General features: G+C 39.9%; 1 long non-coding RNA gene and 1 other non-coding gene across 2 annotated transcripts; one reads left to right on the top strand and one right to left on the bottom strand.

The window, feature by feature from the left end:
• Positions 1-19,922: 19,922 nt before the first annotated feature.
• Positions 19,923-35,833, top strand: LOC112208634 (uncharacterized). The gene is made up of 3 exons (XR_002943136.2): positions 19,923-20,015; positions 33,204-33,301; positions 35,263-35,833. It is a non-coding gene; the product is annotated as an uncharacterized LOC112208634 (long non-coding RNA).
• Positions 35,834-51,536: 15,703 nt separating this feature from the next.
• Positions 51,537-51,746, bottom strand: LOC112206924 (small nucleolar RNA U3). The gene has a single exon (XR_002941408.2). It is a non-coding gene; the product is annotated as a small nucleolar RNA U3 (small nucleolar RNA).
• Positions 51,747-72,089: the final 20,343 nt, after the last annotated feature.

Raw genomic sequence — 72,089 nt, 5'->3', positions numbered from 1 at the left:
CTTTAATTGGGCTTTCCTCCCTCTTCTGAAAATGCTCTCATTAAAGTTACCAGGGTCATGCTCATTGCCAAATCAATGGGCACCTCTCAGACCTCCTCCGTGTGAATGTTTGCAGTATTCAATGCAGTTGCAGTTGGTTTCACTCTCCTTATTGAAGCATTCTTCTTAGCCTTCTTTGCTGAATCCTTCACTTTTCAGTTTTGAATGACATGTACGCTCTCGGAGATCTCATCCAACTCCCAGACTTCAGTGACTACTTCCACAGAAACCTCCCCAACAGGGAGGCCTTCCTTGACCACGCACCCTGCAGTAGCAACCATTGCCTGTCTTTAGTCTCTTGCTCTGATTTGTTTTTCTTCATAGCACTTATTACCACCTACTGTTCTATGATCTATCTAGCTTATCTCTATTGTTTGCCTATTGTCTGTCTCCTCTGCTAGAATACAGCTCCAGAGGATAGAAACTATCTTGTTTACTGATGTTATTTTAATACCTGAAAAAAGTGCCTGTCCCAGAATATGGACTCACTAAATATTTGTTGAGTAAATAAATGAATGTTCACAAATGGGGACTAAAAGGCTAACAAGCAAGATCTTTTTCACGCTATGTAAATTTATGAAAAGTGACCTTATTTTAATTTGCAATGGCAAATTATGGAAGGGCTTGGTCAGGTCTGCCATGGGTCAAATCCAGCCATGCTTGCTTGCTTGCTTGCTTGCTTTTTCTTTCCTTCCTTCCTTCCTTCTTTCTTTTCTTTTCTTTTCTTTTTTTTTTGAGACAGCGTTTCACTCTGTCGCCCAGGCTGGAGTGCAGTGGTGCGATCTCAGCTCATTGCAACCTCTGCCTCCCAGGTTCGAGCGATTGTCCTGCCTCAGCCTCCTGAATAGCTGGGACTACAGGAGCATGCCACCATGCCTGGCTAAATTTTTGTATTTTTAGTACAGACAGGGTTTCACCATGTTGGCCAGGCTGGTCTCAAACTCCTGACCTCAAGTTATCCACCCACCTCAGCCTCTCAAAGTGCTGGGATTACAGGTATGAGCCACCGTGCCTGGCCTACACTTATTTCTTTTACATATTGTCTGTGACTGCTTTCCCATTGCAGTGACACAATAGAGTAGTAAAGGCAGAGATAATGTATGGCCCACAAAGCCAAACATACTTACTACCTGGGACTTTCCAGAAAAAGTTTGTTGGCCCCTGGTTTATTATACACATTAGGTAGGCAGTAAAATGTAAAGGTTAAGAGTATAGCTCTGGAGCCAGATGTCCTAGGTTCAAATGCCATTTCCTCCTTTGCCCTGCTGCAGCCTTAGTTAAGTCACCTCTCCTCATTCTGTCTCAGTTTTCTCAATCATTTAAATGGAGATAACACCAATACTAACAACATTGGGTGGTTGTGAAGATAAAATGAGTTAATACTTGTGAAATACTTAAAATCTTCCAGAAATATACTCATGAATATTACTGTATGGTGAGAAAGTAATTGAAACTGGTTTGAAAGAATTGAGGGCAGGTATATCAAAGTGTAGGTATGTGCATTTAATTTATCCTGACAGACATATTACAAACGACTAAGTTCATTTCCCTCCTTCACTGGTTCATTCTGTTGAATCTTGGGTTAGTTGGTATGAACAGATACATTTTCCTTCTGTTGCAGATGGAAAAATTTACACGCAGACTGTGTTTTTCCTTAACTAATTTTTGCGGGATACATACAAAAAGCAAATAATCGGTGTGTCATCTACTGTCTGTTTTGATGGAATTTGGGAAAAAACTCAGTTGAAATCAGACAGACAGGCACTGTGTGGGAGTCTCTATGACGATTTGTCTGGTGGTCCCCTTTTCACTGGATTTTACCCTGTTAGGTGGACAGTGTCAAAGGCATCCTAGGATGACTCCCCAAGCATCCTAGTAAATTTCCTCCCCTGGTCTTGGTCTTCACACTTGGAATCTCTGGTGTGATTTGTCCTGTCTGCTCTTCAGTGTCCAGATCAAGTTCTTCCTCTTCTGGGATGGCTTCCAGCGAGCTCTCCATTCTGTCAATGCCTGTGACCCATTCACTTGTCCCCTAGCTGAAGGCACTTGTTAACTTTTTAATTTTTAATCTTCTAAAAAACATCCTAATTTCACCAACTAGAGTTCTATTTGATTGAGGTAAGGGATTGAACCTTGCCTCCTTGGTATGCTCAGCACGTAAGAAGAGTGCCCTACACAAAGCATCTGCTTGGAATTGGCTACCATCGATCTATCAATGGAAATTCTTTTTTTGTTTGTTTGTCTTTGAGACATAGTCTCACTCTGTCGCCCAGGGTGGAGTACAGTGGCATCATCATAGCTCACGGCCCTCATGAACTCCTGGCCTCAAGGGATCCTCTAAAAGTGCTTGGTTTAACAGGCATGAACCACTATGCCCAGCTTATTGACGGTAGTTCTTAATGTGGTTTCTGGGGTGCAGCACCTGCCAATGTCTTCTGCCTCCTGCATCTTGTTCTCACGTTCTGTGCTCTGGCTATCACGCTCCAACCTTCCATGCTCACGTCCTCCTCATGCTAGTCCCTATGTCTGAATTGCCCTCTCCTCATCTTCACATTGTCAACTGCCAGTCATCTTTCAGATATGAGTTCAACAGTCACTGCTTCAAGGAAGCTTCTGGAACAGGTTTTCTCACTGTAGACCAAGACCATGTTGGGGCCTCTCCTCAGACTGCTCTGCCTTTTCCTTCATGGTACCATCATATCCATAGTTATAGACTGAATTTTTATGTGGTTATCTGGTGAATGTCTATCTCTTCTACTAGAGTGAGCTCTCCATGATGAAGAACAACGTTTGCTTAAATGACATTTTATCTCCAAGATCTAGTGTAGTGATTGACTCATAGTTTTTGAATGAATGAGCAGTGACTAGCTGACAAAGATAAGGGGATTATTACACTCTTGCATAGTGGGAAAATGTATTCCATAAAATTTTGCTGACTCTCCTCCATGTGCCAGTGCTGCGCTGAGTGTTGGGGATGCAGCACAGAACAAAGTAGGGGTGGGAAGAGGTGAGATGCAAAGGCACAACTTTCCACTTTATATCTGTGCTTAGTCCAGTGGACAGCGAGGGTTTCTCTCTTAGTGAGCCTGGCTTGGCTTCCCAGGTGTAGAGAAAGTAACTATTTTGTGTAGAATTTTCTATCGTGGTTTCCCAATATGGTCATTAGTGAGAAGATATTAAGTCTGCAAAACTGAGGCTTTTTACCAGGTACCCCTCAAAGTCACTATGGCCAATTGAGAGCTTTTTATGCAAGAAGGACATTTTCTAATTGACTTATATCTTTCTTCTCTCCACATTCCAATCCATCTAATATTAAACACCAGCAATTGTGCTGCTTTTTCTGTTATCCATACTTTACTAATTATTTGCCCTCATACACTGCTAATTATGAGTTTTGTTTAATCCTTTCTGTTCAAATTTGCATACGTAGTATTCTTATCTTTTTCCTCTCAAATGACCATTTTGTTAAAACATGTACAAGGCAGTCATACTACAAGCTATTAGGGTAATTAATTTAGTTTCCATTTCTGTTTGCCTGTTTGTTTTATTGCACTGACTAGCATTACAGGTGAAGGATAGAAACTTCACTGAATCTGGACTTACATGTATTCCTTTAAGCACAATGTCCAGTACAGCTCTATTGTATGAGAGCACCAATATCTGATAATAAGGTGTCATAAGTCACAGAATCCCATAATGACAAGATACTTGGGGACAATCTATCTAATTCCCATATTTTGCAGATGAGAAAACAGAGATCCATTGAGATTAAATAAATAACATGTCTTTTGAATCTGGGACAAAATCCCAGGTTCTCCTGATTCCCATTCCATGTGCTTTTGATATTTTATTCTATTCTTCATACAACTTTTCAAATCTTTATGAAGTGAGAGATTTCCCCTTACTAGCAAGAGTAGACCTTTGACCAAAAAAGCTGAAAAAGAGAAGTGCTGTTAAAACCTCCCTTTGTGCTTTTGTGCCACAAGGCCTTTTTCACATCATTTAGAGAAAGGAGATTGCATTGCAGGTTGCCCCTTTGTGGCATTTAGGGATCACTTCTCTGTGAGAATAAGACCCTCAGTGGAACTGTTGATTGCGTGGTATATGGTGATTGATGGATATCAATTTCCGCTTACATATCTCTGCTCTATGACATCATGCATTTGGAGACATGCCTCCAAACACACAAGGTTGGCCAAGGGAAAGAAAGGCATTTCTCAGCCCAGCCTGTTGACTAAATAGCCATTATATTCTTGAAACCAAGATGATATTGTTTCTCTGAGCTTTTTCTCAGGTTGCTACCCTCAGCTTGGTCTGGAGGCACTAAGAATGCTTTTGCTATACTACTTGAACATGCCCAGTTGCAACTTCTGAGTTTCGTTAGTGGCTTACCAACAACTTTCTGGCACAAAACAAAAGAATGCCTTCCTGAATGGTAAGTCGGGAAAGCCCAGCACCTGCTCTGCCTTTGTATTCTCCTCTCCAGCACCCTGGGGATAACCGCTTTGCAGAACAGGAGCTGGTCTGTGCTGGCTGCCAAATGGAGAACCCTGATTAGAATAATGCCCAGCAGGTTTCTGCTCTCTCTTCTCCTTTCCCACCCTTAAACAAACTAGAGGATGGCTGTTGCTAAGGGCCAAAATAACAAGACCTGCGTGCTTTTAACTGTTATTTTAACAATTAAATTAACGGCTTTTTAATTGTTATTTTAAAGTCCATGAACCGTCATCCATGGGAAGGAAAATTCAAGATACTAAAAAAGTTAAGGTAACTTCCTGAACTTAAAGAAAGAGAGCAATTTATTCAAAGAATGAACAAGGAATAAATACATTTATATCTGAGAAGAAACATTCTCTGTTTTAACTAATATTGGCCAGATCAGACAGTGTGTGAGTGTGGTCAGTAATCCAGTCAAAGTGAGTGATTTAAACACTGTTAAAAATTAGGATTTGAACTTGGGGCTAGGTGGGGCTTTGACTCTTTTAGTATCTTTACTTTTTCTCGTTATATAGATGAGGGAGCTGCTTCTCCGGGCTTCTTCTTTCTTCCCTTTCCTTCCATTCCTCTCGCATCCTCTTCTCCTCCTAAAGCTTAAGCAGAGCCCGAGTTGGGGTATAAACAGCAACTACTGAAGTGTCCATTGTTCCCCCACTTCAAGTCCTGCATAAATGTAATGATGGTGTTCTCAAACAAAATACTTCCTCACTGACCAGACACGATCTATGTAGGGTCGAAGGGCCCTCTGAAGGTTTGCTGAAAAATCAACTCTTGAAAGGCAGACTGATAGGAGAAAAGGTATACAAATTTATTTAACATGCATACATGGAGGGTCTTCGGAATGAACACCCAAGGATACAGAGGAAATTGTCCATTTTTATGCTTGGGTTAAACAAAATATGGACAGCTGTGTAGAAATATGATCAGGCAAAAGGGTTATGGTCTAACGCTAATAGACTGAGTGGGGAAATCCAGCAAGGCCTGTCTGCCTAGATTCTTCTCGGCCTCTCTGATCATCCCTTCTTTCCTTTTAGGTGGGGTAGGGCCCTCTCTGGAATGGGGGTCTTATGACCTACGGTCAAACAAGGTAGGTCAGATCATTTCTTTATGGCCAGGTTTTACACAGAAAGGGAGAGGGAAAATGAGAATAATATTTTTAGGTCTTATGGCTGGCTTTGGGGCAAAGGGGTTTTGTCCTGGATACCCGCTAGAAAAGAGGGATTCCAGTTTCTATGCTAGCCTTAGGAGAGAATAAGAGTGAGACAGGAGGGCAGGAGAAGGTCAGAGAAAAACGTCTGCTTTCCGAGGCTGTTGCTGAGGCTGTCATTTTGGGGTATTCTTTCTTGAGGCCCAACATCTATACAGATTTCAGTAGATAACATGTGTCAACTGAAAATGCTTTTCACGTGAAAATTCCAATGACAGGGCATTTAAGAATTCTAAAAATACTGTCTATCTTCTCTTATGCATTCTTTCTTGGGGACACATTTTTGTAAGAAAATGTGAACTCAATAGGAAAGTTAGACACAAGTAAGTTAGAAGAGTTAGATATGTAATGAAGTCAAAGGAGAGGCAAAAAACTATCTGTATTTTTTGTTGGTATTCAACCAACAAAAAAGCTAAAAGTATAACAAAATAAAAACAAAAATCTTACAAAATAGTGTCTTTATCATCCAGAGTGGTCAAGCTGTAATCTTGGCCAAAGAAGTAAAAATGCATTAGAATGGAATATTACCTTGTTCTGTCTATAAATTGTTTTATTTTTTTTTTCTTTGGATGAGATCAGAGACTTCTTAGAACACAACTTGATGAGGTCTTGTTAGAATAGAGAGGAATGGAGAAGCAGAGGGCATCAGGATATTGGAAAACATTGCAAGACCCAGCAGTTTTAAAAGCACTTTTTTCCCATCCCTATTAAAAAAAAAAAAAAGAGAGAGAGAGAGAGGGAGCGAGAGGGAGATGATCTCATTTGATCCTGTGAAGGACTTCTACTCAGTAAGGAAGAAGTCCTGGGCAGTGTGAATCAGTTCAAGTCAACATCAGTGATGACTTATGTTCTGGGCATTTAGGGGAGGGTGGAATTCCACACCATCCTGCTGGTAACCTCAGAAGGCTTGTGCTCACAGTGACTGTATCCCTTAAGGCAGTTAGAGGCTGAGAATGTAGATGGAGTAATGATGATACAAATGTTACTAAACTTTGTCCTCTGAGAGGAGCCTGGAGTGTTGCAGTATAGGAAGCTGTTGATTATCAAATGATTTTTCCCTCTTGGAACCTTAAGAAGAAAACACTGGTGTGTGTCTTCAGTAAGTCCTCTGATTTATAGGGCACTGATAATTGATTCAAGAAAAACAAAGTATAGATTTATATATACACACACATATAATACCTATGCATGTATATCATATGTATATGCATGTTTATGTATTCTTTGTGTATGTGTAAACATCTTTTGGTAAAACTTATTAATGAAATATGAAATTGATGTAAATATCTTTGGGCCGAAAACAGTTCATATATATATAACAATTAATAAGGGCATAATTTTTCACTTTGCAAAACATTTTTTTTCCTTCACAAAATGATTCCTCACAAGATTATAAATGAATGAACTAATAAACTTCCACATGTCCCTTAAAATTGGATTTGCTATATTAGTATTTATTATAATAATAATAAAATTAACATTTATAAACCTTTTGTGCCAAGTACTGAGCTGAGGGCTTTATGTGAACTACCTCATTTCTGTCTCCCAGCCACTCTAGGATGTAAGGTAACATCATTATCCTCTGCATTTGAAAACTTGAGGTTTACACCTGTTCCCAAAAATCTATTGAAATAAAATAAAAATTAAAAAAATTTAAAAAAGTTATTCAGCCTAGTTGAAAAGCAAACAAACAAACAAACAAACCCTTGAGGTTTAGAAAATTTCATAACTCTCCCAGAGTCACACCTTAATAAGAGATGTAGCTGGGATTCTGACCCCATAGCCTGTACCTCCCTCTTCTCAACAGTATTTCTATATTTTGGGATACCATGACTCTTATGCAAAGCAACTCATCTGTACAAATAGCTTGGGCCAAAGCAATCAATCATGTAACAAAGGTGTAAATAGAAATAAAAATATTAACCCTTGGCTTGGATCCAAATGTCATTCATTTTAGCCAATGTTTTCCTTTCCATCATTAAGAATTCTGCTTTTTTTTTTTTTTTTTAAGTTTGGGAAAATCTTCTATCAAATAAATTCATTGCATTCTTTCTGCATAACCATGTGGTAAATGCTAGTCCCGGGCATGGAAAGACAGGCACAGTAAGCAAAGACAGAATGAGGAAAAACTGTGAATCTAGATTTTTTCTCTGTGTAAGAAAGCATAGTTCCCTTGGTACAGAATGCAGAGACTAAAGCCTTTGACTATTGGACAAGAAACTGTTGACATTGCTGTAGTGAATCACCCGTCATACACAGCTCTTAATGGGGATGGGACCAATTCCAGCATTTCATGATGTTGCCCGAAGATAATTCAGTCTAGCACCTGGATTGTTTGGAAATCCACTGGATCCCTCCTTGACTCTCACATGCTCATCCTGCATATACACTCCTTGTATAGCAGCAAGCATGAGATTGAGCGATAGAGTTGGACAAATGACCAATATTTATTCAGTTAATAAAATACAGAGTTGTTGTTTTCCTAGAAACACCAGCAAGGCAAAGGGAAACAGAGAGAGGAATCCTGCTCCTACCAGAGAGATGAATGGGTGTGAGAAAATGTGAGGGAGACTCATTGCATAAACATAACTGAGGCTAAAGATCGCTGCAGCCCCAGCCAGGCTAAAACATGGAGAAGATGACCATGCCAGGCTGGGCAAGTGGGGTGCTATCTACCGAGGAGTGGGTAGGACAGGGGGTCCAGGCCCCATGCTTATCTATTAGGTGAAGTTTTGATCTCAAGGCTGGGAAAGACATGGCCAGAAATAAATGTTTAGGACATAACATTCTTTCCATGTTAGGACACCACATTCTTGCTATTTGGTGACAAATGACTGAACCGGGAGCTTGGTCCCATTTATGATCTAATTCTATAAAAATGAAATCCCAGGCATCTGGTTCAGAGCATTCCAGGAAAGAGTTAAAGCCCAATATTGCTGCCTCACTCTGTTCTTCCTTTTTGGTGAATGATAGGCTAGGATGTGAACTTGCTGCCTTCTGGAAGTGCTTTCTCTTTCTTTCTGTGGATTTTATTTTCTGCCTTCTATGGGAGAGAACAGCTCTCTTGCCTTTCCACTTCCCCTGGGCTTGAAAACACTCATAGTAGAACATATACTTTCTATCTGAAGACAACATATAGAAGGTAAAAGAAATGGAAAATCATCTGCATTAAGAAGAAAAACAGAGAGTGAGTGAGCATATGGGCGTGTCTGAGTGTGCGTGTTCAGTGTAGGAAGTGTCTGAAGAGAAGTCCAGCTACAAGAACTTGCTGCAATAATTCTCTAACAGCATGAACAAAGACTCCAATAATAAATGGTGACATTTACACAAATATTTGTGGTTGTGCTTTCCATTTCTTCTTATAGGAAACAAGTAAGATTTTTAAATGCTTTAGTGATGTGATCAGTAGACAGTAGTGGGAAAGAATTTCCCTGAAACCTGACTTGCAATCAAAATAAGGAAGGAAGATCTGAGAGAATTGAGAATATTTCAGCTAATCAGGATATGGCACTTTCCGGCATCTGGGTGTCCAAACAAGTGTTTTGAATTCAATACTATTAACATGTGTCACTTTAATGAATATTTTCCTTTGAAGTTGATTGGATGGTTACATTTTTGGCAATAATCTTGTGGTCTGTTGCTTACATTACCTGACCCACAGTCCATTTTCCTTGTGTTGGCTGTGGGAAAGAAAAAGAGTGAAAAATATCTCAGAACCTGGGAAACAGCACTGAGAATGCGACTCATCTTTTAGTTAAACCACTTCAGATAGAAGCTCTCTAAGGATTGCCTCCTCACTGTCTGTGATATGTGTAACCAAAAAAAAGAAATACGTTCCCCTGGTGTCAAAAAGATAAGGGGAAAAATCCACAAAATGAGATGAGGCTATTTTTCTTTTTTAAGCCTGAAATAGGAGGTCAGTCCTTTGCACTCTTCCTTTTGACTCCTAACAAAACCAATCAGAGTCAAGATATTCTCTTGAGTTAAAAAGTGTTTTCAGGAAGTCCATAACATGTTCTAATTGATTATTAAAAATCCCCACACAGGAACATCCTCTCATGGTCTGAATGTCTTTTTAGCCCTCTGCTATTTGCAGAACCTTAAACAAATTGTAAGAGAGAGTCCTTGGCTAACTCCAAGGACCTTTATGAGGAGTGGGAGAGAAAGGGGAGGGTGTGGATTGGATGCAGCAAAGTGCTCTCTCAAATCAGCATGAGGCCTGGCATGGTGGCTCACGCCTATAATTCCAGCACTTTGGGAGGCCGAGGGGGGCGGATCACCTGAGGTAAGGAGTTGCAGACCTGCCTGGTCAACGTGGTGAAACCCTGTCTCTACTAAAAATACAAAAATTAGCTAGGAGTGGTGGTGGGCGCCTGTAATCCCAGCTACTCAGAAGGCTGAGGCCGGAGAATCCCTTGAACCAGGGAAGTGGAAGTTACAGTGAGCTGAGATCATGCCATTGCACTCCAGCCTGGGCAACAGAGCGAGACTCTGTCTCAAAAAATAAATAAAATAAAATAAAATAAAATAAAATAAAATAAAAATTAGCATGCATTGGGAGAGTTTCTATGGATGGGCAGCCCTAGTGATGTGTGTGTATATGTGTATGTGTTTGTGTGTGTGTGAATATGTTATGCATGTGGGTATATGTGTGAATATGCGTATGTGAGTATATACATATATGCATATATACGTGAATGTGTGTGTGTTTACGTGTATATGTACATGTGTATGTGTATGTGAGTATATGGGTGTATATAAGTGTACCTCTATATGTGACTGTATTTTCTATAAGACTCTAGGCTCTTTCAGGCAGTTTATCAGAATATTTAAAGGCATAGACTTTGGAATCATAGAACAAGGGTTAAATCGAGGTGCCATCATTCTCTAGCTGCATGACTGACTGCAGACATGCTGCTTAATCTGTCTTGGCCTCCGTTTCTTCACCTGTAAATGGTGATGATAGTAACACCCATCTTATTAAGATTGCTGCTATGAGAGGGTATGTGAGAAGTGATTTGCACAGTGCTTGATATAAGCAGTTCTCAATAGTGAGATCTTAGATATCATTAATTGGCAATCTCCTCCCTCCACAGATCCAAGAGCAATTTTCCTCTCCCCTCCCCTCCTCTCTCTTCCCCTCTTTTCCTTCTGTCTCTTTCTTTCAGGTGGATGTTTCATGTATGTAGCTGATAGTCTGACTCACAGCAGTGTGAGGATTTTTGTTTCAGAGAGCCGTCTCTCACAGCCATCCAGAGAAGCACTGTCACTCCTGGTTCTGCTTGTATAGCTTCCCACGTAAGGCTATGGGTGCACACGACACACAATTCTGTGGAACTAACACCGGAGTCCTGTATGTGGAGGGAGGGATTCTCCCTCCCTCCACACCATGCGGCCCAGAGCACAGAAAGTCCTCTACAGATGGAGAGGAAAGAAGCCAAATCTAAGGAATGCAATGGGCTTTTAGTTCCAGGGGATCATTTTGTTTCATACAGACTTTAAATACCATCGAGTGGCCTCTTAAATTCCCACGTGTTCCACTAAGACTCCGTAAGACAGAGACTTAGAAGGCACATGGCCCTTCCCACTTGAGATACATTACCATGCTGGTTTGTTTAAATGTTTTCCCGTGGGATAAATTCTCTCTGGTTGATTATGGCAGTCACTTTCTAGCCACCTTTCATATCTTCAATTTTTGTGTTTTCTAAATTTCCTTTGTAGGGAATGTCATACTTGGAAAGCCAAATTACTTAATTATGGGTTCAGAATTAATTATTGATTCATTCAACAAATATTTATTGAATACCGTCTAGGTGGTAGGTACTGGGATGAATACTAGAAGAGAGTTGCTAAAGACACCTTCCTGACCTTCAAAGTACTCACAGTGCAGTTGAGGAAAAAGAGAAGTAAGTTAGTGATTTCAATGTAGTGTAGTAAGTGCTGTGATGATTGTGGTAGCACAGGGTTTAAGGGATGGTGGGCAGAGAAAGGAGAGGTTATGTATTCGGGGTCACAGAGCTTGTGGGGTAGAAGTAGGATTCAATCTCAGTGTCTATGACTATGAAATCTGTGCATGTATACACTAAGATTGATGACTCCTCAGTTGCCCACGTCACTGACTTTGAATAATTAGTAAATAATACTTAGATTCAGAGATAAAATAATACCATGATCATACTCATGTGGGCCATTTCAGTGGAAAATGTGAAATTATGCATTATTTTTAAGAACGAAAATTTTAGCCTGTAATCCCAGCACTTTGGGAGGCCGAGGCAGGCAGATCACAAGGTCAGGAGATCGAGACCATACTGGCTAACACGGTGAAACCCCGTCTCTACTAAAAATACAAAAAAATTAGCCAGGCGTGGTGGCGGGTGCCTGTAGTCCCAGTTACTCAAGAGGCTGAGGGAGGAGAATGGCGTGAACCCAAGAGGCAGAGCTTGCAGTGAGTTGAGATCACGCCACTGCACTCCAACCTGGGTGACAGAACAAGACTCTGTCTTAAAAAATAGAAAGAAAATTTTATAGATAATAATAGTGACTGGAAGCAGACTAATAGAGTGGTAGAGCCTAACACATACAACCAGAAAGAAAATATGAATTATTTATAATGTGTCTGTCATGTCTATATCCAATTGCACATAAATGAAACCTTCAGGAGATCAGGAGATTATCCTATCTGTTAGAATTGTGTTTGGCTACGTGTAACAGAAATTTGACAGTTCAGAGCTGGCAATCACTCAAGGAAGCCATCAGGGGCACAGCCTCTTTTTTTTTTTTTTTTTTTGAATTGAGGTCTTACTCTACTGCCCAGGCTGGAGTGTAGGGGTATGATCATAGCTCGCCATAACCTCAAACTGAGCTCAAGTAATCCTCCTGCTTCAGCCTCTCAAGTAGCTGGGACTACAGGTGCATGACACAATGCCTGGCTAATTTTTTTCTTTTTTGAAGAGACAGGGCTCCGCCATGTTGCCCAGGTTTGTCTCAAACTCCTGGGCTCAAACAATCCTCCCATCTTGGCCTCCCAAAGCGTTGGGATTACAGGTGTTAGCCACCGTACCCAGCCAAGGGCACAGGCTTTTTCACACTTCCTGTCCCATCATTCTAACCATGTGCTTTGCATCCTTACATAGATGACTACTTCACTTCCAGCTATTGCATCTCTATTCAGGATGGAGAAAAAGGGAGCAGAGCTAAGAGTAAAAGATGCCTGCCAGCTGAGCTTGGTTTTTTTATTAGGAAAACAACCCTATCACCTTGCACTTTAATTTCAATGTCCTGTGCTGGGTAAGAAAACCACCTTGAGCTGCAAAGAGTCTGGAAAGCTGAATACTTTTACTGGGCTAAACTGCTGCCCTAAACAAAATCTGGGCTCTGTTAGTAATGAAGACTGGAAGAATGCATATTGAATATGCAGCCAGCACTGTCTGCCACATTCTCCTAAGTAGGTTAAATATTCACTTAAACTCATGTTTATACCACTCACTCTCATAGAATAGATTAAAATATAAATGGGGCAAAAATACACTTCAATTCAGGCTTTGTTTGAATTATCACATAGTCTAAATAAGTTGAGTGTAAGTTACAGAATTTGACTGCACAAGGGGAACAGATACTTTTTTTTTTTTTTTTTTTTACCTTTTTTTTGTATTGCTACAGTCACAAAATGTTCTTTTTTGGTGACAGTGAACTAGTTTCCCAGTTATTTTATGCTTTCAAATGAAATATTACCATGCTTCTTTTATTATCTGTTTTTTTAATTTCCTAATTTGTGCCATTAGGTATTTTCCTTGGGTTGTAACCAGAGATTTTGTAAAATATGCCTTGAATTTGGAATAAAAATTAACAGAAAAAAACGATAGGATTATGAACAAAGAAACCAAAGGATTTAATAATGAATCAATCAACACATATTTATTGAACATCTTTCATGGCCGAGACAATTACATTATAACACAAACCTTTATGATTTCCATTAGCACCTGGCATACTGGCACATGATGGTCAATAAATGCTATGACTGACAAAATTGCATCTGCCAGAAGATTTAAATAGTTAGATAAATGTATTAGTCCATTTTAATACTGCTATGAAGAAATACCTGAGACTGGGTAATTGATAAAGAAAAAGAGGTTTAATGGACTCACAGCTCCACATGGCTGAGGAGGGCTCACAATCATGGCAGAAGGTGAAGGAGGAGCAAAGGTGCATCTTACGTGGCAGCAGGCAAGAGAATGTGTGCAGGGGAACTGCCCTTTGTAAAACCATTACATCTCATGAGACTTATTCACTATCACTAGAATGGCATGGGAAAAACCCGCCTCCATGATTCAATTACCTCCCATCCAGTCCTTCCTATGACACATGGGGATTATGGAGCTATAATTCAAGATGAGATTTGGGTGGGGACACAAATATGTAATTTTGTAATAGAATGTAATTTCACCTATCATCATCATCATCATCACAGTCTTTACTAATGGGAAATTACAGAATGCCAGTTTTAAAGTGAAGTTGCCAGCTGAGCGTGGTGGCTCACGCTTGTAATCCCAGCACTTTGGGAGGCCGAGGCGGGTGGATCACGAGGTCAGGAGATCGAGACCATCCTGGCTAACACAGTTAAACCCCATCTCTACTAAAAGTACAAAAAATAAGCCAGGCGTGGTGGCACACTCCTGTAGTCCCAGATACTCGAGAGGCTGAGGCAGGAGAATTGCTTGAACCGGGAGGTGGAGGTTGCAGTGAGCCAAGATCACGCCACTGCACTCCAGCCTGGGTGACAGAGTGAGACTCTGCCTCAGGAAAAAAAAAACTGAAGTAGGTGTAATCTGGGATTGTTCAGAGAAAAGAATAAAAGTTCTGAGCTGGTCAGGAGTCCTGCAAAAGAGAAGTGGAAATAAGCCTACCATCCGCAAAGGATCTAATGAAGATCTTCCAGACATTGTGGTGCTGCCAGTTTTATTGCTGATTGCTAACATGGTGAAACCCCACCTCTACTAAAAATACAAAAAATTAGCTGGGCGTGGTGACAGACGCCTGTAGTCCCAGCTACTCGGGAGGCTGAGGCAGGAGAATGCCGTGAACCCGGGAGGCGGAGCTTGCAGTGAGCTGAGACACTGCACTCCAGCCTGGGCAACAGAGTGAGACTCCATCTCAGGAAAAAAAAAAGTCAACTGCATTTGTTATAGCCCATCTAGAAACCTGCCCATTTGCAGATAGATGCACCTCAGCCTGAATAGCTGTGTAAACCAAGCCCAAATTTAGAGTTGCACTTGAGATCCTTCAAGGAGAACTGGAATTTCAACATGTTTTGGAAGAAGACATGGTAATAAAAATATCCATTGTTTCATTCAATCATTAACAAATATTTATTGAGGGCCTGTGACTTGTCTGGCACTATGTTAAATGCTGTGAATATAGCAGTGAACAAAAACTAAGTTCCTGCTCTCATAAAGCGTCCATTACGGTGAGAGGAGCCAGACAATTAGCAAATAAATAAATAAGTAAAAAGGCATGTACATAAAAACACACACAAAATCAGATAGTGCTAAGTGCTTATAGGGAGGGTGCTATTTCAGATAGGTTAGTTAGAAAAGGTCTGATAAGGGAACATTAGGACAGAAACCTGGAGATAAGGGAGTAAAATGTGTCTCTCTGGAGAAAGAGGCTTCTGTAGTAGAAGGCAAAAGAGACAGGAGCTGCATGGCTTGTTAGAGAAACAGCATGTGGAAGATTCCGTGGATGAAAAAATGAGACAGGATAGTTCAGAGGCCTGGTGCAATACTCCAGGTGTTGTTTTTGAAACATTAGGGGTTTGATCTAGGTCCTACTTCTCGCCTCGCCACATAGCCAATCACTGAGACGTCAATTATTGCCAAGGAAGAAAGCTTTAATTGGGTGCTGCAGCTGAGGAAATGGGAATTCAGTCTCAAATCCATCTCCATGATGGACTAAAACTAGGGCTTTCTATAGCAGGGAAGAAATGTAACATTGTGCAAGAAAACAGGAACTGGGGAAGGGCAAGAAGCAATCATGATGAATGAGGGGTACAGCATCTCATTGTTTTGATGTGGTGATCTGGTGAGCTTCAGTTTTTTGATACTTTTTTGTAGAGACCTGAAGGCCCTTTCCTGAGGAAGGAGCTCAGACAAAACAAATATGTTTCAAGCTTTAAGACCAGAAAGGTCAATTTCTTTCTTTCTTCTTCTTCTTTTTTTTTTTAAACTTTCTTAAGTTTGGAGTTACCATTGCTGGTTTGTTACATAGGTAAACTTCTGTCATGGGGGTTGGTTGTACAGATTAGTTCATCACCTAGGTATTAAGCCTAGTACCCGTTAGTTGTTTTTCTTTATCCTCTCCCTCCTCCCACCCTCTAACCTCCAGTAAACCCCAGTGTGTGTTGTTCCCTTCTGCATCCCTGTAAGAACCTGCAGTATTTGATTTTCTGTTCCTGTTAGTTTGCTAAGGATAATGACCTCCAGGTCCATCCACGTCCCTGCAAAGGACATGATCTCATTCTTTTTTTATGGCTGCATAGTATTTCATGGTGGATAAGTACCACATTTTTCTTTATCCAGTCTATTATTAGTGGGTATTTAGGTTGATTTCATGTATTTGCTATTGTGAATAGTGCTGTAATAAACATATGTGTGTGATATGGTCTGGCTCTGTGTCCCCACTAAACTCTCATCTTGAATTGTAATCCCCACATGTTGGGGAGGGATCTCATGGCAGGTGATTAGGTCATGGGGGTGGTCCCCTCATGCTGTTCTCATGATAGTGAGTGAGTTCTCATGAGAGCTGATAGTTTTATCAGGGGCTTTTCCCCCTTTTCTTGGCACTTCTCTCTCCTGCCACCATGTGAAGGATGATGTGTTTGCTTCCCCTTCCACCATGACTGTAAATTTCCCTGCAGATTGTAAATTTCCCTGAGTCAATTCAACCTCTTTCATTTATAAATTACCCAGTCTCAGGAAGTTCTTTATAGTAGTGTGAGAATGGACTAATACAGTAAATTGGTACCACAGATAGTGGGTGCTGCTGTAAGGATACCCAAAAATGTTGAGGCAACTATGGAACTGGGTAACAGACAGAGATTGGAACAGTTTGATGGGCTCAGAAGAAGACAGGTAAATGTGGGAAACTTTGGAACTTCCTAGAGACTTGTTGAATGGTTTTGACCAAAATGCTGATAGTGATATGGACAATGAATTCCAGGGTGAGGAGGTCTCAGATGGAGATGAGGAACTTGTTGGGAACTGGAGTAAATGCCACTCTTGTTATGCAAAGAGACTGGTGGCATTCTGCCCCTGCCCTAGAGATCTGTGGACTTTGAACTTGAGAGAGATGATTTAGGGTATCTGGCAGAATAAATTTCTAAGCAGCCAAGTGTTCAAGAGGAAGTAGAGCAAAAAAAGTTTGGAAAATCTGCAGCTTGTGGATGCAATAGAAAAGAAAACTCCATTGTATGGGGAGAAATTCAAGCCAACTGCAGAAATTTGCATAAGTAAAGAGGAGGAGCCAAATGTTAATCACCAAGACCATGGGAAAATGTATCCAGGGCATGTCAGAGACTTTGATGGTAGCTCCTCCCATCACAGGTCCAGAGGCCTAGGAGGAAATAACACATTCCTGGGTTGGACCCAGGGCCCCCCTGCTGTATGCAGCCTTGTGACATGGTCCCTGTGTCCTAGGTGCTTTAGCTTCAGCTGTGGCTATAAGGGGCCAAGGTACAACTCAGGCTATTGCTTCAGAGGGTGCAAGCCACAAGCCTGGGTGGTTTGCACAAGGTGTTGGGCCTGAAGGTGCACAGAAATCAAGAACTGAGGTTTGGGAACTTCCACCTAAATTTCAGAGGATATATGGAAATGCCTGGATGTCCAGTCAGAAGTTTGCCGCAGGGAAGGAGCCTTCATGGAGAACTTCTGCTAGGGCAGTGTGGGAGGGAAATGTGGGGTCACAGCCCCCACACAGAGTCCCCACTGGGGTACTGCCTAGTGGAGCTATGAGAAGAGGGCCCTCATCCTCCCATCCTCCAGACCCCAGAACAGTAGATCCACCAACAGCTTGCATGGTGAGCCTGGAAAAGCCATAGACAATGCCAGCCCATGAAAGTGTGTCCGGAATTGGTGGGTTCTTGGTCTCACTGACTTCAAGAATGAAGCCGCAGACCCTCACAGTGAGTGTTACAGTTCTTAAAGGTGGCATGTCCAGAGTTTGTTCCTTCTGATGTTTGAATGTGTTCGGAGTTTCTTCCTTCTGGTGGGTTTGTGGTCTTGCTGGCTCAGGAGTGAAGCTGCAGACCTTCGTGGTGAGTGTTACAGCTCTTAAGGTGGTGTGTCTGGAGTTGTTCATTCCTCCTGGTGGGTTCGTGGTCTCGCTGGCTTCAGGAGTGAAGCTGCAGACATTCGCGGCGAGTGTTACAGCTCATAAAGGCAGTGTGGACCCAAAGAGTGAGCAGCAGCAAGATTTATTGCAAGGAGCAAAAGAACAAAGCTTCCACAGTGTGGAAGTGGACCCAAGCAGGTTGCCACTGCTGGCTCGGGCAGCCTGCTTTTTTCCTTTTATCTGGCCCCACCCATATCCTACTAGGCTCATAGGCAGAAGGAACTTGCCTGGTCTCAATGAGACTGTGAACTTAAGACTTTTGGGTTAATGCTGAAATGAGTTAAGACTTTGGTGAACTGTTGGCATAATTGTGTCTGTTCTCATGTTGCAATAAAGAACTGCCTGTGACTGGGTAATTTATAAAGGAAAAAGGTTTAATTGACTCATAGTTCCACAGGGGCTCAGGAAACTTACAATCATGGCAGAAGGGGAGGCAAATGTGTCCTTCTTCACATGGTGGCGAGAGAGAAGTGCCAAACAAAGGTGGAAAAACACTTGATAAAACCATCAGATCTTGTGAGAACTCACTTGCTATCATTAGAAGAGCATGAGAGAACCATCCCATAATCTAATCACCTCCCATGAGTTCCCTCCCCAACAGGTGGGGATTACAATTCGGATTACAATTCAAGATGGGATTTCAGTGGGGACACAGATCTAGACCATATCATTCTGCCCCTGGTCCCTCCCAAATCTCACCTTTCTCACATTTCAAAACACAATTATGCCAACGTTCCCCAGCATAATAAAGTGCACAATAAATGTAATGTGCTTGAATCCTGCTGAAACCATCACCTGCCGGCACTCCCCCTGCCCACCCCCTATGGTTTGTGGAAAAATTGTCTTCCACAAAACCAGTCCCTAGTGCCAAAAAGGTTGGGGGACTGCTGATCTATGGGACTATTGGGTTGGTTTCAGTGTGAGGTGCTGGTGACTGGCACCAGAGTGGGAGCAGTCAACACACCAGGGTATTATCATTGGTTGTCTCTGAGTGTTAAGATTATGGACTATTTTTCTGCTTCTTTATGTATTTTTAGTCTTTGCACATGTTCTACAAAGAATAAATTACTTGTGTAATCATAGGAAATAAATACTACCTCTTACCCTCTCCCCTGCCCCAGTCTGGCATAATTGAAAAATGAACGCTTAGAGAAAGGAGGTCACCCAAGATCAGACTTCAGAATTCAAATTTAATAAGATCTACTTGTTATTCACGATAGAGTTTGTCGAACATTTTCACCAAATTTTAGCAACAAGTTTGAGTGCTGCAGGAGATAACGAGAAGTGAAAAGATGGTGAGGGAGACAAAACAAAACAAAATTGGCAAAGAAAAAGATGGCATTTTAAATAGCAACACGAACAGTCTGCCTAAGGACTAATCTACTGTGTGAGAAAATGATTTTTAATTGAAAAGTTCTTTTTGAGAAAGTTTTTAAAAAGTCTTATATGAAAATATGGAATATATAAGAATTTAACTAATACCTTGTGTTTAGGGTGCATTATAACTGTATAAGGAATTTTTACATGAAAATTTGGGAGAACAAGAGAGAACATCATGTAATAATGTGATTAAACTTGTTACTCAGCCATTTTACAAATTCTGGAATATAAAGGACAAGGTAGAGTATGTTCCAAGGCAGGCAGTGGCCACACACTGCTTGGCTTGTAGGCCCTATTAGGGATTTTGGTGTTTCTCCTAAACACCAGTGGAAAACCACTGAAGTATTTTAAGCAAGAAGTAGCTTGATCAGGCTTGAGTTTCAAAAGGTTCACTTTTTTTTTTTTTTAAACAGGGGTCATATCAGAAAGATATGTTTGATGAAATTAACTACAGAATCAAGAAGTATATACTCAAAAACGCAAATACTACAATATATAAGACAGTGTAAGTACATTTTCATTAAAAAATGAATTGTGTGAGTCCCAGAAGTTACAAGATTACACTGGGAAGAATGAGTGATCATAAAGTAAAAATATTCACGATTGAACTGACCACTTATGGAACTAACCCATGCTGCACTTTCTGTCTCCCACAATGTGGCCCTGTTTTCTGTTTCTATCGTCTCTGTTCCACCTCTGTCCATCTTATGTTATCTGTCTCTCATTGACTGTTGGTGGTTGACAATACCATGTGAACACAGAGTGAAATTACATCTCTTACAAAATATGAAGGATTTCATACAGACAATAAAGGTGATATTGGAGAACTGCTTCACCAATCATGGTCATTAACTGTGAGGATCTGTGAGACTTTAACCAGCACAGCATCACTGTGGCTGACTCAGCAATTTTTTTCCACTACCAATGATTAACCTAAGCAGATGATGGTAGTCCTGTTCCTTTTACCACTTATTTATTTCAGAATGAGTTAAGCAGACATTAAAAGCAGACTATAACAGAGGATCTCTTTTTAAGATTTTCAAGTTTGGAAAATTCTGCTTTGATGCTAAGAGGCAGAATAAAACCCAGAAAGATTCATTCAATCTGACTTATTAATATTTGGAAGAGGTCAGTTTATTCTGCTCAGTTCAATTAAAATCAAATAACTTTAGTGGATAGGAATTATTCAAAAGTTTTTAATACTAGGATCTATTACTCTAGGCAAGCCATACCTAAATAATCTATACAGTTAGGGGCAGGCTAATTTCGGGCAGCAGGAAACAGTCAGCTAAAATAGAGCAGAGACGGAGGAAAATACCACTTGGAGTGCCACTCACATGTTTAAGGGCAGACATGAAAAGGTAGGCAAGTGTTTCTCTTTCTTTTGGCAAGCATTTTATAGGAAAAATTCTACAAAGCTAGGAGACTACCTGGTAAAGCTAAGCCCATTTAGAAGGGGAGGGAAGGAAGAAAATAATGCAAAAAGTCAGAGTTCAGTATTGACAAGGGATCTTTTCATTGCATGTGATTGATGACTGACGGTTTGCCCCTGCTTTTTGATTCCTGTTTGCTAATTTCCCATTTTATTTACCCATAATCCACTCATTACTCTGATGAACCATGGAAGCAGTGGTCCACAAATCTGTGTTAGTTTCTCTGTTCTCTCTGCAGTCTTTTAGAGGTACCTGCTAACACAGATTTAAAGATCCCCTGTAAGTCAAAATTAGCTATGCTTGGTGGCACATGCCCATAGTCCCAGCTACTTGGGAGGCTGAGGCAGGAGAATTGCTTGAACCCGAGAGGTGGAGGTTGCAGTAAGCGGAGATCGCACCTGGGTGACAGAGCAAGACTCCATCTCAAAAAAAAAAAAAAAAGAAAAATCCCCTGTAAGTTAATGACTTCCACTTTCTATCTCTTGCCTTGAACGCCCATACTTCCTTCTCCCTACAGATAATCTACCTTGAAAGAATTTGCCGCCAACTCAGTAAACAGGTCAGTTTAATAAAATCATTGACTCCTAATAATCTTTGCCACTGCAGTGTTCCTGGGCACTAGGCTGGTGCCTCTTAACTCTGGCTGCATGGTAGAAATGTGTGAGGAGTTTTTTTTAAAAAAGACTAATATCATCTCAGCTTGTAGAGACTAGAATTTGATTGGTCTGGGTCGGTTATTTGGTGATTTTTTTTTTTTTTTTTTTTTTTTTTTTTGCCAGAGTCTCGCTCTGTCGCCCAGGCTGGAGTGCAGTGGTGCGATCTTGGCTCACTGCAAGCTCCGCCTTCCTGGTTCACACCGTTCTCCTGCCTCAGCCTCCCAAGTAGCTGAGACTACAGGCGCCTGCCACCATGCCTGGACAGTTTTTTTTTTGTTTTGTTTTTTGTTTGTGGTTTTTTTTTGTATTTTTAGTAGAGACAGGTTTCACCGTGTTAGCCAGGATGGTCTTGATCTGATTTCGTGATCCGCCCGCCTCGGCCTCCCAAAGTGCTGGGGTTACTGGTGTGAGTCACCCCACCTGGTCTATTTGGTGATTTTATTGTGCAGCTAGGGTTAAGACAACCTAACTAAGCCCTGGGTTTTGGCTGCTCTTCTGCATGGTTTGTTCACTGTTCTCTGTGCATTTCTTCAGTCCTCTCTCCTTTGCCTGCACTCCACAACCACAAAGCAAGATGGCAACCCTCTTGCTCTCAACATTTGTGTAGAACCTTTTACAGAGTTGGGCTGTTTCTCTCCTATAGCTCTATTTAGTTGATACACAACAGGAAGTTGTCTTCAAGCATACTTTCTATCAAGGCATTATGCTATCCAGAATTCTGTATTGAATTCTGAATGTCTACTTTAAATAATTAAGATAACAGAACTCAAGGTTACCAACTCATTGACCTTTCCAGGTCCTTTTCCATTTCTCTTTAGAAATTGATCCGTTTTCTGTAGATTTCAAGTAGATTGATACTCTCCATCTCCTTTTCTTTTCTTTTTTCTTTTTGAGACAGAGTCTCACTCTGTCCTTCAGGCTGGAGCGCAGTGGCATGATCTCGGCTCACCGCAACCTCTGCCTCCCAGGTTCAAGCAACTCTCCTGCCTCAGCCTCTCTAGTAGCTGAGATTTACAGGTGCCTGCCACCACACTGGTCTAATTTTTTTTGTTGTTGTTTTGTTTTTAGTAGAGATGGGGTTTCACCATGTTGGCCAGGCTGGCCTTGAACTCCTAACCTCAAGTGAACCACCCACCTTGGCCTCCCAAAGGGCTGGGATTACAGATGTGAGCCACTGTGCCTGGCTTCTCCATATTCTTTATATCATTTGTTCCTCCTGTCTTCAATCATCATCCTTTCTATTTTCCTTTCCTTATTGTTAACTTTTTATATTTTAGTTGCATTCTCCTTCACTAACATAATTTATTTCTAGTCACTCCTTAGATAATGCTACTCAATTCAGACAGTTCATTCTGTACTCACGTCTTCCTTTGTACTTTTTAATTGCTTACTTGTTGTTTTTGACATCTTAGTGGAATTTTTGAGCTACTCAAAAGTGAGTGCTGTTTTAACTACCTCTTATAACCAGTAAGTGTTCTGTATACATAAAGCACACAATAAATGGCTAATTAATATCCAGTTTTCTGTTGAACAAGTACAATACTTAAATCTTTTCTGCCTGAGCCAAGTCCGAGATATAACTGTCTTATCTACTATAGTGACTGGCCTGCATAGCCATCTGTCTAAACCCTGAGACTGAAATTCTTTAGTGTGGAGATCTCTATCTGCAGACATGAATATGGCTTGATGATGATCAAAAATACTCCCCTCGCTGAACACACAAGCCTTTGGTTGGCAGCCAAAGGCAATTATGTGTAAAATCTGAAGCTATTTCTAATTCTGAGTTTCATGTCTTCAGTGCTTTCTCCAAGAGCCACCCTATTTTCAAGGAATTAGCATCAGGACAGCCATTGGCTGCCATAGATGTTTAGTGATCCATAGATCTTTTGCATAGTTTGAAAATATGCATTTTCTGGCAGGGCGTGGTGGCTCAAGCCTGTAATCCCAGCACTTTGGGAGGCTGAAGCAGGTCAGGAGTTTGAGACCAGCCTGGCCAACATGGTGAAACCCTATCTCTACTAAAAATACAAAAATTAGCTGGGCATAGTGGCACACGTCTGTCATCCCAGCTACTCGGGAGGCTGAGGCAGGAGAATTGCTTGAGCCCAGGAGACAGAGGTTGCAGTGAGCCAAGATAGTGCCACTACACTCCAGCCTGGCCCACAGAGTGAGACTCTGTCTCAAAAAAAAAAAAAAAAAAAGAAAAGAAAGAAAATATGCATTTTCCCTGCACACCTAAATTGGAATTGACTGATCTCTGCTAACCATATGTAATAGTCACATGATTCTTTGTATGAGTCTGGCCTATACACAGTGCAGCATGGTGTTATGTACTTTTTTTTTTTAACTTGTTTTAAGTCTATATGTAACTTCTTGAGGATAGAAAAGATTGTATCTCTCTAGAGATAGAATGGTACAGCTACCAAGACTGGTACAGCTGGTAATGGCTCAATTTTTGTGGCTTAGCTGATCGACTGGACCAATGAGAGCTGAAATTATCAAGGTACAGGAGGTGATGCTGAGTGGTCCTCAAGCTTTGATATGCTTAGAATCACCTGGAAAACTTTTGATTCAGAACTTTTGATGCAGTAGACCTGGGATTGGTGGGAGGATTTGCATTTCTTTTTGTTGTTGTTGTTTTTGAGATGGAGTCTTGCTCTGTTGCCAGGCTGGGGTACAGTGGTGCAATCCTCGGCTCACTGCAACCTCTGACTCCCGGGTTGAAGCGATTCCCCTGACTCAGCCTCCCAAGTAGCTGGGACTACAGGTGTGCGCTACCACACCCGGCTAATTTTTGTATTTTAGTACAGACGGGGTTTCACCATGTTGGCCAGGATGGTCTCGATCTCCTGACCTCATGATCTGCCTGCTTTGCCTCCCAAAGTGCTGGGATTACAGACGTGAGCCACTGCGCCTGGCCAGATTTGCATTTCTAATAAGTCCTTAGGTGATGCCGCTGCTGCTGCTCCAGGGATCACACTTTAAGAATCACTGCCCACAACTGTACCAGGAATTTAGCTTGTCTTTTGGGAGATTGGCGGGCAGAGCAGGATCTTGTTGAGTTGCAAGTGTCTGACGGCCTGACCATAATTTATGACTAGAGAGTGGTGGTCCAACCTTCCTCTCATATGTCCATGGGAGTGAACAAGCTGCTCTGTCTGTTTCATGAACACTTTTATTAGTTCGTCTCTGAGTCAATGTTTAACATACTTGATTACAATGTTAGGACAGAAACATTATGCTCAAAGCTCTAGGGATACTTCCAAAATGTCACCGTTGAAAAGTACCAACCCAGGCAGCAGGGTTAGGATTGCCCATCTCTTTAGTACTTGGACTATTACCTGTGGGTCTTGAACATTTTTGCAGGATATACAGGCAGAGGAGAGGAGGATGTTATAGAAAGACTAAAGACTTCTGGAGTCAGCAGCCATGCAATCATGGTATTTAAGCACTCTAAGACTCATTTTTCTCTTCTTAAAAGCAGTATATTGGCCAGGCATGGTAGCTCATGCCTGTAATCCCAGCACTTTGGGAGGCCGAGGCGGGCGGATCATGAGGTCAGGAGTTCGAGAGCAGTCTGGCCAACCTGGTGAAATCCCGCCTCTACTAAAAATACAAAAATTAGTCGGGCTTGGTGGTATGCACCTGTAATCCCAGCTTACCCGGGAGGCTGAGGCAGAAGAATTGCTTGAACCCGGGAGGTGGAGGTTGCAGTGAGCCGGGATCGCACCACTGCAGTCCAGCCTGGGCAACAGAGCAAGACTCCATCTCAAACAACAACAAAAAAAGCAATATATTAATACTTCATGAAGAAGGTATAAGAATTAAAAATGTATAAGATCCCTCCTTTTGTATGGAACACCCAATATTTCCTAATAAACAGTGACTAAGTTCCTATCTTTATAACTTTGTCATGGGGTCCCTATCTGCTCTGCAGAGATAGCTGGATGAGTTATGCCTCTGAGAAGGCAGGGGTGGCTGCAAACTGTGGATTTTGTCAGACCCACTTAAAAGCAGATATAGGGAGGCTAGTGATTTGAACAATCGGTATATAAGTATTAGATGAGAGTCTCCATGATACAGAAACTATGGCTCATGTAAGTGTTTTTTTGCTTTTTACTGTTGACAGGGTAAGCCTTGGACAGGAATTGGGAGTCCTTCAAATTTGTCTTAATGCTCCTGACCTCTCCATTCTATGGCTCCTTTCTCCCAATGTCTATCTCCCTATCAAATCTTACTCTCTGAAAGCTCTTTGCTCTCCTAACCTCAACCTGGTGAGATTGACTGTTACCATAAGCTCCTATTACGTGTGTCATATCCTTCAGGTGTACTGAGGTGGAAATAGACCAGGTGGAGAACCACTGTTTTTGCATTTTCAGTGTTAATCCTTATTGCTAACTGGGAATTGAAGGGCTCTCTCTTCTACTGAGGGAATCTCAGATACCAGCAAGCAGGTAAGAAAGACTAAAGTGCCTTAGATAGCTTCTACATGTAGATAAGATTGACCCTGTGTTCAAACTGAAGCTAACTATGTTATGTCCTTCTAATATGGACACGTAGCATCAGAAAAATCAAAATACATACATGGTACACACAACTGCCATTTGAAGCCAGTTTTTCTCATTGTAGGAAACTACTACAGGGGCAATCTCCAACCAGATTCTTTTACTAAAACATAGCATTTTGTTAGAATAAAAATGCTCTTAGAGCCTCTGTTAAAGGAAATAACTCTTTTGTTTTCATGATTTGAACCTCAGAAACTGAAAACACCTCGGGAAAGAAAAAGGACCCCTTCAGCTCTGCTGGGATTCTGCAGTGTGGCTCCAGCATGTCTAGGGGTTTCAAACCTGATGCTAAGACCATCAGTCCTGCGATAAGGAGGAAGCTTAAAATAGCAGGAACAAAGGACAGCTTATACAGTCCATAGAATATGAAGTGATGACAAGCACAGCAAAAAGAATTTGAGAGTGAAAAGGAAATTGCACAAGAGGGCAGGATAAAGAGATCCTAAATACCCCTAGTTTCAGTTTCTAGGAGGGGAAAAAATTCAAAGAATATTCCTACCTTTCAAAGGTATTTGTTCAAATGCAATGGCCTCCACTTAGTCTACCAGAGTTCTTTATCTCAGTTATCTAACTCTTTGGATTTGCTCACGTGAGCTGAAAATCTCAGAGGCTTTTTTCCTGAGGTTCTCGAAAGACCCTGTTGCAGGCTTGAGGGGAAGATCATAGCTTTTTGTTTCATTACCACTAGAATGGGTGACCAGGTGCTATGCCATTTCTTTTAGCTTTACAATAAAAAGGAGCTTCTTACCCACTCTTTTCTCAGCAGTACTATGGCAAGAGATCCCCAGAAGGAAAGACAGAGGGAGCTGAACAGTATTTAGTAAATCTGAACCACCTGGGATGTTTCTTTTCGATAATACACCCTCTCTTCAGAAAAAAAAAAAAAATGTTCCACACTATATGCCGATAACATCCTCTATTCCCTGCTTAGTTTGATCATTATGGGTACTTTGGGAAAGCATCTTATACTTTGTAAGTGACAGAGCTACCAAGACCTATTTGTATCGGGTACCAAGCTAGATAGAAACTGTATATAATTCACTCACTACATTCTTGTAGAAACAGAATGTGGTAGCTATTTTTGGCCCTGTTTTGAAGTGACAGAATTGAGGTATAAAGAAGTTAATTTGTTTAGCCCATGCTCACAAATCCTGTAAGTAGCAGGATTCAGACTATGGTATGTAAGATTATAAACACCTGCATTTCTCTGGTGGCCGTGAGATGTAGGCAACGTAATCAGCCAAGGAACAGAAAATTAGACACGTGTTGAAATTTGGTAATGAATCATTCTCCTGTCTCCCTCTAAATTCTAAACCAGATAGATAGTGGGATAAGATAAATGAATATCAGTCTTTTTTTTTGTACTGGAAATAGCAGATTCGAAAACATGGCTTGGAGGAGAGGCTATAATTAAGTTACCTAATTGCTTCCCCATGAGTTGAACCAATGAACTCACCAAGCTGCAGAGAGCCCAGTAAGAATACTGCAGGCTTTCCCCCTGCCCTAGTTTTCTTGCCCAGGGAAGGAGTGAAATTGGGACATGTTGGAATCTGTTGGAAGGGGCTGGTTACACTGCCCTCTCCTCCATTCTTGCCAGTGTTCAGTTCCTTCTTCCATTCTTGCCAATCTGATAATTTATTCTTTTGCTCTTAGGAGGTAAAGAATGGATAGAAAGGACAAAAGCGCCTTTCCCATTTTTTTCTTCTTTGGAATGAAATGTATTTTTTTCCCTTCCAAGGAAATATGAAGAGGTAGTGTTTAAATGTCTCCCTAAAAGTAATGAAACTATCTTTTTAGAAGCTTCTGTTTTGAATTCGCAGAAAAGATTTGAAATTGTTTCTAGTTGAGCTGAGTTGATTTTAATGCCTATAAACTTTGTGATCAGAGACAATACTTTAGCTTCCAAATTGCAAAATTAATGTTGGCTCATCTGCTTAAAGTCAGATAACTCTACCCTTTGGGTAAGCAAGTGAAACACCCAGTCATTTTGGTGGAGAAAAGCAGTGGAGCCAATTGTTTAACCGGATTGGCCAAAAAAGAAATGAGAGGGATAGATTTCAGATGCAAGCCATATGCTTCTGTTCCAAGGGGGAAAAATGAAAGCAGTCAGAACATTTGGTGGAGAAGGAGGGCCTGAATGCAAATTTACATGAACAAAGGAACAGCCAAGGAGAAAGACATAGAAAGATGATATAACAGCTGCAGACAAATACGCAAGTTAAAGATGACTTTGATACTGGTGAAGAATGCTGACTAATTTTGTCAAGTTTTTGATGCTGAGACAACATCAGAAGCAACTTTCACCTTGTTCAGGGATGACCTCATGTGTTCAAATTGCAAAGAACTTTGTGTGAGTCAGTAGCACCATCTTTGCATTTAACACAAAGTTGCTTAATTGAGGGACAAGATGATGGTCAAGCTCCAGTTTGATGCTTTTTGAGGGACATTGTGGCCAACATTTAGATTACATACTGTGTTTTTCCTCTTGGAGCTATGATTTCCACTAGAAGAAGGTCAAGAGTGTGACTTTGGCATATTGTGAGTAGTTTGGTGATATATCCCAGATTTGTCTAGTGAATTTTAACATTTTGTTGATTAACATTTACTGAGAGTTCTTCACCTGATCTAGTTATTCTGAACATTCTTTGACATGGTTATACTCTCTTTCATCTTGAAAACACATGTATCAGTCAACCACATAAACAACTGGCCCTTTACTGGAATCAGATCAGAATTCTCATCCCAGGTCTGACACTCACCTTTCTGTGAGCCTGGGGAAGTAACTTTATTCATTCTTTCAACAAATATTTTTTAGGTACCTACATCTTTTCAGCACTGGAGATGATTTCTGCCTTCATGGACTCTAAGCTGAGTGAGGAAGACAGACCATTAAGCAGGTCATTAAAACCAAGTGCCATAAGAGCTATTTTAGGGGACCTACAGGAAGGAGCCTATGGCAGTGCAGAAGAGATACGTCTGTCTTAAAGGGTCAGAGAGAGCTTTCTCATGGTTTAAGCTGAGTCTGAAGAGGTTAAATAAATATCCGAGGAGCAAGTGCTTTGAAAGAAAGGAACTGCGTTTTAGACAGGGAGAAAAGAGAGCTGCAAGCAGGGAACTTGAATTCAGAGAATTTCAGTTTGCTGAGAACACGAAGTGTGAGGAAGGCCAGAGGGAGCCTGGAGAGGTTGGGGGAGAGAGATAAGAGGAATGTGGTGGGAAGTAAGCTGGAAGAAGTAGGTAAGATCTTTGGTTCCTTTAAACACAAAATAGTAATAATAATGTCCACTACACACACAAATTCTGAGAATCAAAGGAGAAAATGTTCACAGAACAGTTTTGTAATCTACAAAGCACTAGACAAAGGCAAGAAGACATTCTGACTGGGGTGTTGGCTGTAAACTGTGGTTCACTTTTCCAGGAGCAGGAACAGTTCTGCCCAGAGTTATGCTCTGAAGATCTTTTTGACCAACGTTGCAATGTGACAGGAGTTTTTTGTGAAAACATAAATTGCAATAATATGGTGTATTTGTATATTTGTTTTCTATTTCCTTATACATTTTTTATAGATGTCTTTATTAGTTACTATTGGCAATGCCTGGTATATATGGCCAACCAACATGAGAAACATTTCCCAGAACCCTGAAATCATATCATAGAGGCAATGATCACACACAGAGGTGGTTTTAAGTACTCACTGGACAATTGCTGTTTGCTCTGTCACCATCAATTCTAGGGTCTCTCGGTTGATAGCTGAATCAAGCTTAAGTTTTTTTTCTATGTCCCAATTCATCCCTTCTTTCTGGTTTTGTTCTCAAGAATAAATTTTAGCAATGCATTGTGAGTAATTTTCTTCAGAATAGCCAGCCAGTATTTCTTCTCTGTTGGTTAAACCCAAAACCTGGGTTTTTGCACTCAGCTTGTGGCTCAGGTCACTGTGTAAGCCTAGGACTCGTTATTTTTATATTTTCTTCCTCTGATAAGAGAGACTCGGGACACATAAGTGTTAAGCCTATCTAAATGTTTCGCCCTGATTTCAAATGGATTTGCCATTTTCTAAGGAAAGGTATGTGTAGCTGGCGGATAGCTATAGTATGTGTACACACTTATAGTATGTGTGAACACTTATAACACTATAGTTTCGCGTAATTTCAGTACCTGGTTTCCAAGCTGCCAAGTTTCTTGAACAGAGAACGTGAGTGAAGTTTGAAGCCAGAGGGAAGATGCGAAGAGATTATTAGCTTTTCAACTCGGTTATTTACAATTCCTGTATTTCTCTTAAGGATCCAGAAAAGGAAGTGTCTGAAAAAAAGAACATTTTGCTTAGAACTGATACTTTGGCATTTGGTAATACTTACTTCTCTTGTTTTTTATTTTTTTAGATGGAGTCTTGCTCCGTTGCCCAGGATGGAGTGCAGTGGCATGATCTCGGCTCACTGCAACCTCTGCCTCCCCAGTTCAAGTGATTCTCCTGAGTCAGCCTCTGGAGTAGCTGGGACTTCAGACATGGGCCACCATGCCCGGCTAATTTTTGTATTTTTAGTAGAGACGGATTTCTCCACATTGGTCAGACTAGTCTCAAACTCGTGATTTCAGGTGATCCACCCGTCTCGGCCTCCCAAAGTGCTGGGATTACAGGAGTGAGCCACTGCACCTGGCCAGTAAGACTTATCTTAAAACATTTTTTGTTGCTGTTATTTTTGGCACAGACCTTTTTTTTTTTTTTTTAATCATTTTTGGAATCACAATTGTCTTTTTAACTTTGAAGTGTTTTCCCTTATATCTGGAAGATGGGGCGGGTGGTTCAGTGAGGTATCTGAGTTGGTGGAGATGTCTATGTTGGAAGGCAAGTTGGGAAGAGCAACGCAGTACATGGAGAAGGCTAGTTTGGGAAGTTGTGGGGGTGCAAATGATATATTTTCTGCTGTTGAGAAGTCCGGTTAGCTTTGGCTTTTGAGAGCGTCACTCTGGGAATGTGCGTATGTCTGTGTGTGGGGGCAAGAAGGAGGCCACACCAGTGGGATTATAAAGAGGCTTTGAATTGTACCCCCACCACTCCACCAGAATTGTTAGAAACTTAGTTCCCAGATATCCACTCAACCCTCTTTGGCAGGATCCCTGGGAGGCTCAGTTGTCCTTGGAAGCCAGTAAAATTCTTTGTTGGTGGTTGTGGAGGCCAGCATCTGATCAGCTGCTCAGTAGCCATAGCTGCTGCTTCTGTTGCCCTGGCTGCTGGACTTGGAGGCTTCCTGGTTGCTAGTGACTTGGCTTGCGCGGCTGCGCCCTGTCCCTGCTGGGGCTGGTTTATGTGGCTCTGATGGTTATACATGCCGAAGTCACTCCTCTCCTATGTGTTCCTCAAGTGCTCTTCACAGTGGAGCCAGGAGAACCTTACTGTTCTTTCTTCAATTCCCAGTATGGCCTCACTCTGTTTCTTGCAGCGCCCCCTAGTGTTAGCACACTTTCATTCAGTTATCTTTTCCATCTGTCTCTTGGCTCAAGTTCCTACAGATCAGGGTAGGAATCACATAGGATTGTCCCATTTAGCAAATAAAGATAGAGAATGTCCAGTTAAATTTGAGTTTCAGATAAATAATGAAGAATTTTTTAACATAAGTATGTCTCAAATGTCACATGGGACATACTTATACTAAAACATTCTTCATTGGTTATCTAAAATTCAAATTGAATTGGGTGTCCTGTATTTTATCAATAAATACTAGATTCGAATTAGTGATCTTCCCGTTTCCAAGCCCCTCGTTACACTTAGAATATTGCTAGTGTAACAGATCGCATATGGAAAAGAAAGAAATTGGCTCCTTTTTAAAGCAAATTTTAGTATACAAGTACTCTGAGCAATGCAGCTGTGGACCAGGGCTAAGTTAATATGCTTTTTAAGAAGCATGGTTTCCTTAAAGTTTAATATCCAAAAGCTAGCTCCATAGTTTTATAGTTTGAATTTCCAAAAGCGTGGACATTGAGTTTGGCTTGCGAATAAATCTTTAGGAATTGAATAACTTTTTATTTACATCAAATGAGTAGTAGAATCTAATGATTCAGACACCTGAATTGTGAAAAGTCAAAATATTTGTATATTGATTGGGTCATACAAGGTCATTTTATGGGAAATGTAATGTGAGCAATTATTTTCTTTTTTTTTTTTTTTGAGACAGAGTCTCGCTCTGTCGCCCAGGCTGGAATGCAGTGGCATTATCTCGGCTCACTGCAAGCTCTGTCTCCCAGGTTCACGCCATTCTCCTGCCTCAGCCTCCCGAGTAGTTGGGACTACAGGCGCCCGCCACCACGCCTAGCTAATTTTTGTATTTTTAGTAGAGATGGGATTTCATCGTGTTAGCCAGGATGGTCTCGATCTCCTGACCTTGTGATCCGCCTGCCTCAGCCTCCCAAAGTGCTGGGATAACAGGTGTGAGCCACCGCACCCGACCTATTTCCCTTTTTTTTTTTTTTTGGATGTAAAAATGTAATTCATTTTAGGGGGAAGGGACATTGTGTCTACATGGTGGCAACAGTTTAGTGAACAGATCCACAAACGTCTGTCAATAAAAACAAACAACTTCCCAAAAGTCCATCAATGGGACAGCTCCGCATATCCAGATAGATAGATACATCGAAAGATAGATAGATAGATAGATAGATAGATAGATAGATAGATGATAGAATGAATAATATTCAGCCATCAAAAGAAAGGGGATTCTGATACATGCCATGGCATGGATAAACCCTGAGGACATTATACTAAGTGAAATAAGTCAATTACAAGAGGACAAATATCACATGATTCCATATATATATATATATATATATATATATATATATATAAAAGATAAGGTATATTCTAGATGCTTATAAAAGAAAGGTACCTAGAATAGTTAAATTCATAAAGACAGAAAGTAAAATGGTGGTTGCCAGGGGCTAGGGGGAGGGGAGAAATGGAGAGTTGTTTAATGGTGTGAGTTTTTTATTGTATTTATTTATTTATTTATTATTTATTTTTTAAGACGGAGTCTCATTCTGTTGCCAGGCTGGAGTGCAATGGTGCAATCTTGGCTCACTGCAACCTCCGCCTCCTGGGTTCAAATGATTCTCCTGCCTCAGCCTCCTAAGTAGCTGGGACTACAGGTGTGTGCCACCACCCCCTGCTAAAAATAAAGACAAAAATAAACTGAGTCTGCAGAGGTTAAATAAATATTTGAGGAACAAGTGTTTTAGACAGGGAGACAAGAGAGCTGCGAGCAGGGAACTTTAATTCAGAGAATTTCGGTTTGCTGAGAACATGAAGTGTGAGGAAGGCCGGAGGGAGCTTCAATAACTACAAACATGTTGCTTTAATAATTTGATTACAGATTGAGAAAAAGGATTTATTTTCTTACTTACCCATCATTTTGACAAACTAGAGTAATAAGGGAGATGTGTGGATAAGGATTTCTGACAGCACTGGCACTGGGGAAAACAAATGTCACTAGCTATCTCAGTAGGAGCTGCACAAAATGCAATTTCCTTTTTTGTTCCTTTTGTATTTCCTGATTTTACTTACATGTGTTGTTCTTGCTATATGAAGTCATAAGAATATTTAACTTCTAAATGGGGGACAGAAATAAATGAGAAAAGTCAGACTCCAAATATAACCATTTAGAGCAATGATAAAGTGATATTTTAAATTAATGAATAAATCATTTATTATATGCTACTTCCTTAAACAATGTCTTTAACATGATGTTAATGACTCCCTTTTAGTAAATTGTTCTCCAGGTAATTCCCACCTGATATTTTTCTCCAAGAGACAATTTTAGTTCCCAGGAAGAAGCCTACGTTTTGACACTTTTACAGCCATAAGACTGGGCGGTTTTTTGGCTAACACCATAATTTTAAGAAGTGGTTGTGCTTTTGTAAAAGTAACTTGGAGCCTTCAAACAGCTGGCAACTTTTGGATTTTTGTGTAAAATATTTAGGGAAGAAATGTGAAATATTCAGTATAAAATATCTCAGTTCATATGCTGAGGTGCTACTGATTTAAGTAAAGTGGAGAATAAAGTAGAGTCAGTGATTTACTCAGTTTACTCATTCATCCCATTCATTGATTCACTGGGCAAATATGAATCAAGGATTTACTAGGTCAGGTAGTATTTTGAGTTTGATTTTGGTGGATGAGCAGTCAGAGATGCCTTTTGAATGGAGATACTGTGAAGCTTTTGTTTCCCTGGTAGTTTTCTTTTTTTGTATGGATTATCTAGATAATTGTGTAAACCTTCATATTAACTTTGGCTGTATATTGAAGCAGATAGTCTGAGTCCTAACACTGAAATGATACTCCAGAACATTGAGAAGGAAGAAAGCAATGTTACCGATGCTTAAATGCCACGGCATCCTGCCCACAAGAGGCTCTTGGGCATAGCTTACATTTCTCTGTCTCATTGCACACTCATGGGGATATTCTCAAGCCCTCTCCATGTGTGCTCTGCCTGAGTGCCAAACTCGCTGCTGGTCACTGATGTGATCCCACAGCTAGCAGCCTGGCTATCCTCCCCTTCATTTGAACAGAGGAAGTTCTTCACCATTTAGAACCCAATATTCACTCCCAGCTTTCCTACTTGAAAATTCGTTTATTATCCTTCCCATATTTTCTCTAAACAAACTTTCTCAGAATGTTGTTAAAATTCTGAAAGGGATGACAAAAACTATTGGTACAGGAAGGCGGCAGGGCAAGGATATGACCAGTGGGAGAAAAGTTAAACCATTGCATGCCAATAAACAAAGGTGAGCGCTGGGAAGCCAACTGACCTGCTATGTGGCACGAATGAATGAAACAAACCACTGTATTCCAGAAACAGGAAATAATGTCCATTAAGAAATAACTGTTTCCCGTTTTGTTCCATCAGTCATAAAATGTCATCACGTGAGTTGTGATCAGTCTGTAACTCTATCCACATGATGCTTCAGCTTTTGTTCTCTCTTTTTCTTTTTGTCGGCCTGGTCTTTGCCTGGGAGGACTTTATGTTTCCACTGGGAGAGAAAGGGAGAAAAAGATCTTCTTGGTACTATTAAGCTTTTAAAGGATATTTACTGTTTTTCTTTTCCTACAGACCACAACCAATTGCTCCTCCTTCCCATTGAAAGAAACCCAGGCTGTACCTGCTCTTTCATCTCCTCTGTGGAAAACATCTATCGGCTGGAAGCCCTGAGTCTTCATTTTCAAGGATTTTAGTTGTAAGCTGTTTAAGGCATAAGCTAAAGTTTCAGGCAGAGGTAATTTTAGTAGTTAAGCCTGATTTTTACTTCCACCCTCTGTCCTCCAGGGCCATATGGGAAGCTTTCTGTGAGTGGATAAGCTCTTTAGCTAAGATGTAAACATGTTCCCTGGTATCTGATAAAGGTTCCTGGAGACTGACACTTTAAAAAAAAAAAAAAAAGAAAGTGAGGAAAAGAAGAAAAGGAGAAACTGAATCCAAGGTTTACAAAGGGATTAGAAAACTGTACCCCAGATGGAAAATTTTATGGGCTCTGGAGAAAATGTATAAGTGAAATATCGGTATCATAAAATAACAGGAAATAGTGTAATCTACCTGATGGAGAAAATTGTCACTTTAAAAAAACTATCCTAATTTCCTTCAAAATTGTTCTTGTTTTTGAGCCAATAAACTTCAGCTAAGCTCACCATGGGTCTTTCTTCTGCCAAACTCCTACTTGCCAACAGAACCTTTGTGTGTTTACAATTGAAACTTTTCCATTCTATTTTTTTCTAATTAAAATAAAGCCACCCAGAGGCAGACCGAAATCATACAATAAGGAAAGAAAATTGCTAATGATCTGGGTAAATTATGATCCAGAAGTTTAGAGGAAAATTAGAGTGCATATTATAGCAAAGAACTCAAAACAAATTTGGGGTCAACCCAAAGAAATGTATAAGGGGGAAATCCTAAGTTTTCCTTTAATAAGTAATAATGATAATACAGTTAGTTTTAACTATGTGCATGGTAGAAGATAAATCAGCAGATGAATGCCTGAGGCACTTACTATGGGGAAATGTGATAGTCATGTAATTTTTGCTTTGTTTTTTTTTCTTCCCCTTCAACTGCTAGGATAGATTATATGACTTAGTAAACCATTGCTGAGTATACGAGGAAAAACTTGTTTGGTTGCTTAGACCACGTATTATCAGGATTAATTTCCTCTTATCTATGCAGATTATTCTGACTGTGATAATTATGGCATTCCCAAAGGTAATGGTTTGAATTGATTTCATAATCCATGGTCTAAACATACACACACACACACACACACACACACACAACCTATTCAACAACATGAAAGTTGGCCAGGCCTTGTGCTAAGTGCAGTGGAGAATAGGAAAAAGATGAAATAGAATTCAAAGACATAAATACAAATGCAAAAATAATTCAAGGTAGAAAGTGATAAATGTCGGCCGGGCGAGGTGGCTCACGCCTGTAATCCCAGCACTTTGGGAGGCCGAGGTGGGTGGATCACGAGGTCGGGAGATCAAGACTATCCTGGCTAACACAGTGAAACCCCATCTCTACTAAAAATACAAAAAATTAGCCGGGCATGGTGGCAGGCGCCTGTAGTCCCAGCTACTCTGGAGGCTGAGGCAGGAGAATGGCGTGAACCCAGGAGGCAGAGCTTGCAGTGAGCCGGGATCACACCACTGCACTCCAGCCTGGGTGACAGAGCGAGACTCTGTCTCAAAAAACAAAAACAAAAAAAAAAGAAGTAAATATCACAGGTATGGGCAGATAAAATATTATGAGAGTTCGAAGGATGGAGGGATGATTTAGACAGGATGAGGTCCAACAGAGTCTTCTTAAAGAGATAGCATTTACAATGCACCATTAAGATTTGACAGGATTGAGACATGATCTTGAATAGGTTTGCATAAATTTTCAATAGAACACTGCACATTTATTGATGCATTTGCTCATTTAATAAATGTTAATGCTACTGCAGGTATTCTAGGTTCTGGGGGTGGAGCATTGAACCAAACAGTCAAATATTCTCCATCAAGTTGACATTTTGTTAGGGTGGGGTGGTGGTATTTGAACATTTTATTTTCTTCAAACATTTGTTGACTTTAGACTACTGGTATTTGCTGCAAATGGAGCAAGGTTGTTTTTCCAACTAATCAGTTTGAACTTCTTAGAAGATTTTAGAGTAGGTGTCAGGGAAAATGCTGAGATAAAGTTCAAGTATGCACAAATAAAACTTCAAGCAAAAATTATAGAAGTATTTAAATTTCCTAAAGAAACAATTAGAAAAAATCACATGGATTGTGTACAATCTGTCAATAAATTAGGAGAAAGGAAGATGATAGTGGTTAAGAAACCTTTAGCTTCTACCAGAGGTAAAGAACAAGAATTAAAGCAATAGGAATGAATGGCTTGCATCATTTGTAGTGCTTGATGCAAGGCAGAAGAAATATGAAGTGTATGGGGTTAGATTAGGAAGCAGAAGGTTAGATTTAGAAGAAAAATTCTCCTAATGGCCACTTGAGAATGTGCGAATTAGTCTCTTGATGCATTGCAAGTAACTTTCAAGTTTTTTGTGTTACACAACCCTTGAATCCACACAGGAAGATCAACTATGGAAGAAAAGACAAATAGCAGCGGTGACTTATATAATCTGCACAGCTAGGACGGGTCCATAAATACACCAAGAATAGACTAATCCCCCTTACCAGAAAATGCCTAAACATTTGCTCATTTGAGGTTGTGTAACCACTAACAAATGGTTTGTCAGTATTTATTTTTGCTTTAATGTATAAATAAGCAGACAAAATTTCAAAGAGGAATTAGTTTTCTTTCTTTTCTTTTTAAATTTTTTTTAAATCAAAGTTGAAGAAGGATCACTGGATATTCTCAGATCCAGCTGTTATATTCTGGATCTTTTAGAAAACAGAGCCTGAGGCAATGATTTTTTGTTGCTTATATCAAAAAGTTACTTTGGAGGTGCAAGCATATGACAATGGGAGTCAGGGAGAATGGCACCCTGAGAAAAAGGAAAGATGAGAATCAATGTGATGTGATGGATAACTTGAGTGACCACTGCTTCACAACAAGTTGCAAACATATGTAGCAGGTCACTCAAAATGTGTGTTCACTCATCTCATGGAGAAGACATTTCTGGTAGGTTTGCAAGGAGAACCATACCTCAGAGCGGTTCATGGAGAGGGTAACTGAGAGAGAAATTGTGAGCTATGTTCCCTCCAGTCTCTCGTTTCCCATTGGTCAAGGTTCAGTCTCTGGGGAGTTAATTTCCTGAAGTTTTAGCTGCAGCCTCTGCCTCCTTGAAGCCTCTCAGGAAGCCAGAGCCCATGCTCCCTAATGTGGCATTCCAACCAAGTTTGGAAAGGGAGAAACAGCTTGGCATGCATGGGATACTGACAAAGAATAAATGAAGGAGGCAGTGGAGCAACTGCAAAGACACACAAGGTTTGTATCCAACACACCAACCAACTCTATGAATTTGCTCCTTCTTTTTGCATCTCTTGGCACTTAGACTACATTTCACTTTAGTCTTAATTAGGCCATTCCAGTGAAACACTCTGTCTATTTTTTCCACTATATGAACTGTTTATGTATATAGATAGATAGATATTTGTTTGTCTAATTAGATCTTCATGAGCTCCGCAGTGGCAAGAACAAAGTAGGATTTATTTCTCCATCTCCAGCACTCACCAGAGGTCTTGACATATAACATTCCTTCACAAAATATCAGAATGAAGAGAAGGGTAGATGGAAAAAAAGCAAAAAGCAGAGTTAGTTTGAATGACTGAAAAATATTCATTATTTCACTTATCTTCCTTTTCATCGAATGCATACAAACCTCAACCAAGTCAGTATTTACTTGGCAATAAACCAGAGTTCCCATGGGGGGTGGGCAGGAAGTATAGAGGAAAAAGCAACATGTATTTGGAAAATTCTCCAGGTAATTATGAGATACCCTTCTTTTCTCCACACAAATCACAACAAATGTAACACACCAACCCACCCCCAAAAGATTTGGATTCATATCCTAGTAAAGAGAATAGAATATCCAAAGGCATGAAAGTGAAGAAGTATAGCATTTTGGGAAAACAGATAAACTTCATTTTGAGAAAGTATAGTATTTTGAGTTGCCTGGATTTTTGACAGTTTTTCCTCCTGAACTCTTAGTTACATTCCTCTAATGGACTGTCAGAACAAGGCAGAAAAGGTATGGATGGCATCTAATTTTCTCTATCACCTGAAATTTCTTTGGAGTGGGTGTGTGCACTCCCATTATTAGCCAAATGAAGAAGCTAGAGACAGTCTCCTTTCTGCCACATAATTTTAGAAAGAAAGCATTCCTAAAAGAAACTATTAGTTGCCTAAATTGGAAATGGGAGTGGGAACACCATAAATGACTTCCCAAAAATATCTGCTGCACTGATGCGGAAGTCAGGCTTACTCTTAACATCACAGTAAAGCTGTGGGCTTTCCTCCCTGACCTGGTCAGTGTAGTGTTTTCAGCTTTCTTGGGGTTATACATAGCCCAGAAACACATTGCTACAAAACAGAATGGAAAACACCAGGCCCTGTTTAACTCGATTTCTCTGGATCAGGGTGGGTCACTGTTATCCTGAAATAGCATGTGAACACCACAACTTTCTCAAACTCCTTCTACCATATTAAATTACTAAAATAAATAGCAGCTATATTTTATCTGCAGTATCAGCAAGATCATATAACACAACGTAGGCTGGTATCACTTAACAAGCTGGGTTTTTTTTTTTTTTTAAACCCATGGCATAGTATTGGAAAGAGGCGCTAATGCATACCACTGCATGTCTAGCTCCTTACTGTATTATGATGAATTAAAGCTTCAGATCTGACTAATTGACTCTGAATCCCTGGGCTCTGCAATGTGATGCCCTCTCTCATAAAACCAAACATGAAGACTGATTTCTACAGCTTAATGCAGCAAAGTGGGCTGCCCTGTGGAATGACTATACTCTTCTGGGTTGGCATGAGAGGTGTTCAGTACAGTCCTCTTTCTTTAGAACTTGGAAACAGTGAAAGAAATATAGGTGTTACTTTACTAAGTGAATCAAGAGTGGAAAGGAGAGGGAACATAGCTAAAGAAAAGATGCAAATGTTTCATGATTTTGATCGAATCACCTGTATTTTTCAAATAAAGCCAACGCTCCATAACTAGACATTTTGAATGCTGTTGGGGACACATCTAATAGGGTGAAAATCTATAGATTCATTTAACACAAGTTTATTACTTTTAAGAGCATATGTTACTTAAACTAATTATCAATGAAAAGCTCCCAAATTCTAGCAGGCCTGCTAACTAGGCAATTCTTTCATTTCAGTTAGTCTGTTATTAAACTGTTTATGCTCTATAAAATGATTAACTTTAAAGTGCAATACCATAGTAGTCTTGTTTATAGTATAATATAAACATACTCTAAGTTGACTAGATTTGAAAGTGTAATAAGTGAGTTTCAGTTTTTGTGCTCAGACAAGAATGAAAAAAAAAAACAAAACAAAACAACCGAAAAAACACAAACTTTCATAATCTTTTGATTAGGTGATATAAGTACTTTTAAAGGTATTTTTATTCCCATTTACATAGGAATTGACAGCAAATAAGTGAATAATAATGCATTTTTAAAAGAATTACAGTGAGCTCATATTCATAGAAGCAGAGAATCTGGAGTTTCCAGTGACATTCAAAGTCATCCATTTAACCCAATTCAGAAAGCCCTTCCTTCTACAACTTCCACACAGTAGACCAGTTATACTCTTGATCTCTTCCAGCGGTGGGGATCTCACTACATGAGGCAACCCACTCCATCTTTGGCTAGCCGAGACAGTTAAAAAGTTCTTTCTTAAAATGAGCTAAAATCTGCCAACCTATAACTTTCCATCTGCTTGCCTTACTTTTTCCTCTTGGAGAAATCTAAACTAAACATGATTTCTTTTCTATATGGTAACTGTTCAAACATTTAAAAACAGTTATCACATTCCCTTTGCTTTTTTTTTCTGTTAATTTTCCTTTTCATGTACCCTTCAGTCAAGCCAAGTTTCCCCATTTTACAATTATATGATTGTTTTTGGAAAACAAATGTAGAACTTCATATTTACGTTTGTTAAATTTCATTTTGTCAGGAGAAATACAAATAGCTGATAAAATTTTAAAAATAATTCCATCTCAGTAGCAATAAAAAGAGTAAGTTAAAACAATCAGATATCACTTATAACCTACACATGAGTAAAGATTAACAAAAGATGAAACCGGGAATTTTGGCAAAGGAGCAGGAAAACAAGGACGCTCACATACCGCTGTGGGAGAGTAAATCTATATGGCTTTTTTGGAAAGCAAGTTAGCATCGTATATATACATGTCAGCAATCATATTTCAAAAATTATCTTAAGGAATTAATGGTTATGGGCAAACATTCAGTTATAAGAGTTCATGGCACCAATGTCCAAAATAACAAAATTGAAACCAATCATACAATGGTTAAATAAATTACAGAATGCCTACTGTGGTAGTGAAAGGTGACATTACAGAAGAATATTTAATAACGTGTCATTAGTCAGCAAAAAAGTAAGTTTTACAATTGCATGTGATGCCTATCCTCTAAAAAATAAAAGTGCATATTTGTCTTTCTATATATATATATTTATGTAAGGGAAGAGAGAGAGATAAATATGAACAAAAAAATCTTGGAAGGAGTCACACAAAAGTGGAGCCAGTAGTCATTTAAATGAAGCCCCTTCTCGGTTTTGTGTAATCATTTTACGTCATCGTTGCGGACGATGGTGAATCATTTTTCTGGCACACACTCTATTAGCTCCTCCCATACCTTTTGGCTTTGTATCATCTTTAAATGCAACAAACACATTCCCTTTGCTTCTATTCAAATCATTCTGTGAAAGGTACAACAGGACAGGGCCTAGGACTGAGTGTGTTTCATTCTTTGCCAGCAGGATTGCACTGTTCCCTCCAATGGGCCAAGGCATGCCAGTTTGACTGTGGGTTGACGAAAAGATGAAATTTCATTAGTTTAATGATGTATTCTTTTATCAAATACTAATGAAACACCCAGTAAAATTCAGGCCTGTGCTAGATATTGGGCTTCTTAATCATCTATAAATCAGTATCTCGTTTCGCTTTAAGGGCATTTAAACCTGGGCCAGGGACTCTTCATCCATTCATTCATCTATTATGAATCAGCTGATCTGGCCAGTGCTGGGTTGTTGTTTTTGTTTTTGTTTTTGTTTTTCAGATTAAGTATCGCTCTGTCGCCCAGGCTGGAGTGCAGTGCTGCGATCTTGGCTCACTGTAAACTCCGTCTCCCGGGTTCACGCCATTCTCCTGCCTCAGCCTCCTGAGTAGCTGGGACTATAGGTGCCCGCCACCACACCTGGCTAATTTTTTGTAGAGACAGGGTTTCACCATAGCCAGGATGGTCTCGATCTCCTGACCTCGTGATCCGCCCGCCTTGACCTCCCAAAGTGCTGGGATTACAGGCGTGAGCCACCGCGCCCGGCCCTGGCTCCTGCATACAGTCTTGTATGTGTGTTAAGATTGAGTAAGGGGAATTGCATAACAAATTTTATTTAGTTCTTAAAATGTACCAAGCATCATCAGAAGTGATTTACATGTATTATTTTATTTAATCCCCTTTCCAATTTTTTTTTTTTTTTTTTGAGACAGAGGCTCGCTTTGTGGCCCAGGCTGGAGTGCAGTGGCGTGATCTTGGCTCACTGCAAGCTCTGCCCCCCGGGTTCACGCCATTCTCCTGGACTACAGGTGCCCACCACCATGCTCGGCTAATTTTTTGTATTTTTAGTAGAGATGGGGTTTCACCATGTTGGCCAGGATGGTCTTGATCTCCCAACCTCGTGATCCGCCCACCTCAGCCTCCCAGTGCTGGGATTACAGGTGTGAGACACCACGCCCAGCCCCCTTTCCAACTTTTTGAGGTAGTGTAGTGATATTATCATCCCCACTTTAGAAATGTGGCTGGTCTTGTTGGCAGTGAGAATTTAGACACTTCCTTTAGAAGTCCTGGCTAGAGAGTGGTCCAGTAGATACAATGTGCAGCAGAGTGACCCAAGAGCACGCTGCACTTACACTCGACACCATTCACTGTGAAGGTAAAACTATGAAAGTGCAGGAGAGGTGCATGGTGATATGAGATGGGCAGAGCCAACAGGTCAGGGTTTTTCTGTGGAGGCTGAAATCTGAAGGCCGAATAGGAGTAATTTGATGCAATGGGGAACAGAGAAGCACATTTCACTCAGAAGGAAGAGGACAGACAACCTGTGGTGGGAGGAAGATGAGTATAAGGGACTGAGAGAAAGCCAGGACAAGTGGAGTGGACAAGTAGGTAGGTGCCAGAACATGGGGTATCTTTGTAGACCATATTAAAGAATTTACCTAAACTTCAAGAGTAATTAGACTTTCCAAAGTCTAAGCCTAGGATGTTTGAGTCCCTAAAACAAGAAGTCATTCTTGCTATAATGTGAAGAATGTACTGCAGAGACAAAGTTGATGTTCAGAGATTAATTAGGAGGCTATGGAAGTAGTTTAGGCAAGAGCCCAAGATGGTGGCAGTGGAAGGAAAGGACAATGAATAGAACTGAGGAATATCCCTAGACAGGAAAGGGAGCCCTACCTGGCCCTTTCACTTCACAGGGCCTCATTCTGGTCTATTTCTGCCTGTTACCACTCCCAACAGAATTAACTCACAGAAAGCCACCCTCCCCGCCCTGCTTCTAGAACACTCTCTGGTCCCCAGTATGTATTTGGCCCTAGCCTCCAGAGTGTCTGCTATGGTCTGAATGTCTACATCCTCCAAATTCACATGTTGAAAATCTAATCACAACATAATATTATTAGGAAGTGGGGCCTTTGGGATATATTTAGATCACAGGGGTGGAGCCCTCATTAATGAGATTAGTGCCTTTATAAAAGAGGCCCCCAGAAAACTGTTTTGTCCCTTTCATCATGTGAAGACATAATGAGATACCTTGTAAGAACCAGAAAGCAGGTCTCGCCAGACCCTGAATCTGCTGGCACCTTGATCTTAGACCTTTCAGGTTCCAGAACTGTGAGAAATGCATTTCTGTTGTTATAAGCCACTTAGTTTATGGAATTTTATTATAGCAGCTTGAACAGACTTAGTAGGCAACCAGCAGCAGCTATGTACAGAGGCTGTGAAGAGAGCTTGAAGAACTTGGACATGTAGCCTGAGTGCCCGTGTGTATGTCCACAAGATCCCTCGCAGTAGGTCTCTTGGAGCTAGGATGGGACAATAAGGGGTATCCTGTCATCTGCCATCTATGACATGTGGTCCAGCAATCCCCAGTAACTAATTAAGGGCACAGAACTCCAAGGAGATGGAGAATTTTTTATTTGAACCCTGCTTTCCTCATCATTATGAAGATGGGTTTGTCAAGGCGGAAAAATAGAACTATCTTTCCTAACAACTTGTTCACTTTATTTATACCTTTAAATTATTTCTACTTATGGTATGTGTTCCCTTGCTCTGGACCCTGAAAATGTTTGGGGAAAGACTATTTTAGAATTATATATGGGGCAAAGCCAACAGGATCTGGTGATGAAGTATGGGTTTTGAGGAAAGGAGATCTATATGATTGTGGCTTTCTCTCAAGGTGATAGATGGGGGTCACATATTCTGGGATAGAAAACACTGGGAGAAAGCTAGAATTTAGGGGAGGATCAAGAGTTCATTTTTGATATATTGATTTTTGGTGCCTTTGAGAAATTTAAGTGATGTCAAGCAGAATTTATCCGTCTGGATCTCCGTGTGGTTATATCCCTAGCACTAAAAGGCACAGAGGGCTACACCACCTTTCTGCTTGGCAAGCATGAATAAATGAGGCTGTGCTAGGTGTTAGGAGAAAGGTGAAACCTCACCAAGGGCCAGATCCATTTATGTCCTGTGGAGTGACACAGCACTAAATGAGAATAAGACTAATCCAAGGTGGGGGTAAAGGCAGCTGGGTGTGAGCAGTGGGTCTCCTGGGGCTTCATTCTATGACTGCTAGGACCTTTATGCTGTTGTTTGTGTATCAGAACTATTCTCTTGCAAGTTTGAGTGTTAGCTTCTCCTTGAAGTGGCATTCCATCCATAAACGCTTATTGAGCCTTATTATTATCGTTATTGAAATGTACTAGAAAACCATATAAGGGAGATAGAAATTGTTTTGCCTTTTGCCCCTTTATTTTTGAAACAGGGTCTCACTCTGTCACCCAGGCTGTAGTAAAGTGGCTTGATCACGGCTCACAGCCGCCTCAACCTCCTGGACTCAAGCGAGTCTCCCACCCTCAGGCCCCTGAGTAGCTGGAACTACAGGTGCATGCCACCAAGCCCGGCTAATTTTTGTATTTTTTGTAGAGATGGAGTATCACCATGTTTCCCAGGCTGGTCTCAAACTCCTGGGCTCAAGTGAACCTCTTGCCTCAGCCTCCCAAACTGCTAGGATTACAGGTGTGAGCCATCACACCTGGCCTTGCTCTTTTAAAAAAATGTTTATTTTCTCGGGGCCGGGTGCAGTGGCTCACGCCTGTAATCCCAGTACTTTGGGAGGCCGAGGCAGGCGGATCATGATGTCAGGAGATGGAGACCATCCTGGCTAACATGGTGAACCCCGTCTCTACTAAAAATACAAAAAAATAGCCCAGCGTGGTGGCAGGTGCCTGTAGTCCCAGCTACTCAGGAGGCCGAGGCAGGAGAATGACGTGAACCCGGGAGGCGGAGCTTGCAGTGAGCCGAGATCACGCCACTGCACTCCAGCCTGGGCACAGAGCGAGACTCCGTTACCCCGCCCCCTCCCCCAAAAAAGCTTATTTTATTTTCTCAATATATACATTAAAAAGATTAAGATGGAAGTATCTACATCATTCCTATGTGATTGAACAGGCTGAATCTCAGTAGATTGCTTCTTCAAAGTCGAATGGCTGCCTAGTATAAGAGTCAGGAGAAGAACAGAGTCTCACTACTTTTAGGCCAACTGTATGGTTCCTGGCCTTGGATTAAGACACAGAAGACATGATGCCTTGGTCTTGAATGGGGCTAAAGAGCATGGAAGAGGCTGAACTCCTTCCTGCTAAATTAACTTGTTGTACAGCTGTAGCTAGAATAGTTGCTATAATGACTCAAGGTCAATGGGAGGACACCTTCCCAGAGCCTGAGTCACCTGTAGAATGAACAGCCACACCTGGGAAAGAATCTTTTTTTCTTTTTTCCCCTTCAGAGATCAAGACAAGAACTATTCATTTTAAAAATAAAAGTAGTCTCTTCCACATCTAAAAACATTTCTACATGTGTATATTGAATATTTATGTCTCCCATGTGGTGATTTAAGCACAAATGATTCTGAAACATATGGAGTACATTTTCTTTAAAGTAAACAGAGATTGTTAATATTCAGGAAGAACCAATAGCAAAAGTGAGTGTGAGCTCCTCTAAATCCCTAAGAGTTTGAGGAAGTTACCAACTGTAAGCTATAGAAGGAACTCCACCTTTCCTGTGATATAGTAATTTGAGAGCTAACAAAGGTTTGACCTCTGTTTAGGAGTGATGTGGGGTTTATTCCCAAGTCATTCACCGTCTTGGTGCATGGCTAGCAATGATTTAACTGTTTAGGAAAGTGTCTGTGAGCCACACAAATATATTCCACCAAAAGCAAACTAAATTTATCTCAAACTTAATTTTTTATTAGGATCTCAGGTGACTATGGCTACTTCATAGTCACCTGATGTACAGGAAGATTGAGTGGATAAAGTATCTAAGTTTTACAAATTTTACAAAAATATTTGACCATGTTAATCACTTTGTTAGAGACTCTCACAGACATTGCAAGGGCCTCGTGCAAGTGAGAGACCTTGAAGTTTAAGCCTTACAAACTTCATCATAAATCGTCTTTGTAGTAAGGCATAGGGGACAATGAAAAGCATAGGAACTCTCTCCTATGGCAACAGGAGCTTGACACTTGCATGCTTCTCCTATCTTTCTTTTACTACTTTTGGAATTCAGGCTGAATCTATTTGCATGGCTTAAAAGATGAGAATAAAGACCTCTGCTCTGGTGAAGGATTTTGTGTTTGTTTGGAACCCACTGGGCAACAATTTGCTCTCCAGCTATAGATTGGCATGGAGGTCAATGGCCAACAGGTAGGCATTGGTGAGAGTAAAGTCCTTTAAATGTATTGTTTTTCAACACCAGGCCTAAGTATTTTTCTATATATGAAAACAATATCGAATGAGGGTTTTAAACCAGCATTTCAGAGCATGTTCATTACGTTACTCAAGAATGAGTAAACAGAAAAATATGAGACATTGAAAATGTTTTGCAACAAGAGAGAAGAGCAAAGCATTAGTTACTCAGAAGTCTGCTTCCTCCTAAATAGGTTTATTTAATGAGGTATAAGAAGTATTTAGAAAACATCTTGTTCTCAATGAGGACATGTATTTTGAAACGGGCTGAGATAAGAATTTTTTCAAAACAAAAACACTAATGAAAGTAAAATATGTCTAAAATAGGAAAAAACAGACTCAATACAACAGAAAATTTAAAGAATGAATTAAACAATAAACTTAGAAACAATCTCAGAAATCAGAATAAATCAGCATAAAGATAAAAATATGAGAGAACTGTTAGCACATATGAAGCACAATTCATGGAGATCCAACTCCTGAATAATAAGTATTTTTATTCAGAAACAAAGACATAAAAAACACAAAGAAACCTTCCTAGATATAAAATATTATGTGATACTAATAGGTTTACCTTCTTGGCCTGTATTAGTAAACAGAGATTCACATAATAAAATGTGTGTAAATACATATTCAGAAGCTTCAAGTATAAAGGAAGATTCTAACCGCCCTAAAGAGGAAACAATGCTTACCATTAAAAAATCTACAGTGGTCTTAGGTGACTGATACGATCTGAATGTTTGTGTTCCTCCAACATTTACATATTGAAATCAAATCCCTAAAGTGTTGATATTAAGAGATGGGGCCTTTGGGAGGTGGGGCCCTTGTGAGGCTCTGCCCTCATGAATGAGATTAGTGCCCTTATAAAACAGACCTGAAGGAACTTGTTTACTCCTTCACAATGTAAGCACACAGAAGGCACTACCTACGAGGAACAGGCCCTCTGCAGACATCGAATCTGCTGGCACTTTGCTCTTAATGTAGACTTCCCATGGTAAGAACTGTGAGCAACACATTTCTGTTGTTTATAAATTCCCTAGCTGGAGTATTTTGTTATAATAGCCTGAACAGACTGAGACAGAAGTGAGGTGCTGCTGTAACAAATACCTAAAATGTGGAAGTGGCTTTGGAACTGGGTAATGAAAAGGGTTTGAAAGAGTTTGGAGGTGCATACTAGAAAAAACCTACATTTCTGTGAATGGAGGATTAAGGACAGTTCTGGTGGAGGCTCAGAATAAGAGAGTTGTAGAAGAGACTTCAGTCCTCTTAGAAATTACCCAAGTGGTCATAAACAATATGGACCCTAAAGGCCATTCTGATGAGGTCTCAGACAGAAATAAAGACCATGTTACTGAAAACTGAAGGAAAGGTGATCCTTGGTATAAAGTGGCAATGAACTTGGCTACATTTTGTCCATGTCTTAGTGCTTTGTGGAAGGTAAAACTTCCAAGTGATGAAATACAATATTTGGCAGAAGAAATAGCTAAGCAAAGTGTTGAGGGTATAGCATGGCTTCTCTTGACAGTAAAATGTGAGAAGAGAGAAATGAATTAAAGATGGAATTTATAATTAACAGGGAAGCAGAAATTAAAACTTTGAAAAATTCTCAGCCTGTAAAAAATGATAAAATGTGTTCAGGAGAGAACACCAAAGGTATGATCAAGCAGACATTTGATAAGAGGATTACTATAGATATAAGGAAGCCAGCTGTTATTCATCAAGACAATCAGAGAATAATCCCAAAGGCATTTCAGAGATTGTCAGAACTGCCCTGCTCATTATAGGCCTAGAACGCCAAGGCCTTTGGAGCAGAACGATTTCAAAAAAGGGTCCCAGGGTATCTATGGACATTTGCGGTTCACTGCCTTGCACTGCCCCAAGGTGCTGCTCCTTGCGTTTCTCCTCGGTCACCTCGGGTTCAGCTGTAGTGGGCACAGGTGCAGTCTTGGCTGCTCCTCCAAGTGGTAATCTTGGTGGTGTCCATGCAGTGTCATCTCCACCAGTCACAGAGCACACTGGTTGTGGGCGTGTGGCTGTGGGCTTTGCTTAGCAAAGTCATGGAGGTGGGGCCACTTGGAGCCATCAAGATTTCAAAGAATGACCCAGAGAGCTTGATGGTACAGGCAGAGAACTGCCACGGGAGTGTGGCCACCACAGACAGCCTTCACCAGGCTCCAATGCCTAGTGGAGCCATGAGGGTAGGGCAACTGCAGAGAGCCCTTACTAGGACAATGCCTAGTGGAACTGGGAATGCAGGGCTTCCCCCATAACCCCATTCTCATAAAGCCACAACCATGCAATTCTAGCCTCAGAGAGCTGCAGGCACTGAACTCCAACCTGTGAGAGCTGCAGTGTGGGCTTTGCCTAGTAAAGTAATGGAGGTGGGGCCACCTGGAGCCTTGGAGGCCCAACTCCTACCCCAATGTGTCCAGAAGGCAGGGCAAGGAGTCAGAGAAGACGTTTCTCAAGACTTCAGTATTCAATGTTGTTTGCCCTGTTGAGGTTTGAACTTGCTTAGGACCAGCTATCCCTTTCTTCCTCCCTGTTTGTCCCTTTAGGAGTGGGAATGTCTATCCTATGCCAGTCCCACCATTGTAGTTTGGAAGCACATAACTTGTTTAATTTCACATGTTCACAGCTGGAAAGCAATTCGCCTCAGAATGCATTGTACCTTGAGTCTCACACGTATCATATTTAGATGATATTCAGATAAGACTCTGGACTTTAGATTTCCGAGCTGATGCTGGAACAAATTAGACATTTAAGGCTATTGCTATTGGGATGGAATTAATGTATTTTGTATGTGAGAAGGACATAAATTTTGGGGGCCCAGGGGTGGGAAGCTATGGTCTGAATGCTTGTGTCTCTTCAAAATTTGTATGTTCAAATCTACTCCACAATGTGTTGTTATTAAGAGGTGGAGGCTTTGAGAGGTGACTAGGTCATGAGACCTTATGAATGAAATTAATGCCTTTATAAAGAGGCCTGTGGGAGCTTATTTACCCTTTCACCCTTCTGCCCTGTTGTGCTCCAACAATGAGGAATGAGTTTTCACCAGACACCAGATCTGCTGGTGCCTTAATGTTGGATTTTGCAGCTCCCAGAACTGTAAGCAACAAATTTATAATTATTTATAAATTACCCAGTCTAATATATTTTGTTACAGCAGTCCAAGCAAACTAAGAGAGTGACTTCTGGAATCCTTTCGAAACAACCAATTATGGGGCAATAGCTACAGAGCCTTTTCAAAAAGTGAGCTGATCTAAAAATTCTGGAAATGGCTAAGTTGACATCCTGATACCTGTGAAGTTTAATACAATTTATCAGTTGACACAAAAACTGCTCAAAAATATAGTCCAGAGAATGAAGGAATGCGTTAAAATAAACAACAAGAATACATGGTTAACTACCTTTTCTGTACTTTATAGCACAAAATTCTGAGGTTTCAATATTTAAGCAGCTTTATAATAAATATAAATATTTACATATTTAGGTAAATAAATATTTACATACCTATTTTCTTATTGTTTTCCTGCATATTTTGGAATGATATCTTGAGATTCGTGCTTTATGCCAAAGCCTCACTTGATTAGGGAATATTGAGTATAAACCATTGAGAAAGCAACAGTCTCTTGAGTTTTACTAATTGGTGTGTGTGGGGTGTGTGTGTGTGTGCGTGTGTGTGTATGCATATGTGGATATGTGTATGTATATTAAAGATATAGGTATGAATTTGTCAATAGAACTAGATTTTCTATAAAGTAGACAAAAAGTTGTATTTATTTACTTATTTAATTTTATTTTTAAAATAAAAACCACTCAGGCAGGGCGCGGTGGCTCACACCAGTAATCCCAGCACTTTGGGAGGCTGAGGCAGGTGGATCACGTGGTCAGGAGATTGAGACCATCCTGGCTAACACGGTGAAATGACGTCTCTACTAAAACTACAAAAAATTAGCTGGGCGTGGTCGTGGGCGCCTGTAGTCCCATCTACTCGGGAGGCTGAGGCAGGAGAATGGCGTGAACCTGGGAGATGGAGCTTGCAGTGAGCCAAGATTATGCCACTGCACTCCAGCCTGGGCAACAGAGCGAGACTCCGTCTCAAAAAAAAAAAAAAATGAGAACCACTCAGACTGTATTCTCTCTCTCTTTCTCTCTCAGAGTAAGAGAAGAATGATCATCAGTGGCAATGGCAGTTTCAGTGAGGTAGCACCAAGAGCCGGCCTCACACGCAGGAGAGAATGCTACACCCTCTTTTCATGGTTTCTGGTGCTCTACAGGTTCAGAGAAACTCTAGAAGTTTATCTGAAATAATCCCTGAAAGTATAGTCTTAGCATAGTTTTATTGATTCCACAAAGACAGATAACTTATATTTGATCTGGTTGATAATTAAGATGTAACTAAAATGTAGGTAGGTCCTAGGTATATCAGGATGGTTGTTTTAAGATTAATTTAAATATATATCATTTAAATGCTATTTTAATGTGATTAAAAATAAACTAGCTACTGGGCCGGACACAGTGGCTCACACCTGTAATCCCAGCACTTTGGGAGGCCGAGGTGGGCGGATCACAAGGTCAGGAGTTTGAGACCAGCCTGACCAACATGGTGAAACCCCATCTTTACTAAAAATACAAGAATTAACCAGGTATGGTGTTGGGCACCTGTAATCCCAGCTACTCAGGAGGCTGAGGTAGGAGAATTGCTTGAACCCAGGAGGCGGAGGTTGCAGTGAGCTAAGATTGTGCCACTGCTCTCCAGCCTGTATGACAGAGCAAGAATCCGTCTTGAAAAAAACAAAAATAAAATAAACTAGCTACTATGTGTACCAATGAAAAATTATATTTTAACTGGTATATCTTTATTAATATAAATCACACCATTTCACATTTAAGTTTTTAAAAATAAAAAATAATCTTACCAAATTTGTATGCCCCAATTTGTTATCAGAGTGGAAATATTTTAGAAGAAACTGAACTGGGAATTAACATAAGTATTGGCTTAAAGATGTTATTTTAAAAATCAAAAATAAATCCATGCCTCTCTTTAAAACATTAACAACTTAATTAGTAGATTATTGTTTGAACATAATTTAAAAGTTAACTGATTTAACTTTTATGAAAATCATGGTTAGTAAATGTAATGAAATGAGTTGTATGTCAATTGAACATGAATTTCAAATTGAATGTTAATTTTAACTACCTAAGCTTCATTTTGCTAAACTACAAACTTGGATTATTTATTTCTATTAGCCTATCTCTCATGTCACTATAAGCTACAAAAAGTGATATTGCCAATTTTAAAAGTAAAATTTCTGGCAAATATTATAGCTGAAAGAAGCAAACTACCTATCTTCATCTTAACTACCTAAGCTTCATCTTGCTATCTAACGTTTATCTTACTAAACACAAACTTGGATCAATTTGTTTCTATTAGCCTGTCTCTTATGTGACTATAAGGGCACAAAAAGAGTGATATTACCAATTTTAAAAGTAAAGTGTGTGGTAAATATTGTAGTTCAGAGAAGCAAAAGAATAAAATGAATTAGAGTCAGGGTAGGCTCCACAGTATAAGTTAAACCTTTTCAGGGTTAGTAAAAATAAATCTTATTAACAAAAGCCTATTCTTTCAGTTTCACCTTTTCCAAAGAGGAGGGTAATTAAGGAGGAAGGTACCCACTTTTAGGTAGAAACCTGGGTGTTTAAGGAAGTGATTAAAATGAGTCTCCCGGAACTACCAGTGGACCCTAGCACTCTTCCAGCTTTATTGGTGCCCATCAGTCATTCAAAATCTGCCCAGGCCTCTAAAACTGTTCTTATTAAGATTAGACCTGAGTGAATCCACAAACATAAAAATAAGACTAATGTGAACCTTTGCCGAAAATGCAAATCCAACCTAAATTGCCGCCCTGTTTTTTAGGTTAAAAAATTCTGGCCGGTTATTTTTTTTTCCAAATTAATTTTGGATCATAAGAGTCTATTAGCTGGTTTTTGCTGGCACCACACTGCTGAAAGGATGACAAGAAATAGGGAGCCTTGGAAATTGTACATGTCTGCCCTAAGAATTCCAGTCCCATTTTATAACCCAGAAAGTCTTAGATCATTTGGATCTGGTTTAGATAAACTGACTAGAATGAAACCAAATCAGTGCATCTTCTAAGCTTCTCCCAGCCATCCTTCATTAAGAGAAGAGTCATTTTTGCCTTTTATGAAAAGGCAGAGCCAAAAGATCAATATTCACTGGCTTTCCTTCCATCCAAAACTTTTCCCACAGGTCTGCTGCCAACTTATGAGCAGAAGTTTCAATTTTTGCATCTCTGTTTTTCAAATACAGGGGAGTTATATGGGGGCATTCCCCATAGCCTTGTCAGGCCCTGTGCTTCCCCCTTGGTTCAAAGTGTCTCTGTAGAACTGTGTACTTGGGCATTTGTGACAGTCCTGGCACCAGCATGTCCACCACTGAAGATGGGCCCTGCCATGTCTTTGCTGCTGAGGGTGCACAGAAAACCCCTGAAAATGATGCCACAAGTGTTATAAGCACTTTTTGATCTTCTTCAAACGGTAGCCATAGGGGCACCTTGGAACCACCTCAGGAGACTGTAGAAATAAGATGTGCATATTCTTACTTTTAGGCATTCAAAACTATCTCTGTCAAACGTTGTCTATCAAATTTGATAGAGAGAAGCATGTTGTAGAGGAGAAAGCACAGTCTTTTGCCCTTGATGGACACACATTGCCTGACTGCCTGGGAAATCTCATCTTCAAGGTGGATGATTTTTTGGCTCCCTATTAACTTCTAATGAGTGAGATCCAAGACAGAGCAGTCTTATAGTAAATGCCAGCCCACAGCAAACAAAGACTCCTAGAACACTAGAAATAGAAGTTCTCTTTGAGATTATGTAGTCCAGTATCCTCATTTTACGTAGAGAGAAATATGGCTCAGAGAGATTGGGTGACTTCCCCAGGGTCTCACAGCCAGTTTGAGTCTGAGGTGCAATGAGAATCTAGGTTCTTCCATATTTGGCAGCTTCAAATCTGTCCTTGGAAGCCAATGGTTTCCTTCAGTTCTCATAAATTAGAACAGTTCTGAATAGCAATCAAGATGTTACTTTTTGTTCCTTATGTTGTTATACTGCAAATTTTAGTTTAAACCCTTACAAATTTTATAAAACTGGCTTAAAACTTCTAACTTTCTCAATGATAACTGTGAATGTCTGAATACACAATTTGGCTGAACTCAAAGACAGTTATTGATTGAAACTCTGTAACATATAGTGTCACAAGTCTCCATTAGCTGTGAGTTCCATGAGGGCCATTAATTATGGATATTTTGTTCCGGGCCTAGAACAGAACTTGTACATAGTAGATACTCAACAAATATTTTTGCAATAAATTTTCCCATTATCTATCTAACTTTTCCAATTTAGCAGTTCAAGTGATATTGTCCTCCTAGCAATAATTAATATTCAAAAAGTTTTTATGTTCAATTCATGAGTCTCATATCCACTTCAATTGAATGTTCTCAATTCTGTGTTAGATGCCTTCATATTTATTCCATTGACTTGAACTAACAATCAGTTACTTGGTATCAGTTATATGTATTTGTCTTAGTCTGTTTTCTGTTACTACAATAGTATCCCATAGACTGGGTAATTTATAAGGAAAGTAAGTTTATTTAGCTCATGGTTCTAGAGGATGGAAAATCCAAGAGCACTGTGCTGGCATCTGGTGAAGGCCTTTTACTGTGTCATAGTAAGGCAGAGGGCATATTGTGGTGAAGAAGGCAAAAGCAAGAGAGCCAAAGAGAGCTCACTTTTATAACGAAGCCACTTTTGTGATAATAAACCCTCTGGTGATAGTGATATTAGTTCATTCATGAAGGCAGAAATATTCTCTCCAACACATTAACTCTTGGGAGACACCATCACATGGTAAGAGAACATTGTTCTATTTGTTAAATTGTTGATTTTTTTTTTTTTGAGACATATTACTCTGTTGCCCAGGCTGGAGTGCAGTGGCATGATCTCAGCTCACTGCAGCCTCTGCCTCCTGGGTTCAAGCAATTCTCCTGCCTCAGCCTTCCAAGTATCTTGGACCACAGGCATGTGCCACGACACCCAGCTAATTCTTTTTCTATTTTTTTTAAATAGAGATAGGGTTTTGCTGTGTTGGCCAGAGTGGTCTCAAACTCCTGACCTCAAGTGATCCACCCGCCTCTGCCTCCCAAAGTGCTGGTATTAGAGGTGTGAGCCACCATGCCCGGCCTAAATTATTGAATTATATTATGCACACAGAAAGATGCTTTTAAATGTGCAGCTCACTGAATTTTCTCAATATCAACATTGTCTGGTTTTTAATAAAAAACATATAAATAATAGCAAATCATGCTTCTGTCATTGATCAGTTTGCAATTTCTTTAAAAGAAAATACGTACATAAAAATTAATTCTGCAAAAGACATGTGAAATAAGTAGACTGTATGGCATTTGTTGGAAGAGTACAGCAGAGAGAGAACATTGAGCTGGAATAGTTTGGGAAGGTTTTATGGGAAGAGACAGGATTTAAACTAGGACTTAGAGGACAGATGTGAACTGGGAGAGAACAAAGAGAAGGAAAGAATATTTGGGTTAGAGGAACTGATTGATCAAATGTCATCATGTTCAACATGAGACCAGTAGGTGAACAGCAAGTGGAGCTATATGGAATAAGAGGACTGAAGTTTTATATTATGGAAATTCTGTTTGGAAAAGAAGGGCCTTATACTTTATACAAATACTGTATATACATTATGCTAGGTAAGTAAATTTTGTTTAAACTACAATAGAAATGAAAGAAGAAAAGGCTGATTGAGAAGTATAGGTTGTTTTGTAGTCTATGGTAATGGTACTCCCTGGAGATGTTCAGTGTTCAACCTGCACAAATCTGCATGCTAGTCCTTGTGGAGCCTGACCTCACATGGCAGCAGCAGGAATGAAAAGAAAGTGAAGATGTGCAAGAGACTACAAATAATTGAAGTGTTGTTGAACATAGCTTATTGGGTAGTAAGAAATTAAAGGCAGACCATGGTTTAATATGTAGTTTCCCTAATAACATTTTAGGCTGCGCTCTTGATGTTTTAATTCCAAAAAATAACTTGTGAAATTTCACTATGAAGTTGGCCCAGAAGGTGATATATTTTTGGTCAAAGGCTTTTTTGATGAACCTTAAGAAATAACAACTCCATACTTCTTTCATTTGTAAGCCTGACCCCATGTGGAGGTATGGGCTAGGCAAATAAATAACAAGAATAAGAACACCTTTATTCCTCTCACATTCCCTTGACTTTGTCCTTTGTACCATGGCAAACTGGAAGGGGACATTGAAGAATTAATATGGAGTGTGAGGCTCTCACAGTGGCCCCTGAGGAACAATTTTCAATATGTTACACTGTTATGCTAAGAAAGTTTGCAAACCAGGTCATTTGATTCAACTCCCCTCTAATAAGCATCAGCAGTGTCAAGTTGCTCAAAGAATCTTCACTAAATCTAAATAAATATAAGAATTTTACAAACTTTCCACAAAGATTTATTGGGTACCTCTTGAGTGGCTACCACTCTGGAGTGTCTTCCTGGCATATAGGTTGGTGCTCAATAAACATTTATTAGATGAAGAATTAATGAATTAGTAAAAACTTGTGTTTTAGGAGGCTAATGTGCTGGATTTGAGAGGAAGAAGGCCAGAGGCAACAAGAACAGTTGAACTTTTGTTGTAATCCAGACCTTAGACTGTGAAAGTTTAAATGAGAATACAAGGAAAAGGCAGGGAAGTGGTGGCTTATGGGAAATGTCAGTGAGACATTGTAGCTCATTGGCTACAGGGAAACTATTAAGATGAATGAGAAGAAAAGAGTCAAAGACAGTTGGGTTTTGAGATCTGAGTAGAAAGAGTATTCAAGTAGTGGAAAGTGAGTAGGAATGATATTATTTTTAGGCATGTTTGGTTGGGGTCATGGGAGAAGCCTTTGCATGGAGACATCCTGAAACCACAACTCTCCAACTGGTGTCTGGGTCAAAGCCAGAGCTAAAAGTGCCTCAATTCATCAATCGTTGGAAGTACACATGTCAGCCATTAAGATGGATTGACATGTCACAATGCAAAATCAATTACTTTAGGTTAAAAAAAAGCATTTTTGTCTGTTTTATCATATCTCAATAATCAAATTTCTTTTGCAAAACTAATGAGTTTTATTTAAACCCAACATGCTTGCAATATGACTGCTAAAACAACAATATGCAATTTTGAACTGCATTAATATGGTGTCCAAAGAAAGGAGCAATGTTGCATAGCATTGCTTCTCAAACCTTTTGTCACTATCACTCCCTAAGGAGCCTTTTTAGATTGCTTAAGACTGATGGTATTTGGAGTTAAGACAAAGGGATAACTTCACAGGGAGAAGAGTGCAAAGAGCAGAAGCCTAATGACCACACCAGGAGGAGTGCAGGGAGGGCTGGAAACAGAGATGGTGCGTTTAAAGGATGGAGAATGTAAGACTTGTGAGTCACTAAGTCAAGGAGAAAGAGAGTTTTCAATAGGTAGGTAATGAAAGAATTGTCAAGTACTAAAAAAGATAAAAAAGAAAACAAACAAGAAAAGTCCATTAGATTAATCATTTTCAAACTGGATTTATAAAATTTGTGTCTGCGGTCATGAATAGGTGACATATTAATAACTAGTCAGATCAGTTTTAGAAATTAAGTGGAAATAATTGCCTGCCCCCAGTTAGTTGGAGCTATGTATATATTTTAAAATAAAGTTGTTTGGTTTGTTGTTTTTAATATGCTGTATGGACGCTGGGTAGCTGTATCACAAGAAGGATTTCGATATAGTTTCTTTTCTAGTAGTGAAGGCTCTTCATTGTTAGCATCAAGGGAAACATAGTCCATCTAAGGTCGAGGCATATTTTCAGCAGGAACTGGCAGTTGTTCAGTCATTGGGTGGCTAACAAAGAATTTTCAGTGTAAGGACGAAGGGGGGTAGTCACTCAGCTCCACCGTTCAGGTAGCCAATGTGCTCAGCGATGTGGTTGAACAGGAATGGGGACACATCACTAACTGCATAGGGAAGATTTTCAGGCCACTGCCGTGTGGGATTTTGTTTATTGGTCAGGTTTGCAGACAACTTCCCTCAGACCAAATATTGAAGTAGTTTAAGCTTGGAGAAAATTAGGGAGGTGGTTCTGCATATGCCTTGAGTCCTAGACTCGATGGGTTCTGAGAGATCATGTATCCTGGCCCTCGGCCTATGATCTATTCTGTTTCACTCTATTATTGAAAGATTGTCAACCAGTTTCTCTTTGACAGCTTCCAGCAAAGGGGCGTTCACTACATTGCAAGGAAGTTTTTCCTGAAATTAGTAATCTGTATCTTACAGCTGTTGCAATTTCCTGGGATAGTGCATAATATCTACTAGCCAGTGTTCTTGGCACTTTAGAGATATTCACCCATTTAATCTTCACTTTAACTCCATGGATAAAATGTCCACCTAACAAAGTAAATTCTATTAATACCCGCATTTTTTTAGATGAGGAAATTAAGGCATGAGTTGGTTATGTAACCTTCGTAAGGCCAAAGGATTCAAACCATGGTGGTCTTACTCCAGTGTCAGCTCATAACTAGTGTAGAGAAGGAACAACTGTTTTTCTTCTACCCATTTCAGGCTCATTGACTGTATCCTATAAGTTATACTACTAAAAGACAGATTAGGGCAGACATGGTGGCTCACGCCTGTAATCCCAGTTCTTTGGGAGGCCGAGGCGGGCGGATGACCTGAGGTCGGGAGTTTGAGACCAGCCTGACCAAAGTGGAGAAACTTCGTCTCTATTAAAAATACAAAATTAGCCGGGCATGGTGGCGCATGCCTGTAATCCCAGCTACTCAGGAGGCTGAGGCAGGAGAATAGCTTGAACCTGGGAGGTGGAGGTTGTGGTGAGCCAAGATCGCACCATTGCACTCCAGCCTGGGCAACAGGAGCAAAACTCTGTCTCAAAAACAACAACAACAACAACAAAATCCAAAAACAAAAAGACAGATTAACAAGAAAAAAATAAACAGAAGTTTATTAGCATGTGCATTGTGCATATATGTGGGAGCACCCAGTGATGAGCAACTCAAAGGGGTAGTTAGAACTTGGGTTTATATAGCATCTTAACAAAACACAATACATGTTTTTTGAGGGAAGTGACAAGACAAAGGAAAAAGACTTTGAGTTTGTCGAGGTAACAAATTGTGAGAAGGCAAACATATGGGGGAAACTAATGGTAAGTAAGGGCTAATGTTAGCAAAGTTTTGTTATGTAAATTTTTCTGGTGCCCACCTTTGGACTGAGAAGGGTCTAGCACTGTCTCTGATGAGGGCAAGAGCTTTTCTTATATCTGCTTCTTAATAATCCTTATGCCAAAGTAGCAAGCATATTGCGCTATCTTTCACTTGTTCACTCTAACGTTTAATACCTCTTGCTAGTTATTCAAATATTTGAAGACAGTTATTAGGGCTTCCCTAAGCATTCTTTTCTCAGGCTAACTGTTCCCTAGTTAATACAATCTTTTTTTTTTTTTCATGCTATGATTGTGATCTTCTAGGAAAGCATAATTTAGTTTATGATTGTCTCTCTTAAAACCAGTGCTCAGAACTGAACCCAGACTCCACTAAGTTCTGAAGAATGTATAGAATTGTGTGGAATCATGTAATTGTTAGGTTCTAAAATTAGGCTGGAAGGTGAGAATTGAGAATAACCAGAATTACCTCTGAAAAAGCCCTTAACTGACTCATAATAGAGATTACATAAGATATTGTGTATAATTCTGTCCAGAAATTCTTCTGCTCATTAAAATTTGAGAACCACTGTGTTGACTAAAGAATGCAAAACAAAGAAAGTTGATATAGAGATACCTGCACATTTAAAACATTCTGTCTTTAAGGTAATAATCAAATCACCAGTGACAAATGAAGCATGGATAGAAAATACTCAATTGGTTCTATTTGCCTGAAATATTACTTCATTGTGGTTAAATATTAAGCTCTATAATATATATTAATTATTTGTGTTGCATGAGAATTAAACAAGAAGGGGGATAAAGATAGGTTCTAAAATCAATGTGTAAGTTTAATATAATCGGAGGCCTTGCCATTCAGCATGTATTCTCAAGAGGGGAGCTATCATTCCCAAGGGGGTAAAAATTGGTCCTTGGTGGGCAAAAAAACATACTTTTAAAATATAAATCCCAGACATATACACAAAACATTTCATGGGGCAAGTGATAATTATAAAGACATGTATAAATAGGCTCCTTAGAGAGTGATAATGACAAAAGAATTGAGAAACACTGCTATATGACATTGCCCCTTGATCTGGACACCATATTAATGCAGTTCAAAATTGCATTTGTTATTTTGGCAGTCATACTGCTCACATTTTGGGTTTAAATAAAGTTCATAAGTTTTATAAAAGAAATTTGATTATTGGGTTGTGATGAAACAGACAAAAATGTTTTCAAACTAAAGTAATTGATTCTGCATTGTGACATGTCGATAAATCTCAATGGCTGGCATTTGCTGTTCCATTGATTGATACATGGAGGACAGTTTCAGCTAGGCAAAGGGGGGAATTTTGTTCAGCAGATGTGGGGCTTTCAGCTTATAAACTGTGCTCTGTGTGAATGCCTGCAAAGGCAGATGAATAAATTCACTTGATTTTGGTTTTTGACTTATAAGCCCATGTATTTCATCCTTGATGCTGTACTGAGAAAAACTGTAAATCCCGTGGCCATGACTAGTTCCAGCAAAAGGTCTCCCAAATATTTCTCAACTCTGTCATCACCATCACCAAAAAATAAGCTCAAAATCTCACACCCTATTGAGACGGAAGAAGTGGTTTCAGTATGTTTGTTTGCAAAGGATGGAACATTTGGCTTTTACATATGTATTTGTGATTTTTTTGTGGTTATATAGTTATTACCTTCCCCCTCCCCTTACCACTTAACAAATGACATCAAATCCCTTTTCAGGAAGGAAACTGTCTAGGTAAGGCAAAACACCATTTACATACTAAAATACCATATAGTTGTAAAATAATATGTCCCAGGAAGAGTTTGGAAGGAGAGGGCAGAACACCTTAAAAACTAAATTGCTCTGCATAAGAAAATATGAAGCATTTACCCTGTTTAACACTTCTGAAGCAGGAGAGGAAGAGAGACAAATATGGTAGGATTGAGATGGGCTGTATGGCTATAACTTAAGGAAGCGGCAGCTGGATAAAATGGCCATGACATTATTTTGAAAGAACCTCAATGTCTATCTTCCAAGGCCCAGTGGTAAAATATAATCCCTCCTTCATTATCTATCATTTTAGTGTAATATTTTAAAATGAAAAACACTTCAAATAATTATAACAGACACTCATGTGTGCACTAAGAACAGATGTTAATATTTTATACTTTTGTTTCAGATCTCTTTTTTAAAATTTTATTTATTTATTTATTTATTTATTTTGAGACGAAGTCTCGCTCTGTCACCCAGGCTGGAATCCTGTGGCCCCATCTTGGCTCACTGCAAGCTCCGCCTCCTGGGTTCACGCCATTCTCCTGCCTTAGCCTCTGGAGTAGCTGGGACTACAGGCGCCCTCCACCACGCCCGGATAATTTTTTTTTTGTATTTTTAGTAGAGACGGGGTTTCACCGTGTTATCCAGGATAGTCTCGATCTCCTGACCTCGTGATCCGCCCACCTCGGCCTCCCAAAATGCTGGGATTAAAGGTGTGAGCCACCGCGCCCAGCCCTCTTTTTATTTTTTAAAAAGCCCTACATCACGCCTGTAACCCCAGTATTTTGGGAGGCTGAGGCAAGTGGATCACGAGGTCAGGAGTTTGAGACCAGCTTGACTAACATGGCGAAACCCTGTCTCTACTACAAATACAAAAACAAATTAGCTGGGTGTGGTAGCGCGTGCCTGTATCCCAGCTACTTGGGAGGCTGAGGCAGGAGAATTGCTTTAACCCTGGAGGCGGAGCTTGCAGTGAGCTGAGATCGCGCCACTGGACTCCAGCCTGGGCGACAGAGCGAGACTCCGCCTCGGGGGGTGGGGAAAAAAAAAAAAAGTCCTACAAATAGAGCTAAAACTCTATCTTCCTCTTCCCCTTGTTTCTCTTCCAGAGGTAACCAATTTCCTAAAATAGTGAATATCACTTTCAGGTTTTAAAAAAGAGTATGTATTCATTATATCTTCATATATTCATTACTAATATTCATTACTAATATTCATTATTATTCTTTATATTTCAATTTTTTACATAAGTGTTATCGAACTGCATTTTTGGTCTCAAAACTAACCTGTTTTATGCAACTTGCTTTTTTCACTCAACATTATGCGCTGTGTTGAAAAACAATCCTGGTTCATTCCTTTAACTGAACCGTAATGTTCATTATATATAAATTTAATGTCATTCACCAATTCCCCTGCGGAAGGAAGTTGAACTTTTTCTTTCTTTTTTTTTTTTTTGTCTCCAAACCTCCCTCAGTAGAAGTAAAGAGGGAGGACCCCGCCCCAACCTTAGACACCCACATTTCTCTGTCCCATAATACTCAGATTCTCCACCATTATCCACCTGGAAGAAGTCATTATGTCCTTTATGGCTATGTCAGTCACTGTGGTAAGCTCCAGACTCCCATACTCTTTAACTAGCGTGAGGTCCTCTCTCCTACACATTCCCAGCCTCTGCACTCCTTCCACTTTGCCCTTTGGAACCCACTGCCCTTTTCTTGAGTTTTCAAGGATTCATACTCCATATTTCCTCCAGATATTCAGTTCTTGGTTCTGAATTAAACCCAGGCTCCCTCTTGCGGTCACTGCCTCCTCTGTGTCCTTTTACGTGGTGGCTGTTTTCTTCACTCATCTTGGAGGTGGGATGGTTGGCCTCCTTGCTTCTCATTGCAGTCTCCAAACCATTCACCATCCCTCTTCCCTTTGAGTCTCCTGTCATTGACTCTATCCACAACTCCTCCTTGTAACAGTCATTCTAAACCTAGGTTACCCCTCATTTCACAAAGACATTTAGTTTCTAGGCTAATGCTTCTCAAACTTCAGTGAACACATGAGTGTCTAGGGGGATCTTGCTGAACTATAGATTCTGACTCAGTAGTTCTGCATTGGAGCCTCAGATTCTGCTTATCTGACAAGAACCCAGTAATACGGAAGCTGCTGGACCACTCTTCGAGTAGTAAAGTTCTAGATCACTGTCACTTTCCCAACAGTACTACTATCTTTTTGAGGGGAGGATCTCAATCCCTATAGAGACAATCCTCCCAGCACCCTGTACTTCAGATCATTAGCCTTCTCTCCTCCAGTAAACTTGTTTCTATCTCAGACATTCCCTCCTCTACATCTTGTTATTACCCAAACTGGCAACCCTTTCATGATCTTAATTTTCAGCATCTAATTCTCCATCACCTCTTATCTTTCCTGCTCACTGATTCTATTCCCCAAACACAAACAATTCTTGAACTTCACTCATCCACTCAAACTTACAGTTTCTCCACCTCCCTCATTCTATTCATGTTCACTCTTAACTTTACCCAGTTTAGAGTCCATGGCAGTTGATTATAATCACTCTCTTGTATACGTGGCCAACTTCCTCGCCCCTTCTTTCTTCATCATACTCACTTGACAAAAATCTCAAACCTGGCTAATTACAATGCTCTGCCTACTACACATTTGCACCCATGCTCCTAAATGAAGACAAGGAAAAGGTTGCAGTCCTATTGGACCATTAGTCTCATGTTAAATTTATGAGCACAAACCTCAAGTGGAAGTGGAATGCCATCTGTCAATCACACTATCCCTATCCCATTTTCTCTCTTGCACTCTTCCAGATAGCAATTTTGTGTCTTCTCCTTCCTCAAATCTCCAATACCTCCTCCTCATTCCTCACTGTCAGTTGAAGATCTCACTTATTATTTTATGGAGAAAGCAAGAATGACAAGAAGACTTCACAAGCTCCCACCCTAACATACACTCAGGCATTCCTCCTTAGAACTCTACCTCTCTTACCTACTCAATGCCATGCCTCTAGAAATTCTCTCCTTCTCTTCCTGCATTATATCTTCCTCTCTAATGCACTGCATCTTCCTTTCAGCATAAAGCATACTTTTTAAAAATTACTATAAGTTCTGGGATACATGTGCAGAACGTGCAGGTTTGTTACATAGGTATACACATGCCATGGTGGTTTGCTGCACCCATCAACCTGTCATCTAAATTAGGTATTTCCCCTAATGTTATCTTTCCCCTAACCCCTCACCCCCAACAGGCCCCAGTGTGTGATGTTCCCCTCCCTGTGTCCATGTGTTTTCATTGTTCGACTCCCACTTATGAGTGAGAACATGTGGTGTTTGGTTTTCTGTTCCTGTGTTAGTTTGCTGAGAATGATAGTTTCCAGCTTCATCCACGTCCCTGCAAAGGACATGAACTCATCCTTTTTTATGGCTTCATAGTATTCCATGGTATATATGTGCCACATTTTCTTTGTCCAGTCTATCATTGATGGGCATTTGGGTTGGTTCCAAGTCTTTGCTATTGTGAATAGTGCTGCAATAAACATACATGTGCATGTGTCTTTATAGTAGAATGATTTATAATCCTTAGGGTGTATACCCAGTAATGGAATTGCTGGGTCAAATGGTATTTCTGGTTCTAGATCCTTGAGGAATCACCACACTGTTTTCCAGAATGGTTGGACTAATTTACACTTCCACCAACAGTGTAAAAGCGTTCCTGTTTCTCCACATCCTTTTCAAGATCTGTTGTTTCCAGACTTTTTAATGATCGCCATTCTAACTGGCATGAGATTGTATCTCATTGTGGTTTTTATTTGCATTTCTCTAATGACCAATGATGATGAGCTTTTTTCATATGTTTGTTGGCTGCATAAATGCCTTCTTTTGAAAAGTGTCTGTTCATATCCTTTGCCCACTTTTTGATGGGGTTGTTTGTATTTTTCTTGTAAATTTGTTTAAGTTCCTTGTAGCTCTTTGTCAGATGGATATACTTTCAGGGATCATTTCTATAGTTTGTTATCCATCTGGCTTTTTTCTTTTTTTTTTAGATAAATTCTCACTCTGTCACCAGGCTGGAGTGCAGTGCTGCCATCTCGGCTCACTGCAACCTCTGCCTCCCAGGTTCAAGCGATTCTCCTGCCTCAGCCTCCTGAGTGCTGGGACTACAGGTGTGCACCACCACACCGGCCAATTTTTGTACTTTTAGTAGAGACAGGGTTTCACCATGTTGGCCAGACTGGACTCGAACTCCTGACTGCAAGTGATCCACCCACCTCAGCCTCCTAAAGTCCTGGGATTACAGGCATGAGCCATCGTGCCCGGCCCCAAGCATACTTTTTTTTTCCACTTAAAAAAATAAAAGCCTCTTCCTCATTCGTCCTAGTTCTCTGCTCATTTCAAAGCAAGCTCCTTAAAATAATTATCTACACCAAAGTCTTTGATTTCTCCCTCCCTACCCTCTTTTAAGCCCACTACAGTTAGGCTTTTGCCCATACTACACCTCTGAATTGGAATTTTTTCTATCATAATCAACATTAGATGTCTTATTACCTTCAAATAAAAAAACTTTTAAAAACAGCTTAGTCACAGAATGCATAAATTATTAACTGAATGTGAACAGTTAAAACAAACACAATAACTAGCTGCATGCATACCCTGAAAATATGGGTTTACCTTTGACTGCCAGTTACTTACCATACAGGAAGCTGAAAATAGTTCTGCAGTCAGAACTGGCTAGATCAGTGTCTTACTGGTTGCCTACCTAATTGATTGATAGAGTCACCTATTCATTTATCCACCTTTTGAGTTCTGAATTTACTAATTCACCCCACATTCTGCATTTTTTTCTTTGCCTTCCCCCCATTCCTTTCCCCCTTCTCTTATCGGTTAATGGATGTCATATTGGCTTTCAGATTCCTTTAGGGAGCCGCAATACTCACTATGAGGATCTTTTTATGAAACTTTGTTGACCTCACTGCAAATCCTGATACACTACATATTTTACTTTTCTACCTTATTTTCCTTATGTGTTTATTATATCCTCTTATACAAGAATCATCCAGACTGTTGCTCGTTCTTCTAGCTGCTTTAACTTAAAACAGGGAGATTTAAAAGAGTACTTCATCTTCAAGTGAATAAACTAGTGCCTATATTTATTTTACCTTTAGTCTAAGCATTTACCAACATTGTGATTTTCTGCTCTTTCCTTGCTTTTACATTCTGCACACTTTATTTTATTTTTTTGCTACATTTTTTCTGTCTTTGGCTCTAGTTTAATTTATGTGCTATAATCTTCTGGCGGACCACATACTGTCCCCTAATATAACTTAGAGACCTTCACTAAAAACTGCATTTTGTTATGAGTGGTACTTGTAGAATGCACACCTTAAGTAGCTTCAGAATGGAAACAAATGCTTATTTTTCATCAGGGATTCCATTGATTTGAAAGAAAGGTTTTCTGGGATAGAGCAATCAAGAAGATCATCTCTCCATGAAAAAGTAGTCATGTGTCAGTCACTTTCTGGGCCAGTTCCATTTGATGTGAAAGAACTGATGCTTGGAGTTGTAAATGCACAAAGTCTTAAAATTCTCTATGGGACAATTATTTGTGTGCAGCAAACAAATATGTGTTTGCCAGAAAATCATCTTCATCAAACCTGTGTTTATGGAGAGGCATGGGCATCTAAACATTTTTGAGAATTTTACATACTATATCTGATTTTTTTAAAAGGCAACACTTCCATTATATGTTGTGATTTATGATTGATAAGTATATTACTGAAAACAGAAGTTTTTTTTCTTTTTCTTTTTCTTTTCTTTCTTTTCTTTTCTTTTTTTTTTTTTTTTTTAGAAAAAACCATACTTCTGTGTCACACACATTTTGCTCTGTGGCTTATGCAAGTTTCTCAAGAGGTCTGTGATTGGGAGGACTCCGGCCAGGTCGGCTGTGCATGTGCTTCTAGAACAATCAGATTTTCCTTCTTTGCTTGCTATGGAGTCTTTGCAAGTCTTCAGATGTCCAGTACTTGGCACCTGTAAGGCTACAAAGAGGCAGTAGATAAACATATTTTGGGGTGTCAGTTCCATGAAATATAGTTTAAGGTTTTGTCAGCACTGCTATGCTGCCTAGGGACTGAAACCCATTCTGTTTCTTTCTCTTTTGTGTGATCATTTGCTATCTCCACAGAGGCATTCGTGGACAGCAGTCTTGGCGCAGCAAATATGTTATTATGTGCAAGGTTCTGTGGCAGAGGGGACTAGCAGACAGGACGACAGACGCCAGAGGCTGATCAATGGCCATAGGGCAGGACAGGATCAGAGTGAGGGGCCAGCAGGACACTCGCGTGCACCTGCCACTGGGTTCACTCTGAGTGCTCACAGGCCTCGGTCATGTGTTGGCTCACAGCCAATTGGCATAATTTCATATTGTTTCCTCCAGGCCTGGGCTGATGAGAACAATGGAGCTGTATTTTGGATACTTTATTCATGAACAATCAAGTCAACATTCTGGTATAATATACATCTGTGAAATCTCTTATAAAAACAATAAAATACACATTTACTTGTTAAAATCATTCTTACTGTTCTATATGCTACTAATGAACTAATTATCCCTAAAATTCTTTTGTCTTTCAGAATTGTTTTCTTTAGAATACATACATACATTTGTGTATGTATACATATAGACGTGTGTGTGTGTGTGTGTGTGTGTGTGTGTGTGTGTGTGTGTGTGTATTTTACTGTTGTTTATCAAAGGTCTCCCCAAAAGGCCTGTGTTTATGATTACAGAAAGCACAATGAAACGGTCCAGCAAATTCTTTAGTGTGAGCTACAGAGATGCAAAATAACAAAGAACTGACTTCCTGGGTAGAAACTGACTTTCACTGCTTGAGGGTTTCTGTAAACTGAAGAGAAAGGACCAAAGCCTTGGCTGTTAACCATGAATATTAGCTCTAGGGCCATTTAAATCTAAGCAGTTCAGGTCACCCCCCTCACCCCCCACAAAATTCCTAAATATCCTCATATGAATGGGGCAGATTTCAATCCTGTTTCCTGTTAGGCAGAAAATTCAAACGGAAAATATTCCATTTCAGATGTTTGTCCATCATGCAATCAAATATTTTGGTATGTACGATGTGCAAAACAATGTACTATACTAGGTGCTACTGTGTTTTGTCTTTTCCCTTGGATCAAAACCAGTAATGAATAATAGAAATAATATATGTATTAAAAATTAGAGCAAATAATCAGTAAGTGAAAGTTATTGTGATACCAGGAAAATACATTTAATTGGTAAGAACAACAGAGAAAAAAGTAAATAATATAAGAAGATAATGTAATGTAATAAATAAGAGCACCTAGAACCAATAAATAAGAGCACCTAGACCCCAATTAAACCCAAGGTTTAAATTTGGGGTCTGTCATTAACCTGCTGTGTGGCATTGGGCAAGTCACTAAATCTCTCTGTGCCTTAATCGTCATATCTGCAAAATGAGCATCAAAATCAGGCCTATCTTGTGGGATTGCTCTGAAGATGAAATGAGTAAGTTTATGTGTGAAAAGTACCTTGATAAATATCAGGAATATAACAACATTCAGTAAATGGTAGGTGCTACTACTACTGCTACCATTACCACTATCATCATTACATTAAATGATGAAATCTTCCAGGAAGCAGTGAATCTCAAATGAAATTTGTAAGGAGAAATGTAGATGGGTTAAAAGAATGAGATGATGAAACTAAGAATATAGTTTCTTCCTAATAGAAGGTCCACAATTCCTAGTCATCAGAATGCAGCTTTTTTTCCCCCATCAGTTCCTTCTTCCTCTTGTCTATTGTTCCTAAACCTCTCTAAAGACTAAGTATATCTTGCTATTCTGAGAATCTCTTGGTCCCCTCTGTTTGAGGGATCCAGTCAGCATAGTAGTTGCTATTGGACCAGAAGAGGAGACTCATTGAAATTTAGGCCTCTATGGCAAAGCAAGCTCATTCCTCTTTTGGAGAGAATTTAACCTGTGATTCTATAAAAGGAATGTATTTTATAGAAACTCTTAGTAATTATGTTTTAGATTCAATAAATTGGTTATATTTAAAATCCCTTTCTCTTGGTCAGTAAAACCTTTTTTCCTACAATAGAATGTTCAAATTAAATATGCATATATTTAACTTGATCACACTGGTTGTTTTCTTGCGCTATTTTTATGGAAATAGTATGAAGACTGAACAAATAACCTGTGGAGATAAGACAAAGTTTAAATTTTTTTTTTATTCTCTTTGTTTTTTTATTCCATTAATCTCATTTTGAAGTTACTATTTTAGTTGTCATTTAATTATTTTTTATTTTTATTTATTTATTTATTTATATTATTATTATACTTTAAGTTTTAGGGTACATGTGCACAATGTGCAGGTTAGTTACATATGTATAATGTGCCATGCTGGTGCGCTGCACCCATTAACTCATCATTTAGCATTAGGTATATCTCCCAGTGCTATCCCTCCCCCCTCCCCCAACCCCACAACAGTCCCCAGAGTGTGATGTTCCCTTTCCTGTGTCCATGTGTTCTCATTGTTCAATTCCCATCTATGAGTGAGAACACGCGGTGTTTGGTTTTTTGTCCTTGTGATAGTTTACTGAGAATGATGATTTCCAATTTCATCCATGTCCCTACAAAGGACATGAACTCATCATTTTTTATGGCTGCATAGTATTCCATGGTGTATATGTGCCACATTTTCTTAATCCAGTCTATCATTGTTGGACATTTGGGTTGGTTCCAAGTCTTTGCTATTGTGAATAGTGATGCAATAAACATACGTGTGCATGTGGGAAAACTGGCTAGCCATATGTAGAAAGCTGAAACTGGATCCCTTCCTTACACCTTATACAAAAATTAATTCAAGATGGATTAAAGATTTAAACGTTAGACCTAAAACCATAAAAACCCTAGAAGAAAACCTAGGCATTACCATTCAGGACATAGGCATGGGCAAGGACTTCATGTCTAAAACACCAAAAGCAATAGCAACAAAAGCCAAAATTGACAAATGTGATCTAATTAAACTAAAGAGCTTCTGCACAGCAAAAGAAACTACCATTAGAGTGAACAGGCAACCTATAGAATGGGAGAAAATTTTCTCAACCTACTCATCTGACAAAGGGCTAATATCCAGAATCTACAATGAACTCAAACAAATTTACAAGAAAAAAAGAACAACCCCATCAAAAGTGGGCAAAGGATATGAACAGACACTTCTCAAAAGAAGACATTTATGCAGCCAAAAGACACATGAAAAAATGCTCATCATCACTGGCCATCAGAGAATTGCAAATCAAAACCACAATGAGATACCATCTCACACCAGTTAGAATGGCGATCATTAAAAAGTCAGGAAACAACAGGTGCTGGAGAGGATGTGGAGAAATAGGAACACTTTTACACTGTTGGTGGGACTGTAAACTAGTTAAACCCTTGTGGAAGTCAGTGTGGCGATTCCTCAGGGATCTAGAACTAGAAATACCATTTGACCCAGCCATCCCATTACTGGGTATATACCCAAAGGACTATAAATCATGCTGCTATAAAGACAAAGTTTAAAATTTAAACCTGGCAAACTCAATAATTGCCTCCCTAAATTTAAATGAAACAGCAAGAATATCTTAACCAATATCCTGACATTGTATACTATACATGCAGAATTTCCTGGTACCTTCGCTGAGTTTAATATTTCAGTGAGAAAGTTTTACATTTCAAAGTGTTCCAGGTTTTTGGCCAGTACTCAAATATCTGCCACAGTTGAAGGAAAGGGAGCTGAGTCAAGGATAAAGAGGTTTGAAAAATGAATGTGGATGCATGGGGTTCTAGCTTCATTTTGCCAATCACTTGGCAAATTTGTGTGACCAAATGCAGAGGCTCTACCCTTACCCTGCCAGATTTTTAGTTTACTCACTGTATGTTATTGTCAATTTGGGCAACACAAACCATCACTTTTAGCTGTAGAGTTCTGATATTCATAGTGCTTCTTCAGATATTTTGTTTCTATTATAAAAAACATATTTGTAGTAGAGACCAATAACAATGTATTACTGAGGTGATATTTTGGGTCATTATAGCCAAAATGTATTGAATGCTTATTGTTTTAAGATATTAGATTAAGCATCTTAGGCCAGGCGTGGTGGCTCACACCTTTAATCCCAGCACTTTGGGAGGCCGAGGTGGGCGGATCACAAGGTCAGGAGATCCAGACCATCCTGGCTAACATGGTGAAACCCCATCTCTACTAAAAATACAAAAAATTAGCTGGGCGTGGTGGCAGGCGCCTGTAGTCCCAGCTACTCGGGAGGCTGAGGCAGGAGAATGGTGTGAATCCAGGAGGCGGAGCTTGCAGTGAGCCGAGATCTCGTCACTGCACTCCAGCCTAGGCGACAGAGCAAGACTCCGTATCAAAACAACAACAACAACATAAAAAGATTAAGCATCTTGTAAATATTGTGTAGGTTAAGGTAATCTTTACAATAATAATACTGTGAGATTACTATTATTATACTCAGGTTGCGGGCAAAGAACTGGGGCAAATAGAAGTTAAACATAA

This window comes from Pan troglodytes, chromosome 1, assembly GCF_028858775.2.
Source record: "Pan troglodytes isolate AG18354 chromosome 1, NHGRI_mPanTro3-v2.0_pri, whole genome shotgun sequence".
Classification (NCBI taxonomy): Eukaryota; Metazoa; Chordata; class Mammalia; order Primates; family Hominidae; genus Pan; species Pan troglodytes.
This window is presented reverse-complemented; position numbering and strand designations above follow the sequence as displayed.